The sequence below is a fragment of the Mangifera indica genome, chromosome 9 (genome assembly GCF_011075055.1).
Source record: "Mangifera indica cultivar Alphonso chromosome 9, CATAS_Mindica_2.1, whole genome shotgun sequence".
NCBI classification, from domain to species: Eukaryota; Viridiplantae; Streptophyta; class Magnoliopsida; order Sapindales; family Anacardiaceae; genus Mangifera; species Mangifera indica.
Window position 1 is genome coordinate 11,264,036 of NC_058145.1, and position 72,089 is coordinate 11,336,124.

At 32.7% G+C, this 72,089-nt stretch overlaps 5 protein-coding genes and 1 pseudogene across 5 annotated transcripts in view; 3 read left to right on the forward strand and 3 right to left on the reverse strand.

Moving 5' to 3' along the window:
- The first annotated feature begins 8,426 nt into the window (after nt 1-8,426).
- On the forward strand, nt 8,427-10,821 carry LOC123225263 (protein LATERAL ROOT PRIMORDIUM 1-like). The gene is made up of 2 exons (XM_044649185.1): nt 8,427-10,003; nt 10,136-10,821. Exons 1-2 carry the CDS (start codon nt 9,367-9,369, stop codon nt 10,495-10,497), a joined length of 999 nt encoding a protein of 332 aa, XP_044505120.1. The 5' UTR covers nt 8,427-9,366; the 3' UTR covers nt 10,498-10,821.
- An 8,963-nt stretch (nt 10,822-19,784) lies between these two features.
- Nucleotides 19,785-30,060, reverse strand: LOC123226249 (ankyrin repeat-containing protein P16F5.05c-like). The gene is made up of 7 exons (XM_044650779.1): nt 30,048-30,060; nt 29,353-29,522; nt 29,180-29,267; nt 21,884-21,945; nt 20,135-20,206; nt 20,007-20,056; nt 19,785-19,896 (listed from the first exon to the last, which is right to left on the reverse strand). Exons 1-7 carry the CDS (start codon nt 30,058-30,060, stop codon nt 19,785-19,787), a joined length of 567 nt encoding a protein of 188 aa, XP_044506714.1.
- A 4,526-nt stretch (nt 30,061-34,586) lies between these two features.
- Nucleotides 34,587-38,982, forward strand: LOC123225293 (annotated as a pseudogene).
- Nucleotides 38,983-42,589: 3,607 nt separating this feature from the next.
- LOC123226596 (AT-hook motif nuclear-localized protein 28-like) lies at nt 42,590-43,765 on the forward strand. The gene has a single exon (XM_044651146.1). It carries the CDS (start codon nt 42,629-42,631, stop codon nt 43,490-43,492), a length of 864 nt encoding a protein of 287 aa, XP_044507081.1. The 5' UTR covers nt 42,590-42,628; the 3' UTR covers nt 43,493-43,765.
- Nucleotides 43,766-53,473: 9,708 nt separating this feature from the next.
- On the reverse strand, nt 53,474-59,850 carry LOC123225556 (protein SMG7-like). Its single transcript, XM_044649587.1, has 8 exons — nt 59,664-59,850; nt 59,033-59,143; nt 58,210-58,815; nt 57,959-58,081; nt 56,944-57,164; nt 54,909-56,853; nt 54,638-54,781; nt 53,474-54,055 (listed from the first exon to the last, which is right to left on the reverse strand). Exons 2-6 carry the CDS (start codon nt 59,102-59,104, stop codon nt 54,930-54,932), a joined length of 2,946 nt encoding a protein of 981 aa, XP_044505522.1. The 5' UTR covers nt 59,105-59,143; nt 59,664-59,850; the 3' UTR covers nt 53,474-54,055; nt 54,638-54,781; nt 54,909-54,929.
- A 4,028-nt stretch (nt 59,851-63,878) lies between these two features.
- Nucleotides 63,879-72,089, reverse strand: part of LOC123225560 (rho GTPase-activating protein 7-like) — a 22,895-nt gene continuing 14,684 nt past the window's right edge. Inside the window, exons 14-23 of the mRNA XM_044649591.1 lie at nt 71,700-71,921; nt 69,680-70,027; nt 67,003-67,052; nt 66,142-66,202; nt 65,975-66,058; nt 65,739-65,852; nt 65,478-65,647; nt 65,251-65,320; nt 64,648-64,851; nt 63,879-64,483 (exon numbers count right to left, since the gene is read on the reverse strand). Coding sequence (XP_044505526.1) covers nt 64,298-64,483; nt 64,648-64,851; nt 65,251-65,320; nt 65,478-65,647; nt 65,739-65,852; nt 65,975-66,058; nt 66,142-66,202; nt 67,003-67,052; nt 69,680-70,027; nt 71,700-71,921 — 1,509 coding nt within the window. The 3' untranslated portion in view covers nt 63,879-64,297. The remainder of the gene's footprint in view (nt 64,484-64,647; nt 64,852-65,250; nt 65,321-65,477; nt 65,648-65,738; nt 65,853-65,974; nt 66,059-66,141; nt 66,203-67,002; nt 67,053-69,679; nt 70,028-71,699; nt 71,922-72,089) is intronic.

The window sequence follows — 72,089 nt, forward strand, 5'->3', positions numbered from 1 at the left end:
CAAAACAATTTCATTAAGAAAGTAATAAAATTCACTGTTTAATGGTCAACCATGAATAGAAAGAAAGCTTCACTTTCTGATGTGACTATGAGAGAGATCTGAGATGATTCCTTGAGAGTGAAAGAAGGCGAAGCTATTAGCTGGCTATTGCTAATATCTGTCTTTGTTTGGTCACTATCCTAACCTAAACCTAACCTCATTTCAGGTATTTTATTTTATTTTATTTTTTAAATACAATTGGAGTTAGGGAGATTTTTTTGGTTTGAACTAAATTTTAAATTTAATAATTATTAAATCAAATAAATAAAAAATTTGATATTAAAATATTTTAAATTTAAACTCTTTTTATACAATATAAATTTACACTTTCTTATATACTTAAACAGCAAATTCCCGATATTAGGATAAAAAAAAAATATCACTTAATTAAAAATATTTAAAAAACTTAAAATTTATCATATTTTTTCACTAGGGTTTAAAAATCTAAAAATTTTCCTCCACTAAAAGTTTGAAAAGTGACTACTTTTTATAAGATTTCTCCATATCTTTGACAATCATTGTTCTTGTTGTTAAAGATCGAAAGATGACGAAACGTCCTCCTAGGTGGGAAGATCGACCATTCCCTTTGGTTTTTATCAAAAGATGATGAAGCATCGTCTTCGTCCAGCCAAAGATTAGTATCAACCTTATTTAGAGACACTGATCTTTGGTCAAATGAACACAAATCATTTTTGTTAAACCGAAAAGAAGAACATGACGTTTTGTTGTCTTTTGACAAAAACCTAGGGCAACAATCAAATGATGGTCAATCTTTCCACCCAAGGGAACGCTTCATCATCTTCCGATTTTCGACACCAAGAACGACAGTCACCGAAAAAGAGAATAAACCCTAAGGGAAAATGATAATTTTTCAAATTTTAAAAAGAAAAAATTATTAGTTTTTAAACATTGAGAGGGGCGGGAGGATTGATAAATTTTAAGTTTTTTAAATATTTTTATCTTTAACAAAAACAATGAATTTAAATAGTAAGATAGGTATTTGAGTTCTTTAAACGCCAAATGACTATTTCCCACCCAAGGTTTGATGTTTTCTCAAGTTTCCACCCTTAAACTATGGAAACACCAAACACCCACCCATGGTCAGTTAAATTTAACGAAACCCTAACCCCTGAAAGTTTAATATCATTTTCCCCTACAAGTTTAAAAACTAACATTTTTTCCCTAAGCTAAGTTTGAAAAGATCGCATTTCCCCCTAAGGTTTATTTCCAAACCCTTTCACTTTCTCTGGTGCTATCGTCGGTCGTCTTCCCCTCCCGACGATTTCTCTTCCACCGACGGCCCCCCTCAACTCCACCCCAACCCATCCGGCACAGAGAGAAATCGTCTTCCTAGACGACGAAGATGAGATTTCACTTTCTCCGATGCCATCGTCGGTCATCTTCCCCTCCTGACGGTTTCTCTTCCACTGATGACCCCCCTCAACTCCACCCCAACCCATCTGGCACAGAGAGAAGTCGTATGGGAAGAGAAATTGTCTTCCCAGACGATGAAGACGAGATCGATCGATCTTCTCTTCTTCGTCTGGGAAGACGACTCATCTTCCCAGAAGATGACGAGTCGTCTCATCTTCGTCTGGGAAGACGATCATCATGACTTCTCCGACTATGATCGAGAGTCCAAATGGGAGGAAAAAGATCACCGGAATGAGATGATGCTTCGGGAGGGAGAGACCATCGGCAATGTCGTCGGAGATTTCAAAACGAAATCCTAAGGTGAAACTGTGATTTTTTAAAACTTAAGCTGAGGGAAAATTTTAGTTTTTAAAGTTTAGGGGGGCAAAATTAGATTCTATTTTAGTTTATTTTTAATATTATAGAGAAAATGACGATTTTACCCTTACCACCGTTAGGGTTTTGTTAAATTTAACCGGCCATGGATGGGTGTTTGGTATTTTCATAGTTAAAGGGTGAAAACTTGAGAAAACATCAAACCTTGGGTGGGAAATAGTCATTTGGCCTTCTTTAAAATTAGTAGGTATGGGTTGGCCCTTTCACCAGACTTTGGGTGGAAATTGGTCCTTTCGGAAAAAATAATAAGAATAGTCATAATGAAAGTTTATGAAGTGACGAGTTCAATATCTAAATCATTTTCTTCATTATCCTGCACGTGTTAAAGGAGTAAAATCATGTTTAAATCATTCTTAATTAACATAATTTATCCTGTTAATTACTGTCATCGAGCCCACCAAACAGTAAAAATTTACTTTTAAATATTTTCGTGAATTCAATAATTAAACAAATAAAACAACATCTCACTGATATCTTTTTTTAAACAAATGAACGAGGGAAAATAAATATTAGTTAATTATAAAACGTAACACCGATCTTATCATATAAAACAGGTTTTAATGACTCAAAGTATATTAAAAAAATGGTAAAATTGGGTTGAAATAATGGAATTGATTAATTAATTAAAAAAAAGGGTTAAGGAAGTTGAAGCTTCGAGGGTTTATAATGATGATTTAAAAGGCTAATCATAAAAGTAAACATCAATAATGGCTCATCTGATTCAATTCTTCTTCTTCTTCTTCTTCTTCTTCTTCTTCTTCCTAGATCAATAAAAGCTAACTGCTTGCCTAACTAGTGAAGGGTCAAGATTTACTCACTTAATTTCCTAACTAATTATTAATTAATATTAGCAAACATTAATCCTTTTCAGAAAGTCCTCAATTCATATCTAATCAGTTTTGAAATTACCGATTAAGCTAATTAAAGACTTAATAATTACATCAAACCCGCAAATTAATTACCATTTGAAACTACAAAAATAAGTCATTTATAAGTTTCACCTTATAAAATTGAAATTTTATGTTGATATATATTATTTTCGGCCAAAAGGATTATTCCCTCCTAAATCTATTAACTTGAAAAAATTTAAATACTCACATTTTGTTAAAATTTATTATTAAAATTAAATATAAAAATATTATTTAATTATAAATATTAAAAAAACTAAAAATTTATCACATTTTCTCTAAATTTAAAACTCTAACAATTTCCTCTATTCAAAGTTTAAATTTGTTCGTCACCACTTCCAATGCTCATCGCTATCTCTGGTCAGATTCTATTTTTCTCCTAGTCTCTCTCCATCTTGGCCTTGATTGTCTTCATTAGAAAGAAAGACGACGAATCGTGTTTGTGTTAGATGATTTTTTGTGATAGAAACTGTCTATTTTCATTGTTTTTGTCAAGTCGAAACTGTTTATCTAATAATATACATAAAACTCAAAAATTTGACAGGGAAGATGAATTGTTTGCCTCTTTCTTTGTTTAACAGCCTCACTGTTTCTGTTGGAAACATGCATTATTGATCAAGAACAATCTTATGAATTCTTTCTTCTTCCAACTCCTTATAAATTATCTACATTACTATACACAATATATATGGGTAGCAATACTTGAGATCTTTCGTAAGAACAATCAGCTGCCTTGCTCTCTCTTACAATTCAAAACCCTAATTTCCTTCACTGAGATAACATAAACCCTAAAATAATAAAGAGTAATGTTATTTATATGTTAAATTACATATCAGTACATCAATTGAATTAGTTTATATATTCGAAATAATTTTAGTGCTTTTCATACTTGTATTTTCACAGTAGCATTAAATTAAAAACAATTGTCAATCTCATGATGTCAATGTAAATTTGACATTAGCATCAGTAATTTTTTTTCTAAAATTTGTTTTTATAATTAACATGATTGATGATAAATATATTGAAAAAAAAAGTCTATCTTTATTTTTTAACAATGTTATGTGCACACAATGTTGAGTATTTAATTAAATATATAGATAATATGTCATTATATAATTAAGTAATACTTTATTTTTAATTCAAAATTACTTAATCAAAATGTCAGAGATTAACAAAACTATTGAAGTATTAGAATTTTCAGGGAGAAGGTATGAGTTTAAACCCTTGTTACGTTTGTAAAACCTTGGTTTAAATTACTTTTTAAAATAAAACCACTTAATCACATTATGATACATCATAAATATCTAATTAAATATTCAAAATTTGTGTTGCGTAACTTTTTTTTTTAATAATCATAATCGAAAAATTTCTTACAAGCCTGAATTTGAAATTGAAATCTATCCTACTCAAGACTAAAGGGGGAGGAAAAGGAAAGAGGTGGTTGTGCTTTGAATAAAGGAGACTTTTGCACACGTTTGCTACCTAATGAGCAAGTCGTCTTTACGGCATGAAGAATTCAATGAACCTTGGAGACAGGTGGGTAGCAAGTAGCAAGATTTTGAATAAGGGAGACTTTTGCACAAATTTTTTACTTTTTACTTTTTACTTTTTCTTCTGCTTTCACATGCCCTAACATTAATTCATATCTATAAATTTTGAAAAAAAAAAAACAAATAACATATTTTTTACATTTAACCTTAATGTTTTAAGCATGAGAATTTAGCAAACTTATAGGTTTGAAAACTTTCATTAAGTCCTTAAAACCCTAGCCATCACTTAATCGCACCATCACTATTGCCACTGATTGAGTCATGACATAGAGGTTGTTGAGAATGACAAGGTTGTGTAACCAATACTAGAGAGATATTGAGTCATATCATGGAGAGAGATCACATAATGGTGTTTTCAGTTTTTTTAGTATGAGTACTAAGAGACGTTTTCGATCCAAATGAGTTAAAAATAATAATATCATTGCAATAATGAGTTACAGATGGAGAGATCAACATCATAAATGGGTTTGAAAGTCGAATAAGTGTAGGAGATGAGTCATCGAAAGTGAGAATAATCACTAAGATTTGATTGGCCCCAAAGAGAAAAAGGGTGGAGGTGAAATAAAAATGAAGAAGAGGGTAGTAGTGTAAATTTAATATTCAAAGGTTTTTTTTTTAATTTTTGTTAATTTTGAAATTTTTTTGATAATTTCTAAATATAAAATAGTTATAGTTAAAATGATATTTTAACCTTCTGATATTGTTTCAAGATTCTTTTCAATTAATGGAGGTTGATTTTGGATATATAAATGTTATTTATGCCATAAGAGGTGAAAAGTATTTTATCCCAACCTTAGGTGGCAAAAGTGATTTACTTTTGTATTGTAAGTATTTTTTCTCTCTAGACTCCAATTATTTTCCATAGGGTAAAAAAATTAATTTATAAAACGATTTTACGTACTCTAAATAGATATATATATTTTTATTATTATATTTTTGTTTTAATGTTAATTTTCTAATTATTTTAGTAAGATTCAATTACCCTTTTACCCTTGATCATTTCTATTTATTCCATGTGCATTTAATACATAAACATCATAGAGTGAGTAAATAATAGGTTTTAGGGCGATGTTGCAGTGTGAAAATAAGATTTGAAGAAAAAAATTACATGTAAATTGTGGGATTCTTTGCTTACAAATCTAGACATATCTTTAACGTTTGAAAATTTTGACATAAATTATTAAATTCAATCAACCCACATGTTTTTGTTGTCAATCTTCACCCAATTTGTCTGCCAAAATCTAACCTACTGTCACAGTCAGACTCATATTTCTTTTTATTTTATTATCTTGGCCAAAACACTATTCCCACCCGAATGTTTGATGTATTTGCAAACTTTTATATGTCATCATTTAAAAACTCAAAATATTATACATAGATGGTTAAAGTTAATAAAATTTGTTAGTTTTAGAGCTAAAATCGTCATTTAACCAATAATTTTAAAAATTATATAAAAATTTATATAATTTTCTCCTCTAAATCCTAAATACTAACGATTTTTCTCATGGTTAAACTTAAAAAATTATGTTTTCTCTCTATGGTTTTAATTTTCTTACAAAACCTCCCCTCTCGAGCAACTAGCACCCTCTGACCCTCTCTCTCGCTTCTTCTAGATTGGTCTTCGTCGAAAAAAACAAGTCTTCATTTGAACGAAGAAGAATCGATAAAGACACTCGTCTTCGTCTATTCAACTAGATGAATCGTGTTGAGAAAAACAACTTTCAAATTGTTGAAGAGGGAGGGACATCATCATGAGAGATAAAGAGCCCCATAGAAGCTGATCATCGTACTAAAAGTGTTCTAAAAAATTGAAAACCTAAGGAAAAAAATACAACTTTTTAAAATTTAATTATAAACGAAATTTGTGAGTTTTTAGTGTTTAGAGGGGAGAAGGTGATATAAATTTTTATATTTTTTTAGAATTAATAATTAAATGATAATTTTACCTCTAAAACTAACCTAACCGTTTTTTTTAACTGTAATAGGATATAAGTTAGATTTTATATTTTTGAAAATTATCAGGTGAAAATTGGGACATTCATAAATCCTTGGGTGGGAATAAGACTTTTACCCTATTATCTACTATAATAAAATCTTTTTCAATTTTATTATTTAAAGTGCGTGTTCGAGGGATTTATCTGCGCCCTTCACTTTCTTCCTACGTTGAAATTTTTGCACAAAGTTTTTCGATTCATTTCAATAATTTTTATATTGATATTAAATATTAATTCAAAAATTCTGGATTTAATTTATAAGATTTTTTATTTTTCTGACACGGTGAGAATTGTCTGATAAAATATAATAATAAATTTTTAATAATATATTATTATATAATTAAATATTATTAAAATTATTTTATTATATAATAATATATTATTATTATTAATATACATAAATTTTTAAATATTATATATATATATTCATTTTCTAAGGACTAAAAATACAATGTAAAGGGAAGTTTAAATAAAAATTAAATTAAAAAAGAAAGGGCGAGTTTAAGCCACGCGTAGAAAAGGAGAGTAAGGGAATAAGAGGGGAAATAGGTAGGAAGGAGGAAGAAGATGAGTTGGGGTTGGGCAAAGTGAAGGAGAGGTGCCATGTGACTTTAGAGATCCACAAAATTACCAAAAAGGGATTTAACAATTTTCCCCCCAGTCTGAATTAAAAACATTTTTTTAATTCAAAATTAAACCCTATTAATACAAAGTGGACCTTGATTTAGGAATAGTGATTAAAATTACCATATTACTTCTATTTGTTAAACTTTTTAATTAATTTTTTTAAAATATAAAAATTTTATTAAAATAACTTTATTAATTTGTTATTTTATATTTCACCTCTTGAATCATTTGAGAATAAAAAAGGATGGAGTAGTTTGAAATAAAGAAGAAATTACAAATTCAGAAGTCAAGATTACTCATTGATTGGTGTGATTTTGATTGTTAATTAAGGATAAAGTTGTCATTGCCAAAAAAAGGGTCTTACAAATTTAGAAGTCAAGATTACTCCTTGATTGGTGTGATTTCGACTGTTAATTAAGGATAAACTTACCATGACGAAAGAAAGGGCCACAATTGCCAACGAGACGCCATGAGTCATTTTTTGGGACTTTGATAAGATTTCATTACTTTCATTCAATATTACAATTATTCTTCGTTTCTCTCAAGTTCTTCTCCCAACAAGGTGTAGATCTTCATCAAAACCCTAACCAACAATACCATCACTTTCAAGGTTGACAATTTCTATACAATACCAAGGCCAAGATTCAAGATGAAAAAAGGATTTCATCTTACCAATAATGTTCACTCTTCACCAAAAAACAACTTGAGGATGACCATACTTTGGCCAATTATAACATCTAAAAGGAGTCAACACTTCATCTTGTCCTCCATCTCTTGGAGGCATGTAGATTTTTATTAAGACTTTATCGGTAAAACTATTATTTTTCACGTTGAAGATTTTGAGACTATTGATAATGTTAAAGCCAAGATCCAAGACAAGGAGGAGATGTCACTTGACCAATAATGTTTAATCTTCGTTAAAAAATAACACCTTAGCTAATTACAACATTTATAAGAAGTTAATTCTTTATTTTATTATTTGTCTTAATGAAAACATATAAAATTTCGTGGTCATAAGTCGTTTTTTAAGTCTACATTCACTAATTATAGATTAAAAGTGTTTTTTTTACAATTGTCATGAGACTTTATGTCTTACATGATTGTCGTGTTGTCTTTTCCCATCTCACAAGTCAACTAAATCAAGCTAAAACTTGCTTGTATTAGCAAATTAATATGGGCAAGCAATGACATTTTTTCATCCTTAATGTGATGGCCAATGAGCAAGATAACAACAAAGTACCAAGATTGAAGGAGAAAAAGTAACTCGAAACGTTGTGGACAGTGGCAATAAAACAAGGCCAAAGAGTCCATTTTCAAAATAAACGGGATGGAGGTGTCTATACTTAGTTTTTGTTTTTTAAGTTAAATTTTGAGCTAAAAATTTATATTTTTAACATATTGTACCAGTGAAAAAGTTTTCTTTGACCAACCCTTGAATGGACAAACATTAATCACACAACTATAAAACTAAATATCCCCTATTCTGCCTCCTCTCTAGTCTCTACTATTATTACTGTTTTTAATTATATGAGAGAGACACACACAGTTGAACGTCGACTTGAACAAGAAGAAGAAGAAGAAGAAGAAGACGAAAACCAAATAATTCAAAACCACTTCAGTTTAATGCTTATTGCTTGCTTTGCATAGGGAAATTCAGACTCAGAAACAAGAGAAACAACCAAAAGAAATAAGAAGAGACGCGTTCAAGTTGTTGGTGTTCTTCTTCTTCTTCATCATCATCATTATCTTTGTGTTTTATATTATTATTATTACTGTAGAAAGATTGTATTTTGAAAATGTAAATATAGATGGAAGGAATATTACAAGTCGTTAGTGCACATTTTTCTCGCTTGCTTCCCCCACTTTTTCTTACTCTGCTTTCTTTCTTTTTTCGCTCTGCAAAAAAAAACTCAGTCCTCTCTCTCTCTCAACCTCGTCTTTCTTCTTCAGAAAAGCCTAGTGACAGAAGTAGATTTCTGCAGCGAAGACTGCAACACAGGAGTAATATTGACATCTCTCTCACAACAGATCCCCTTTTTCAGCTTTCTGTTTTTCTTTTGACCCCACCTTTCATATAAACCTACATACTCTCTGATACATCCTTAGATTTTGCTCATCATCATCATCATCATCTTGTTCTCAGTCTTTCCTTTCATAAAAAATTTATCCTTTTATGAATATATAAACCGTTAGGTGAGTCATCCTTCAAGATTACCAGTTGTGGCTACTACACGGAGACAATTGCCTTCAGATTCTGGCGCCTTTGCTGACTGGGCCTCTTCTTCCTCCTCCATAATACGTGCTGCTCCCGATGACCTTTCTCTCGGCTTCAATGCCGGTCCGACCGCCCCCCTTCCCGGTGCGGCTCCTGCTCACTCTACGCCCGGGTCTTGGCCATCCTCTTCTTCTCGACCCATCAACTGTGGCTTCCCTCACGATATGGGCATGGGCATGGTGGGTCTCCGTGACGTCTTTGTTGTGGCTCCAGCTTCGTCTTTCAATCAACATCACCACCACCATGACTCCCTCAATGTGGCATCCGATCCAATCAACGGAGCTAATGCCACCGCTCTCGGTGTAGGCGTTATCCCTTTGCTCACCACTGGGCCTTGTTTAGCTCCCCCTCAAAGTCTGGAAGATCAAGATTTGTTGAATAATGGTCGTAATAAAGTTAGCCAAATTCAGTTTTGGCAGAATCAGAACTCTCATCCATACCTCAAGAAAAGTTCAGAACCTACGTGTGATGGCGCTGGTTTGGCTTCGAGTTCAGGAACTACGTGTCAAGACTGTGGAAACCAAGCCAAGAAAGACTGTAGCCATAGAAGATGTAGGACGTGTTGCAAAAGTCGTGGTTTTGATTGCGCTACCCACGTGAAGAGCACATGGGTTCCGGCGGCACGGCGACGGGAGCGGCAACTCATGGTCACTGCTGGTGCCATGGGCGGCGCTGGCTCTTCTGGGTCGACGTCTGGTATCAAGAAGCCTAGGCTCATAAACTCTCAGACTACAACTTCTCATACCTCAACTTCTAATACAACTCCACCAAGAAGCTTTGATACTAGTTCTAGTCATCAAGGTTTGTTGTTTCAATCTCATTTTATTGAAAGATTTCATATTTACGTTCAGTTTTTATGTGGTGTTGGAATTTCAATGTTTAGGGTTTGTCGAGGGAGATAATTGAGTAGGGTTTGTTGAATTTTGCTTACAGATGCGAGTTTTAAAGAGACATTACCGGGGCAAGTACGAGCACCGGCAGTGTTCAAGTGTGTTAGAGTGACGGCGGTGGAGGATGGTGAAGATGAGTATGCATATCAGGCTGTGGTGAAGATTGGTGGGCATGTTTTCAAGGGGTTTCTGTATGATCAAGGAGCTGATAATACAAAAGAGGGCTTTCCCAACATTTCTGAATTGCATTTAGGAAGCGCTGGAAGTAGTGGTGGTGTTGGGGGAGGAGGTGGGGGAAGAAATGCGGGCTTTTCATCTCCTACAATTCTAGATCCATCCGAAGTTTATGCAGGCGGGGGCGGCGTCTCACTTGGTGGTTTGGGCTATGGCAATCCAATGAATTGAAGTTCTAAGAAGGTGGATGGATGAGATTTGAAAGGAAAACTTCATAGTTTTAATTCCTCTTCTCTGCCAACTAATTATTGATAGGGTTTAGGTAAGTTAATGTCCTTGTAGACCTCTATCTTATTAAGTCTGTCTTTAAATTATATTTTGGCTATTTGGTTATAATTTTCTTGTCCCTCATTTCTATTTGCCTATGGTGACATTGAATTCAGATGAGAGGGATCTGCATTTGTCAAAAAAAACTCCATTTTCCCACTGTTAGAAAATGTGTTTTTGTACCAAAATTACAAAATATAGAGAATAAAGGTGAAAAATTCTGTGCTAGTAGATGTACCGATCGGTTCTTGAAATTTTGTAATGATAAATTCTGTATGCTTTCTTCAAGTTGTTGCCTTTTTCTTTTATTCTAAGTCTTTTTCTTCATCAGAGTTTTGTTTGACAAAGGTGAAATCTACAGTGTAAAGTATATAAATTCATCATCAGTAGAGACAATGTGCTGGTATAGTTCTTTCCTTCGTATGTACGTATTCCAATATTGTCTTGTTTGCATTTACTGTTTCACTTGCTTATTTCTTCTAAACATTTCCCAATCCATAAAATTAATCATGTTTGAGCCCTAAAGGATTATTATTTCACCGGTTGTGTTTACTGTCCTTTTGGTTTAGTTTGGTTTGTTTGGTTCAACTTGAACTTGGAAGCAAATGTGGCTTTCATCATTATTGTGCTGCTTTAGACTTTAGCATCAGAAGTAGTTGTTGTGTCACTATCATTTATTGCCAAACAGGGAACTAGGATGTCTTTTTTAGACCCCTTTTTCATTTCTGAAATTTTTACAAGCTTGAAATCGCATGCATTCAGGAACACTTGATGTACTCTTGGCTTCTTCACTTATCCTAATTTGTAAATTGTTATTGCTCACTTCTAACATTGCTCTTTATCCACCCAGACCTCAATGTATCTATTTTACATTTCACTTCTGAACCCAATGTATATATTTTCTGATCAATGACATGCCGAAGCTTCCGTTCTTGCATAGCTGTTTTAGCAAACTGAATTTGCTTATATGACTCCTTCAGCATTCTAGATGGGATATAATTCAATGTTGATCAGGATAATTTGTTGTTATGAGTGTTAATTTAGCTTCTAATGATATACTTTACGTTCTGGAGTTGTATATGGGACTTTGTCCTTTTGGTAAAGATGTAGAGTACAAAGGTTGGGTGGCATGAATTACAAACATTGGTGTATTTGTAAATGCTTGCTTGGCCTTTTCCCTTTCGGCCCGCAGACATGCTGTCCCTCTTTAGATGTCTGTTTATATTTTATAAATGAACTGATTTTTTCCATGTGGATGGATTGCATTATCTGTCGCTCAAACTTGTTGATCATAACTTGCTTAGAATTGACATGTTGATACTCTTTTTTTAAATATATTTGTTGCATTTACATGCCTTAATTTTTTAATCAGGCACTTCATGTCGATCATTGCTGACATTGCTAGCATCCATACTTATCTTTTTCATTGCACATGTAGGTTAAAGCATTTGCCCCGTTTGGCAAGGTTTATAATTTATGTTTCTTAAATATTTTTTTGTCCACTTAAGACAGCTATTGCCTTTATTCATGTATTTAAAATTGAATTAGAAAAAAGAGGGGGAAAAAAAAACCATAGTTGCTCCTTGTTTATTCATCTCCATCTCCAATTTCAGATGCTTGAATAGGGATTTTGTCTGTCATTCTTTGTCATTAATAGCTGATGTTTTCAGAAGAGCACTAGAAATTTTAGGATCAGCTACACAAGTTAAATGGAGAAGCTCCTTTTTGCTCTTTCTCATCAATAGATAAATATTACTACTTGTTGCCAGTTTTGGGAATCTTAGAAGCTAGCAATGCATGTGTTACAAATTTCAGGCCTGTTTGCTTCATTGATAGACACACTTTTAATTTTCTCATCTCATGTTTCTTGATGGAGTTCTCTTCTTAATAATCTCTGCACTTGAGCATTTGTGTCGAATTTCTTCACATAAACCTGGAAATTCCAATGATACTACTACTATCATTCGATACTATTTCACGCATGGCTTCAGAAAAATTCTTCCATACATATTACAATATGACCTATCATCATATGGTTGCTTGCAAAGGCGATTTGTTATCAAAAAAAGCTTTCTAGTCTGGCAATGTTCAGCTTGATCTTTTGTGTCTAATTTGTAGTTTTCTTCAATCTGATTTATGTTGCTATGTTTCACAGGATTACTGGTTAATGTATTATGAAGTGCAGCTTTACTAACAGTTTTCTATCTTCATTTATGCATAAGAAAACTGGAAGAAATGTGTAATAAGGGTTTCAAATCAATCTCACTTTGGCAGTAATATCAATGAATTTTGTTTATCAGTTTACTGGTTGACAGTCTCTCTTTCATTCTCTTGGCATTACCATTAATTTGATCCTGCTGGCCATTGTTTGTTTTTCATTGTTATTGCAGGCTCTCTCTCATTCTTAAATCACTCTGAAACGTAACTCTTGAATTCCCAATGTGACAATTTCCATGCACATTTGGATTTTTATTTTTCTGTATTCCGCCTTGCAGATTCTTCTATTATTTGGGTTTTCATAATAATAATCTTTCAATTATAATAATTCACAGCAAACACAAGTCCACTCCTATGAGCGAATTGCAATTTCAGTTTACAGTTTAAACATTAATTGCGATTTTGTGAAGCCTAACTGTGGGTGAATTTCTGCATAGATGTCTCAACACAAGCAAATAAGCAAGTGCAAAGAAAGAAATATGGGTAATTAATTAAAATAGCCAACCAGAGTGGATGCAAGTGGATATAACAAGAGAATGAGATTGTTGTGAATATGGTAGTCAAATTGAGTATTGAAAATCTAGTTTTATATATTGTGCATCGAGTATTGTATGGTACGATATAGTTTTTTAAAAATAAAATAGCAAAATATTAAGAAAATAATAAAAAATGTAATAGACACGTTCTCATTTTGAAAAATACTATGAACACTTATAAAAATTTAAAATTTTTTATATACATTTTTACTATATTGTCATTTTCTTTAAAAAATGTATTGATCTGTATTAGTATTATGATTTTTATTGTATAATATATTTACTGTGTTTTATTAATTATAATATATTATAAATATGTATAATTTTTTATTTGTATAATATCATATTATAAGATATCGATCACTATAGTTGTGAATAAAGTTAAAATTTGTGTAAAATATGAACAAACTATGGGTAGAATTAATGCCTAATATTAAAATATGTTTTATGTTAATTCTACATCGTAATAAAGGATTGTTGTAAATTTGAGCTAAAGGTGTGATTTTTAAATTTGTTTTTACTTTAATTTTTATTTTATGAAATTAATGTTATGAAACTAAGTTAGAATTTGTCAGTCAATAAAAATATACGTATATATTTTAAATACAAAAATAAGTAAATACTTGATATATATTATAATGTGATTAAATGATTTTAAATTAAGAATAAAGTGATACCCAAACATATCATAACACATATAAATACATATTTATTTGTGTACAAAATACATACATATAATATTTCTCTTTATTAGTTGTCACGAACTCGTGAAGTAGATGTAATTGTGGTAAATAAAGTTAATTCTAATTTTTTATTCATATTTTCATATCAATACTACATTTTTAGTGAGGATTGTGGCGAATTTGAAATAGGAAAAAATTGTTTTATGTTAATTTTCAATTCTTTTAAGTTAAGGATTGATGTGAAATTGAATTGAAATTTCGATGGTTGTGAATGTCGTATATGTATATGTATGTATTTTATATACATCTAGTGAGCTTAAGTGTGATTTTTTCAACTTTTGAGCCTTATATGATATTTTTAAAGTAGATATTTATTTGATATTTTACAATGAAAGGATTATGTGATATTCAATGAAAAGAACTATATGAACATAAAAATTTCATATACTAATTTTACAAATATAATAACAAATTTTTTTTTTTCTTTAACACGATTGATAAAATATTTGAAGTGGCTTTTTTGGTTGCTTATGGTGAACAAATGGATTTCAATTGATAACAACACAATGACCTACATTGATGGGAAACAGAAATGCTAATTATTAAACAAGAAAGTTAACCCAAGGATTGGTGAAATCATAGAGCTTCTGCTTGAGAATAAACTTAGGGCAAAAATGTATCCACTTAACAGTAAAGGTTAAAAATTTCATCTTTGTATTCCCAAATAAGATTAAAGTAGTCATGATGTTCGACGTATTTTATGATTACTTAAAAATATGATAAAAGTGATACTTCTTTATGTGATAAATAGTTATAAGAAAAAATAAACAAAACTTTAAAAAGAGGTTTTGAAAAACAACACATTGTTAAACTTTTTATTGCATCGAAAGAGGATCAATTTTATTTGTCATTTCAAGTTAATGAATAGTTTCATAGTCGTATTGTAACCCATATTTTGGTCACTGACTTAGTTGATATGAAAGACAAGGGTGTAATTCAAACATTGGTATTGATTCAAAAGATCTTGAAGAAGTTTCGGTATAAAAAATCTAGAGTTTGGTAATACAATTTATGGTTAAACAAGTGCATATAAAGTCATTATGGAACCTAGCGGGGGAAACTATGTGTAGTAGAAGGTGTCAAAGTCCAATTTTTCACAATGTTACTCTGTTAATATGCATGTCACTATTCCCAAGTCAATGCATTGACTTTTCACCTTTTCTTAACTTTTCTATTGCAGGTATTGGTATCGGTTTTGCACAAGATAAAAGAGATTTTAAAGTTAATGATATATTTCATGATAAGGATGTGTTACAAAATGCATTTTGGTGGTATGTTTTTGAAAGAGGGTAAAATACAAAGTCATGAGGTCAATCTAGTTTTAATGAAAGATTAAATGTTTGCATGAACAATATTGATGAAGGGCACAAACATCAAGGATTAAGGGTTGTAACTATTTTTAACTATGTCGTTTAGATAATAATCAGCCTTATTTTTAGGATCAAATAATACTCTTTAATAGACAAACGAGTGTTTGTGTGCTAGGTTGAATTACGAAAAAAATAATGTTTATCATGGTTGATCATGTTTATAGATCGAAAGAATCATTGCTAATATGATAGACATATATAAGATTGATATATCATACATGCAAATAGAATGAGTTAAAAACTGAGTTTTAAATGAATTAAAGGGTTCGCCAAAGCAATGTAAGTCATTCATGGTCTCAAAATAACGACATGCGCGAAAGAGACATAGTTAAAAATTTAAATCCACATTATTCAACCATGAATGGAACAAGATCAATTTATATGATATATTATGCATTATAAATCTACAACAAAACATTCATAAAGTGTTTTGTATTCACTTACTCATGTTTAGGGACAAACATGAATTAAATCAAGTCTGAATACCGCTTATCTCAAGTTCGGCTAGAATATTTATAGGGTTTTTTCAAATCTGTTAGAAAATGTAGAGGTGTTTTTACATGTTTTAAAAGTTATAGAACATGCCCAAATTAGGCCTAAAATAGGTTGATCCTGAAAACTTTTAATGAATTAGACACAAAATATCTGAGACATTAATGGATCGACCCAAAGCTTAGGTCCAAATTTTTTTAGTTTGGGCTTGTACAAACCATACCTAATTCAATTGACCCAATTAATAGCCCTATGGATGACCCCATGTTATAGAGAGTTATCTAGTGATTGTATATCAATACCGAAATCCTATTAAAAATATTGAAGTTGTTAAGATCACAATGAACACATAAACATATATAAACGAAATTCTAAATTCATAGACATAATAACCATAAGGAAAATTTATTGTTTGTCTATTTGGAAAATCACTTATGGATGAGAGTTGTAACTTGAACTTTCAACTACACCTTGAAGTGTTGTGTTGGGGGTGGAATCTTTCAACCTTGGCTAACAGCTCACATCATAAGCAATTGACTTCCTCTTTTTATCTCTCAATGTTAATGTCTAAAAACAATTCAAAACTTTGGCTAATTCAAATATCAAAAACAAATAAAAGGGTAAGATTACTTATCTTAAAAAAAAAAAGAAAATTAACAACTTCATTAAAATTAAAAAAAACCATAAAATGTAAAATATTAATTTATCATTACCTCTTTGTGAAAACTATCACAAACCCCCACTAGGCATTGCACCTACCATTTTTCCCCCCACTAGGTGCAATGCCTACCAAAAATACCCATTCAATGAACAATGTGGATAGATGCGAGTTACCCAGTATGTGTGATCGTGTGTACTAGGTTTTTAATGCCCAATGATAGGAAAGTAACCATTTTCCAATCAAATTAATAGTTTTAAGCCAAAAATCATATGATAGACTATCCAAATATAATTTTTTAACAACTAACAACCAATTTTCAACATTCATATGCAAAATTTTAAAACTTAAACTGAAATACAAAATATAACGATAACTCAAAAAAAAAAACAACGATTAAAAAAGTTCATAGTAACCTTTAAACTCATTTTAAGCAAAATTTGGTGAAAATGTTGAATGATTTTTGGCTAAAAATCAACAAATATCATTAATAGACAAGTTTTTCTTTAGTGGGCGCAATTCGACTGTGGTCAAACCTCCTTAATATATTAGGGCAAATTTGATAAATTACATTTTCTTATCTATTTCCATATAATTCTTAGAGTATTGACTAAAACCATATAAACTCTCATAGTTTGATCAATCTAATTAATTACCTATAAAATATTTTGTGGGTATTCTCAAATTTGTATTGTGAAGAAAAAAAGTCAATTTATTTATTAAAAAGGTAGAATATGATGCTATGAAGTTACAAACTCTAAATGATTAAATTTCTTGAAGACTAGGAGTATTACCAACTCCAAATCTATAAAACTTTTTGTCTTGTCTATCATGCACAATTTTGTTCCCAAAATCAACCGAGGTAACAATAAATAATCCCCGTATCATTTAAAGTAGACACAAGGGTATTTTAGACTTTTGGTATTTATATTTTATTTTTCATTGGTAATCATATGTACAGAATGAATTATACAATCGGGCATCATATGAAAGTCGTTGAGGCTGGACTGGTCATGGTTTGAGTCCCCTCGTAGAGGGCACCTATATGAATACAGGCTTCTCTTTTGTCTCATGTGAAATGGTCCGCAGAAATCTCATAATAAAATATTTCACACCAGGACATACAATTAGTTAGTGGTGACCTCTGATTAGACAGTGCGGCTGTCTTCCCAAATTCATGCATCTCAAGTTCTTGGGATTTTTTTTTTTAAAGTTAAGGGTGTTATTCATATTGACTGAACAGGTAAATCTTAAATATAATAATTATATTTATAAATATTATATTAAATAAATCAAAATTTTATTAATATAAAAAAACTCAAGACCCAACATTTTATTTGAAACTTTTAATAGTTTTGCTAATTCCTAAAGTCAAGTTCATACCTTTTTGTGTTTCGATTCTACAGAATTCTAGTGATTCTCCTTGAAAGGCAACAAAGAATTGAGAATACTACTTTTATTCCTTGATTTCTAACAATGCTAGTATGATATCATTACACTTAAAATACGAATAAAATACATTTTTTATTAATTCAAATATTTATCACTTAAACCTTTATCTTTAATTGAAACAATAAAATATAATCCTAACTGCACCGATTATAGTTGAAATTATGATTAAAATTGCATCAAAAAGGCTAGGACTCAAATTATTGAGCTCAGTTTTATTGCATTGGATCCAAGAACTCCAAGTTACACGCTACCATTCCTGAATGAAGGAGCCTTCCTAATCTTGGTAGCCTGCAAAAATCCATATGCGATGTCTATAACCAATGGCTCTGAGCCCTTTAATCCGCCAAAGTAAATCCCAAAAGCCAAAAACCAAGAATACCATTTGGGACAGTCATTCCTGGGAATCCACCTACTGCGAGAAATTTAGTGATAAAAAAATCAGGAGTAACCTCTGCATCCTACAATGCCATTCTGACCGAATTGCACTGAGATGGTGCGATTTCAGACAAAATTACACCAAGATGAAAACACACCATCCCAATACAATTCTAACTCTTATAGATGACATTCATCAGCTGCATACAAAAGATGATCAATACAAAGATTTGACTAAAATACTGATATGGTATAACATTATTTTGAGCTATTACCTCAGTTTCAAAAAATTATCAGTATGAGAAATCAACAGAGATGTGTAAAACGTAGCAAACATGGACAGATGACAACTATTAGATGCAATTTAAATAATTGAATAACCTAAAACAACTTCTATTCAATATATTTCTTCATGTTTTTTGTTGCAGAGACAAAAAAAAAAGATATGGCACAAATGGGCAAAAAGCTTCCCCCGCAGTAGCTTCCCAATTGGTGTCTTTCACCATCATAACATGGCCTGGAGGTGTTACCTGATAGGGAAAATGTAATTGACTTAATTCTCGCTGTATGGGATACTTTGGACCTTTGTTTTTTCCTTTTCCCCTACCATTTTGAAGTATTATTTTGCCATAGAGCCATCAGCAATGACAATTAAAATCTCAATAAAAACCTCAATGGATTTGCATATGATGCTTTTTTAGAATAGATGCTTCTGATTGTAGAAAGCATGCAATCGTCAGCTATTTGTTTTGAAATTATTTTCATCTTTTACCTTCAAATATTCCATGAGAAAGTTATTCCAACTTTTGTACGGGCAGGTAAAAAACAAAAATCTGTTGCTCGATTGAGCTACAAAATGGAATTCCTAATACAAACTTTATGTGTGAAAGCTATTTATGAATGTGAAAGAGGCAGCTGCAATAGCAAGTAAAAAAATAATTATTCCAAGATAAGTTCCATTCCTCTTTTCAATCATTAAACAAAGCCATAACAAAGAAAAGAGAGACAATAATGAATCTGTAAAGGCGTGAGGATCTTTTTGCCTTTATTCCTCCATTAGTGTCACTTAGTTTTATGCCAAGAATAGTTTGAAATCTTTTGAGCGAAAGAGCAAACGAAATCTTAGAAATAATGAAAATATTAAAGCACTAAGAAGCAACCACTCAACTCACACTTTCTTGCTCCCAACCAGGCACTATCTTGGAGAATTTTGTATAAAAAAATGGATTTGTATTATTCCAAATCACCACAGGAACAAAGAAATATAAGGAGGAACCCACTAGAGCTTCACAAAATTGGGGCAAAATAAGAGGGTGGGGGGAAGAAAGAGTTCACCAAGTTGAAACAGTTAGGAAACTGGGACATTACCATGCTCAACTTGTGCTGCTGCTGCATTAATTGCGTCAATGACATCCATCTTTCCCCTACTCACAGCTTCATCCATTGGAGTCCGCTCGTGGCTGAACAACAATAGGTGGCTAAATTAATTATACACATATATTAAACATTGATGAGAATATTAGAGAAAAATGAGATACCAAACTCGGGGATTGGATTTTAGAAATAATACCTGTTTAACATGCTTACATTTGCTCCAGCCAGAATCAATAATTTAACCACCTGCCACACCAATCATCTATTAAAGAACTTTAAAAATGAATGGCAGAAAATTGTGTACATATGGATCATGGTGATTACCTCAATATGTCCATTGAGACAATCCCAATGAAGAGGTGTGTTCTTCTCCTCATTAGAAGCATTGACATCCCGCTAAAATAGAAGATACAAAAACTAAAAAAGCTTTCCCATACATATAATTTAGCAATTATAACTAAACATAATGACAATGATATTTGTAATAAGAGGTATACTTTTATGGTTTAATCCTTTGCAGACTTAAAGAGGTGGTGGTAAACAGAATCCAAGACAAAGAAGATACAAAAGTAAGGCTCTACAGAAGAGAACATGAAAGGCAAACAATCAGACAAGGGAATTTCATTGCCAAAATGCAACCATACCGGAAGTTGCAAACACTACTACTATCAAACATATGTCTACAATAATCTCATCAAGTGAGGCTTTCATTCCAAATAAGTGTCTTGCATGCAGGAGAAATTGATCAGTGAAACATCCTTAATTCAGTGGCCATTGCTAGTAATCATTGCTATCCAATCCTTTTTTTAGATCAGACTGGATTTTTGTGTGTTGGCTTAAAAAGAAGTCATAGGCAGCTCAGACATGGGAAAGATAGATGGCAGGTAGCACGGAAACGAAAACGTGAAAACGCGGAAACGGAAACGTGGAAACGTATTTTCTTAAAAAAGTAGGAAACGGAAACATGGAGAAACGTGTAAATATAAAAAATATAGGGTTTTTTTTATAAATACGAAATTTTTATAAAAAATACAATAACCTATATTTTAATTAAAAAAATACAACAATTGATTTTTTCTAACCAATTTAAAATAACATATAACAAAATAATTTTATACCAAAAATAAATTATAAATTCAAGTTCTTGAAACATGTATGTATAAATTAAATTAATATTTATATATTCATCTTTTAAAATGAAAAATAAACATATATATAAATCAATATATTTTATCAAAATATATTGAATGCTGTCCTATTTTAATAGAGAATGAATGTTTCCAGCGATAATCTCGAGGACAAACAAAAAGAAAATTCTGTTTCAAATATGTTTTTTTATATTCTTTCATTTTTACCAATTCCTATAACATTCATTCTCTTTGAAAAATATACATTGTTCCATAATTAGCTTTTTTATGCTTTCTTGGTGAGTTTCTCTGCTAATATCCAGTATTATATATGTTGCCAAAATTTACATTTTTTTTGCTGGAACAAATTAATTTATTGAGACACCCAGCAGAAGAAGAAGACGCCCAAGCAGCAAAGAAGAGAAGAAGACGCCCAACAGATTGACGACAAAGGAGATTGATAGCAAAGAAGAGAAGACGCCCAGAAAAATATTATGCACAGAAAACTATTTTTGTTATTTACTTTCAAAATCCTTTCAAGAATTCATTTATGATACACTTTCAGAATCCTGGTATGCATAGGAAACTCTTTCTGTTAAAGAAACGCGTTTCCCTTTTATCTAAAATTACCGAAACGGCCCCAAAACGTTTCGTACCAGTTTCGGGCCGTTTCAGATTCGTGGAAATGCACACTCCTGTGCGTTTCCGTGCTTCTTAGGATGGCACAGACCACCAGCAATTAAGCTTAGTTTAAACACAAAAAATAATTATTTGCTATTGGCTACAAATATATATATATATATAAACGTACTATTTGAGTGAACAGATTCATAATGCCAAAAAAAAAAAAATTAACCCCAAATTTACCAACAGATAATTGTCTACCGATTGAAGAGCTATCTCAAGCAATCATATGGAAATATTTTGAAGATTTCTTCCTCACCACTTCTCTGCTGACGAGATAATCCACAATGCCAAGATGTCCATTGGCTGCAGCCATGTGAAGGGCTGCACATGAACATTAGCAGGATTAATTAAACATATAATGAGCCTAGAGAAACATCAACAAAATATCAGTATCATTTTCTGAAAACATAAGGTTTAATAAATTTTTTTTCTTAATTTTTTCTAAAACAAAACAATTAGAGAATTTTCAGAATTTTGAATCTATGCTTAGATTGTTTAATCTAAATTTGGTCATATTAGATATGGAAAGAAGAAAACAGTTAAGCTTAGACACAAGCTTTTTGTTTGTTATCATCTTTTTATCTTTTATCCGGGGGGTGGGGGGGTGAATGAAGATAGAATTGTTGATAAGATCTACAGCAGTGGATGAATTAGACCTTAGTCAGCATTACAAAAAAGAAAAAAAATCTGAAAAGGCTAGATGATTCTTTATAACGCTGACTAAATATTATTATTGGGCTCTTATCTGAGTATTTGTGCTAAATTATTAGGTACCCGGAGCTTGTGCTATGGAATATCTTAGCATTCTGCGGCAGAACTACGCCAACAGTTACACTCTTCTCCCAACAGCAAATAACGCAACAGCCACAAGCAAGACAATAGTTTCTAGATTGTAAAATGATTCAATATGTAATGTGAATATTGTAATGAAACAGTGTTTGAACAATAGAAATTATATTGATTTTTGGAAATGCTTACAGATGAACAATACTACTCCTCGTTTTACATATCCAACCACAAGTCAACATAACCAAATACAAAAGCTTGAACTAATTCCAGCATTCTAGAGCTGGCCCTTCCCAGTTTTTACATGCAAAAACATAATGTCCTTTTTCCCTCACTCAAGCCCCCTTATATTTCATCTTTCCCCTCATTAATGCTTCTCCAATCTGGTATTGCCAAGTCAGCTTCTAGCAACTCCTAGCATGCAGATTGCCTCCTCTCACGGCTACCCCGTACAGTGCCTTCTCTGGAGGATGGATAGTTTGTTGTTTCACCTTTCCCTTGCTGTATTCCATTTGTTTCCTTCATCTTGCTGCCAGATGTCTTTCTTATAAAGCCCCTTATATTCTTTCTTCTCACATACACGTTGACTAACATAAATTATGTAGGTAAATCTTACAAATCATGCAATCCTGAAAGTCAGTTTTGCCTCTCTACTATAGTTTCTGAATAGTCCCAGCCAATTTCTAATCCAAACAGAATGGTTCAAGCTCACAGATCAACAATCAACAATCGCAAATGAAAAAGCTTAGAATTGAAAAGATTATTGACAGAAATACTGAAATGAATTACTACTTATATTGATTGAATGAAACAAATACAGTATCAGCTGTAAGGCAAACAACTTGATTGCCGAACAAAATTGAAGAGAACAAGACAAAAGTGGGAAAAAAAAAAAGCTAAGTTCCTAGCAAATTTTAGAGTGTCAGTTCTCTCCTACAACCCACAAGGAATATAAAAATTCTCTTCCCTTGCTAGCCTAGAGTTCCCTTTTAATTCCATTTCTCCTCTAACTGCCCAAGGTTGCATCTGCCACGTGTATTCCCTTTTCCAAGTGGTCCTTGCTTTTGTGTTGTGCCACCATTCTTTGATATACATATACAGTGGGCACGACTTAGTCCTAGCATTACCCCACCCAACGGGAGCCACCTTGTCCACAAAGTGAAGGTTGGAAAATTGTTCTTCGATGATTCAACACCCTTCCTCTTCCTTCGCTTTTGTCCCTTCTTGCTCTTACCAAGGTCAGTCATCACCACACCAAAATTTATATGCTTCGGTTCGCATCCTCCATATGCCATATCAACATTATCTTTTTTTAGCTTCTTTAAATTCACCTATAGAAGACAAACCTTCCATTAACAATGCATGCGTAACCACATTAGAGTATTTCCCCTTTTAAACCATGTCCTCAAACAAACCCTTGGCTTCCTCCGCATCATCCTTGCTACACAAAAAGGCAATAAGACTATAAGTCACAACACTTGGTTTAACTTTTCTTTCAAGCATTTCATCAAACACTTCGCTAGCTTCTTCCCAGTTGCCCTTCTGTAACCATCCTTTGAACATTATATAGAAAGAAATCGAATTTGGGTGAAGATCCATTTTATAAAAACTGCGAAACATGTCCCTAGCATCATGAAGCCTATCATTGTCATTAAGTACGGAAAATTATATTTAGACTACAATGTACGAACACAATCATAAGAAGTTATTTTGTGAAGAAATTCAATTGCCTCATCAACGAAGTGGGTCGTCCCAAAATGTTGAATCAAAGCAATGAAAAGGTCTAAAATCTCAATGGCCTTAAAATCATAAGCACACACTGGTTAGTAAATATGAGAAGCATATGAAGGGTAATCATGTTTAGAGCCCACGTTGTCATACTCATGGAAGAGGGAAAGACCCTCTCAAGATCGAGTGTCTATTTCGAATTGGTTATCAATGGTTTAGGTTTTGTGGCCTTGGGTTCGTTTTGTGAGGCTATTGAATTCTTTGTTTTGATTTCGGGTTTGTTGCAAACAAGGGTGTGGGTTTTTGAGAACATTGTTTTGATGACCCTAGCTAGTAGCAGAACTTGCCAAGAATAGATGATGTGCGATGGTCAAAATTTGTAAAAAAAACTTTTTTAGTTGAACTTTCATGAGTAACAATTCCCAAATCTCTCAACGAAATAACAAGTGTAAAGAGAGGTGTGTAGTCATTATCTCACTGTTATGATCTCAAGTACAATGTATAAGACTTGAATCTCACATCGGAAAGTATAAACTTTTAATGTGAGGTTTATATAATCTTAGACTTTCCAATCTCAATAGCTAGTTATTGAGGTATGGTTCTCATAAGGTTCAAATCATTTGATATTAGAGTCATTATTATATCTCTCAGTTACAATTGTGCAACACAGGTGGTGACACCAACATTTTGGTGTTCGTCTGGAGCTAACACATAGTCAACCCGCATGGGCAACGAGATTGCGGAGTGTGGTGGTATGTTAAAATCCTAAATGCAAGGTATGCGACTTAGATCTTACATTAGAAAGTTTGGACTTCCAATGTGGAGTTTAAATGACTTTAAACTCTCCAATCTCGATAGCTAACTTTTGAAGTATAGTTCTCCTAAAGTTCATATCATCTACATGTGTGGACTGCAATTCTCAAACATTCTAGACTCCCTATTGTCAAAGATGATATCAAACAGAACTTTTATATTAAAATCCAATCAAGCTCCAAAGACCATCAACTCAACTATGGTTGCTATATGGACTACAATAAGCAATTGATTAACCTTTTTTACATCACTTCCAACACCACAATTCCCTTAGATAATATAAAGCTTCTCAATTAACACTAAGAAAATTGATCATGTGCTCATAAGAGCTTCATTTGTGCCAGCAATCATTATTGAAAATTCTCACATAAATGCCCTCTTAACAACATCAGTTATAGGACCACCTACCAATTTCAAATTCTTGCCTTCAATTATTGGAATTTAAGTAAAGTATCGGGTGGAGTTGTTGTTATTAGGTCTTGAAAAGTGAGCCTAATTAAAATGAGGCTTATCCCTCATTTAAATCATTGGACTTAGTTAAACTATCGAACCAATTTGGAGATGCTTGCCCCTCAAACGTTCCAAGCCCATTACAATTACTTATGCCACCATAGTTAAATTGAGCCGAGCCTAGTCCAACGCTTCTTCCCTTGTTAAAGGCTCATGGGCTATCACTTCCAATTCCACTTTCAACAATAAAGAACCAAAATAGAAATAGTTCTCACAAGAACTCTTTAATTTCTCAATCTTTCAATTTCTATCGAATTCATTCAACTAGTAAAGCGTTTGTGTTGCTCATCACAAAGAGCTCGCGTGTAAAATTCCAAACCTAAAGAAGCCACACTCAACGTGTAGAAAACATAACTAGGAACTTCAATATCATTCATAACTTCAATTATAGATGTGCAAAACAAGTCAAAGACAAACTTGACAAGTCAACATGAGTCATCGGGGGTTGAATCAATGTGAACAAGCTTTGCAATGAATTCTATGGCATTTGGTGCTTGGCTTTCAATGAATGTATTGAAAAAGTTTATTCCAAAAGATGATTTTTGTAGGGAAGGATCAGTGTTAGAAAGGTGAAGGTAGGGCTGACTTTGGTGTCAATTGGTTGTTGCATGATAAGGACAATGGTGAGCTTGTGGGAGTTTGAGGATTATGGGTTGTTTCTCTTGCGTTTTGGAAGAGTTGAAGGAAATGAGTCAAGTCAAGGATGGATTGAATGAGTTTAATTGGAATAGGGTTAGGTTAATTTGATTTGGGGTGATTAATTGATACCTGGGTTGGATCAAATATGAGTGAGGTGGGTTTAGATTGTTAAGTGTTAGGATATACTAGTTTGGCTTTGGATCAGGTCTATTAGTTGGGCTTGGATTGCTCATAAGAGGGCTAGAGTGTTTACTCGTGGGTGTAATTGGGTTGGTGTGATAATGGGTTGTGTTGGGTGTATCTAGTTGGAGTGATTGAGGGTGTGATTAGGTTTGTGTTTGAAACTTGGGTATGTAATTAAGTTTGGCCTTAGGTTGTAATTAACTGGTACAAGGGTTGGGTTTTGAGTAGACATAGGACTATGTTGTTGGTTGAACAAATGAGATTTCAAACTGGTCGATTCTTTTTAATTTCTCATCCCTTTTAAAATTTTTTCTCTTTAATCACTTCCATTTTCTTCTCTATCAACCGAGAAGCAAGATAAATAGATAAAAAATCAAATTTCAATAATTGGATTTTATTGAATTTTGTCGATCAATTTATTGTTAGAATTCATTGTTGACTCAATTTCTTTCTTCTCTTGTCACTCGTACAAGATTAGGATGATGCTGTCATTTGATCTATCTTCATCCACCAAAAGGACAACCTGACTTATACTTATGTTACGAACCTGCGGTTGGACTCCAGAGCTCCCTAGTTCACCTGCGAATCTGCTGGTTAATGGAAGTTGGAACAAGACCTGGAAGGCTTAGAAACAACTACCGTTTATATTTGTTGTAAACTGAATGTAATATCAATGTAACAGTAATACTAATTGAATCAACGCCAATGTAATATTGAGTTGAATGTATTGCAGTATTTGCAAAATATAAGTTGCAAAGTTTGTTTACAATAGTTCCAACTCAAAAGGATAACACAAAACAAATGAAAATGAAGCACTACCCAAAAGGATAATACAGAAAATGGAAATGAACACCAAAAACACTTTCACTAGCTTTCGAGAGGCTGGGTCTCTCCTTTTCCTCTTTCTTCTATTTCCCTATCTGTTTCTCCATTCTTCCTTTCTCCCTTTTGTGCATCTCCTCATTGTCCTTTTCTTTCTCTATAGCTGCCAACTCAGCATATAGGACTTCAGTGGTCCAGGTTTCTGATGGCTTGAACTTTGACTCTTCCAGGTTGTCTGCTGCTTGTCCCCTTAACAGCTTTTTGCTCTTAGTCAACTCTTCTGCTTGGCTATTTTCTTCACCCGACAGCTTAGCTTTCTTTCCTTTCTTTCTCACATAGACTCTTTCCCTAACAACTTATAGTCATGATTTGGTTCCTCTTTGCTTTCACAATGAAAACAGATTTCATTTTCCCCTATTGCTCATGGTTCCAATTCTGTCAATCGTCAGATCATCCTTCATCTTCCACTCTCATCTTGGATGATATCAATCCTTCTTGTCCTTAGAATTGCAAGGCTCTAAAACCAATCTAATAAAATAATAAAACAATGTTTTCAAAGCTGAACCAGACGTCGACTCAATGAAGGGGCAGCTCATTTCAAGTGGAGGTCAAACCAGTTGACCAATGATCAAATTGGTGAATTGTTTTAATAAATAAAAAGAACCATATGCAAATTAATTTTAACAGATAAATAAACTTGACATAATGATACAAACACACTATATTAATAGATGGAGTGTTGGATTTAAACCCCATCAATTACAATTTTTAAAAATTTTTCTTATACAATACAAAAAATAGGTTAAACCAAAAATAAAAAAACCAATAAACCAAACTTCCATGTAGCCTATTGGTTCTTCCCACCTTATGTAAAGGTTGAGACTCAAGTTCGAGAAATTGTTCGATTTATTGAATTATTCTTTATGAGAAAGTATATAAATTGTCATATTGTCCAAAACAAATTATTAAGAGTGATGTCATAGAAATAAGTAACATTCTAATTCGAATTTGTTCAGAAGTTAAGGTGTTACAAAATTTATAAATGAAGCAAGGGGAAGAGTTAAAATGCACCTCATAATAATGGGAAGGAGTTAGATTCTCAAGAGTGATTAAAGACTTAAACAAGAGCAAAGGTTTGAAATATAATTTATTTCAAAATAGCTGCAAAGTGCTAAGATTTATGGAGGTCAGCTACAAAAATTTTGATTACAGAAAACTAAAATGATGGATAAATTGAAAGAACTAGCAGTGCATTGACTAAAGACTGAGGTTAAAATAAGTAAATAGAAAAGAAACACACATTCCTCAATAGATCAAAATATTCAGGGTTTTGTTAATGAATTGAATCTGCTAACTCAGCCACTTATAATGTTAGTTGTTGTATGACCTTAGACCTCACGCATCCTACCCCTCTAGGTGAAGGAAAATTATTAGTTGAATGCACATAAACCTAGAATTAGGGGATCTTCTCATCCACCAGATATTAAATATAAATGTCAACTTTTGCTACAATTTTGGGGCTCAAACCATCATTGATCAGTTCTTTGAAGTTGAAATCAAGATCAAACAAAACTTCACACATTGTTGATAAGAGCAAAATGTACATGGTTATGGTTCAACACAACACAAAATAACTATCATAGAATTTAATGTGCAATTGTCCAAAATTTAGACAGAAACATGAGCTTCCTCATTTATCAACGTAAGGAAGAATACCAAAATTCAACCAAACCAAAACCTCCTATGTGTTTCAGAATCAATCTTTTTTTTCGTTTTTTGTTTTTTGCATACCCTCTTAGACAATAGATCAAATTAAAAGCTTTTATCTCTTAACTAACATAATATATTAAATCATATGCACACATAGAAAACTAGTCTAAAAAAGGTCAGGCAACAACGGATATACTGATTTCAAAATTTCGCATTAAAACACCGAAGTTGTAATAAATTATGACATATACATGTTACAAGTGCAACACAAAGTTTTAGTTCAAATTCGACCAAAATAAGGAATAAAGTAGTAGGATTTTGAAATTTCCAAGGGTTAAGCTGAATATTTAGTATTAAAAGTCACCTGTTCGTCCCTGTGAATCCTTGGAATAAAGAGAAACACCAGCAGATTCCAAGCTTATGATATCATCAATGTCATCATATCTAGCAGCCTACGAAACACAAAACAATTGAAAGCAATGATCAAACAACAACCAATCTAAAGATAGAGACAGAAAATTAGTCAAAATTATCAACTTGGAGGAGCGCTTCAGTGTTCTCAATAGTCGGCCTTGTCGACTTGGGTATGCTCTGTAGCTGAGTTTGCCTCTTCGCCCATTTGCTCTCTTGAGCTTCGTAGTGTTTTTTTTTTTTTTTTGGGGGGGGGTGTGGTGTGGGTGTGGAAAATGGCTGATGAAATTGCTCTCCTTTTCAGACAACTTCCTATGAAAAAATGATGATGCAGGGGCTTAATAAAGGGTTACCTAGATTCTTGAAGGGTTTTTGACTTTATAGTTTATCACAAATGGACGTGGCAGTAGCGAGATCTCTTCATATGAAAACCTCGGGCCAGGTTTGTCCCATGGCCCTAGAGAAAAGCATGAGCTTTGTTATCCTCAAGCCAGGTCGGGCCTGCGCGGGGCGAAAAGACCAGATAAAAAGCCCATAAAAAAACTAACCCAGTCAGCTTGGGCCTACAGGGGTTCAGAATTAGTAATTGCAGGTAATTTTTCCTGCGCTCATACAATAAGCCAGACAAATTAGGCACAATAAAATTATATACATAAATAATAATCACAAATTTATATATAAATAATAATATATTATTATATAATTAAATAATTTTAAATTAAAAATAAAATAACATCTAATCACATAGTGATATATTATCATTTGTATATAAATTTGTGTCTATTATTTGTATACATAGTGCTACTCAATTAGTTACCAACTCCCTGGAGCCATTTTTACCACACAATCTCTAAGCTAGTTATGGGAATTTCTATTTATGTTACACATTAAAACTACTCCTTGTCAAATTCATAAGAATTGACACTCAACAAATAACTATCGAGTGACAAGTTACAAGAATAATGACCAAACATATTAGTTATCCATAGATTAGGCTATAATACATATAAAAAGTTTCATCACTTAGAGACAACAATAAGAATTCTACTTTATAGTTGAAATTTTTAACACTTATGAGATTCCCTTCATGTTTCATTTTGTGCCACAAGAGAAAACTATCATCTCTTATCAAATCGAGATTATATAATTAATGTAATTATCTTTTTATCTTATACAATTAAAATTTAAATAAATTTCTAGAATCATATTTGAATGAGGAATGTTTAGATACAATTTTTATATGTAACTCCACATTTTTGTTTTATAAATTTAAAAAAACTATGCAAAGATAGAGACATAAAAAAGAGACTCTAAAAATTTACCAGAGATCCTATATATATAATATTTTCTTTTAATTATTTTACAAACTTAATGGAAACATCTTTTCTAGAGATAAATACATAACTGAGAATGTAGGCTCTCAAATTATGGGCAAAAAAAACCACCTTAAAATCTCTCGTTTTTATTATTCGTTTACTTTCTTAATGATCAAATAATTATATAATGAATAACAAAATTATCCCATAATTCATATCATCATTGTCATAGTTTGTTTTGCCCAAGGCTCGATATTGTGTACTTTCATTGATAATGAAAAATCATATCAACAATTTGACATTAAAATAAGGTATATTCCATTGCAAATATTTGATCATTGTCAATCTCTAGTATACCATCATTCTAATGGCTTATAAAAGATGAAACATATAAGTCTTATATGAGCAAATCTCTTAAGAATCTAACTATAATTGTAACATTACTCCCCCAATACCATCTAGTTCTACCATTAAAAAATAGCTAGCTTGATGGTTGAGACGTAGTAACCAACATCTAATATGGTTCAGCAACCATATATAACAACTAGTGACTCCATCGATGTCACCAAACAAATATACCTTGTTGCCCTAGTAACACCTTCATCATCATCAGGACCCTCAAACCCCTTAAAAGGATCAATTGCAACAAGAACAACTTTCCACACAATGATCACATGGTCTCATCAATGGTGCCAATAGCAAGGTGCCCATTTATGGGATCTTGAATCTTCTCCAGTGCGTATCACAACCTAAACCTACTAGCTCTTACCAAGGGTTTTCCCAATTGAGACAGTAACAAGATGTGTTTTAGTATAAGACCTAGAATTTATCCAGTGAATGACACACCCTAGACTTGTAAGTGTTCCTTACTCGGTTGCTAAATTGCTCAATTTTGTATAATTAGTGACATGTAGTAGAATGATGGTGTTTCTTCCTAGAACGACCTTTGGTCTTCAAGAACGAGTGTTCCATATTACCTTCATGACTTATTTTCATCCTAAACTTGTTAGAATCATGAACGAACTTAGAGACAAGGTTGTTCCATGTGTAACGACTTGTTTAGAGAGTGGAATTAACATTCCTTATTTGATGAATGAGCGTTTCATCCTCATTATTCAACTGTGTCTAAATTTTGGTAGAACAAACAATAATCAATGAAACTAGATTGTTCCTAGTTGAACAAGCACTCAGGGAAATAGGATATGTGTTCCTATTACTTGGAATGGGAGTTCCAAACATTTTTTTTCCACATTTTCACCTTTTGGTCATGACGCATGTCATGTCTCAAAATTTTGATAATTCATTTAACTCATTTTACTTGTTTTGATACATCACAACACATAATAGTCCAACACATTATATAGTTGATAACAAAATCATTCTACAATTCGTATCACCATTATTATAACCTCTCTTTTAAAGCACTTTATATTGTATACTTTAAGTTGGTGACAAAAAATTGTATCTTCTCTTCAAGTTTTCCATAAACTTTTAATCCCCTAAATATAGCAATTTCACTTCTAATTTAAATATAAAAATGTTTTCTAATGGTTTTTTTCTCTCAAAAAAACTTGAAATAATAATTTATCTCTTATTACCCTAATTTCTTTATGGTTTCTCAGGCTAAGAGTAAAATATTCATAATATTACTAACAACCAAATGACTTCCAAAATTAGGATAAAAGTGTTATGTTTGGGAAATGTTGTTTTTAAATTACTTGAATAAAATCTAAGGATAGAAATGTTAATACTCTTAGCTTAATGTCCTAGAATACTATGAAAAGCTCCGTGAGACATCCTTGTTGGTATTAGATGTCATAAGCAACAGTATGAATGGTGTAAGTGGAGTGTTTAAAGAAGAAAGTATAAATTTAAAATCTATTAATAATATATCAAGATCAAAATTTTAATTTATTTAGTATAGTAATTATTAAACTAATAATTGGATTTAAGATTTTCTCTGTTTGATATAATTTATTAATCTCGTAAAAACAATTTGTCTTACATAAGGATTCTTGTTTAAAAAAAAAATTGATACATATCACCCCATGTCAACTAATTATCAGAAGTCCCATCCAATTGGAACTTCAAAGACAAATCACTTTTAAATTAGAGTAATTAATTTTAGATGATTTTATCTAATATTTGATTTCCTGAATTAAAAATATATAAGTTAGGGTTAAGAGTGTGCATAATTTGATTCAAACTGTAAAAGCAAATCAAATTATTTAAAAATTATAATTTGATTTGATTTAGTTTGTAAAACGGTTTGGTTTAGGATGAAAATTTTTCATATTATTTTTTGCAATTTGGGTTATAGTTTGAGTGATTTTCAAACCAAACCAAACTATAAACCATGCCGTTTTTTTAAATATTATATATATATATATATATATATATATATATTATACTTATTTTATATGTTTATATTATTTTGTAGAAAACTGTAATTCAATTAATTTTATTAAATTATATATATAAATAAATGATTTTAAATAATTCAAATCATGGTAGTCAAATTATATATTGTATCGTGTATCAAAACCTAATTTTTCATACATGTATTGTGTATTGTATTGTATGATATATATTTTAAAAAATGAAATAATAAAATATTAATAAAATAATAGAAAATTTAATCGACGTTATTATTTTGAAAAATATCACAAATATTTTTAACATTTGAAAATTTTTTATAAACACTCATACTGTACCATCATTTTCTTTAAAAAATTGTATCGATCCGTATTGATAATTGTATCGTATCATAAGATACGTTTATTATATCATACTAATTCGATACATCTTATGATATGTATAGTTTTTCACTTATATCATATTATATCATAAGATATTTATTGTGTATTATAAGATATTGATAAATATGATTCAAATTATAATTAAATCGAATCAAACTGTATTTTTTTCAGTTTGTTTTGGTTTAAAATTTAAAATAGTTTGATTTGATTTAAAATTTTTTTTAACTATTTTCCTAATTTGGTTTAAAAAAGTTTTCTGATTGTGTCAAATTGAAACAGGTACACCTGTAATTGGGGCAGATAAGATAAGAGTTTTAGAACCCATTTAATTCGTCGGATGAATTTTAAAAGATAGCGTTGTAATTTGTTATACCATTAATTCATCCCTATGATTTTAAAACATTTCAAGTGACACGTATAACTATTCAAAAGACTATTTTGTAAGGTGGCTATTCAAAATTCAACCCAAACAAAACTACAAGTTGATAAGATAATACATAATAATAAGGTTGGATTTAAAGTAAGTTTATTTGGGTTTGAAATGAGTTTTACTCGAATGAGTCCAAACCGAGCTTTTCTTAAACGGACCCAAATACGAGTGTGAGTCTGAATTTTAAGCGAAAAACAAATATGAGTTTGAACCCAAACATGGGTTGAGTGAGCTGGGCTTGACTCGTAAGCCGCTCACTCAAATGAAAAAAATTTTAATTTGGAATAAACAATACCGTTTATTCCCTAAAATATGAGTCTAAAGCCAAGCTTTCGAGCTTGAAATACGAGCTCGAGTTAGAACACACGAGCCCAAACACTAAAATTATAAAACGAATTAAACACGAATATGTGTTTAACAAGCTCAACGAGCCCAAACCTAAGCTCAAGTTTGGGCTCATAAAAAATGAGCTGAAAAGGAATCAGGCCCTGTTTGGGCTTGGTTCGATTCATATCTAGCCCTACATAATAACTACTACATTTTATCGTAACATATGTTTAAGTTTCTAAAATTTAAGCTCAGTTTTGCTAGTCTAATCTAGTCTGAGGTAGAATCATTTTACTCAAAGGCTCTTAGGCTTTGATATGATCAAAACCGAATCTAAACACCTTTTGTTTAGAATTTATATAAAGGTGGTTTGAATTCGATTCCATTTTTAAGTTTGAAATTTGAAATTCAACTAAAATTTATAACTCAAATTTGTAACTCAAGTTCACAGCTTGTAAACCAATTGATGTGGTTTTATCTAATAAGTTTGGATTCTTTTATATTAATGGGTTAATTTTGGGTGAGAAAACTTGATTTATACCGTCAAGAGGTAAAAAGGTATTTTGGCAAACCTTGGTGGTAAACTGAATAACTCGGAAAATAACAAGAGCTGCAGTTTTTTGGTCCGCCGCAATCTTTACCCCAATGTTTAGGCGAGCCGATCCCAAAACTGTCTCTTCAGAATCAGAATAATTCTTCAAGCATCTATCTTTTTCTTTTTTGTATTTTTGAACTATTTAATATATATTTATTTTAGATTTAGATTAGCTAGTAGAGCAAATACCAGATCTCTTACATTTCGTTTTTTACTTAATCATCGTCATTATGACTTCTTCAGTCATCAAGATCGACGGTGAAGAGCTGGTCAACCCTCTTGTAAACCTCTCCATCTCAGATCAGGTACTTCATCTTCTCTCACCTCTATTATTGCCGGCGGATCTTTGTTCGTTTCTTTCTCGTTGTTTAGTTTGTCTGCATTGGTTTGTGGGAAACATTAGCTTTGTAAAACTTTTGATTATGATTTTGTTAAGTATTCAACTGATTTGAAAGAGTTTTTGGGTAATCTCTTAAAGTTGGAAAAGAGTTACTGAGATATTTCGTTGTCAAGCAATGGAGAAGTTCAGAATTGGATTTATTTATTTTTTTTGTCTTTTATAAGCGTTTGATTTGTGAAAAACAATAGCGTTGATAAAAAAATGTGCCTATTCAGCCGATTTGATAAATGTTTTTTTTTTTTTGTCTATGTCTTATACTTTCGAAAGGGTGAGAGATTTCGATATCAAGCAACGAAGAAGTTCAAAATTAGAAGTCTCGGTTTGCTTCAATGATTTTCAGCGAAATGAAAAGTTCTTTCCCTTTAATGGAATGAAGGGTCTGGACTCTACGATTGTTCTGATTTTAAAGGGACAAACCATTTATGGACAATTTAAGGGTGAAGGTGGAGAGTTGCAACTCACAAAATCCCAAATTAAACCCCTTTTCCAAGTTTATACACAGAAACCCATCCAGGATATACATGAAATTCATCAATACTTAAATCACCAAATTCACTTGATTAAAGATTGAATGAGAAAAGTCAAACAAAAATTGTCTCTGTCATCGTTGAAAGTTCGGTGTCTTCAAAAGGTAAAAGTGAAAGTTTGACCACTTTAATTAGTTCCTTCAATAGAGGAAAAAAACAAAGTTTCGTTGAAAACCTTGTTTTGCATTCTTTGGGTTGGTGAGATTTTTTGGTTTCAAGCAATGAAGAAGTTCAGGATTGAATTTTTCATTTTTTTAATGTTTTTCCTCGGCTTTTTCAGCCGCCAGACAAATCATTGGTACATACTGTTGTTTCCTTTTGTGAGATTTTGATTCTGGTAAAAATTAATTATTTTTTTCTTAATCTTATTTTTCAGAAGGAAATGCAAAGTAAAGCTGAGAACGATGAGATGGGATATGGGAACCATAGTGGCGTTTGTGCAATTTGCTTGAATAAGATTGTGCTTCGGGGAACTGCCCTTGTAAAAGGTTGCGAGCATGCTTACTGGTTTGTCTGATCAAAATCTCTAAATCATTTCGCTGTTATGTTGCAAATCTTAAAAGTTTTATTGTTGCTTATGATTTTGGCTTTCTCTCTGTGTGAGACTGTTCAATTTGATTCCTTACTTGTACCTTTCAAAGAACAAGGTGCTCATGAAAACGTTAGAAGGGAAATCCCAAGAATCTGTCCTATTGGTATGTATAGAGTTAAGCTTTTGGTACAAGTGTAGATTTAAGCTTGGTTAGTAAAAATACGAATTATTTTAATTGTAAACATGCTGTTCTGAATTTTTAAGTCCAAAACATATAAAACGCGTATTTTATTCATCCTTGCATTTTTAATTAATTATTATAATGTCATAATTATATAAAGCAAAAAACTCAATTTTTTGTTATCCAAATCTCTAACCTCTCTTATTAATTTTTAGTGATGAGTGAATCTTGATTATATATTATGTCATATTAGATTTAATAGTCAATTAGATATTTTATATTTGAATTGTTAACTAAAAAATCTATAAAAAGTGTTAAAATTATGACGGATATTGTCATATTTTTAGAAATATATTATTGATGATGTGTCATATTAAACCCATATATACACATTCCGTATTTTTTTGGGTATCTGAATTTTATGACTTTTTCTTACAAATTTATTTTTTACTATTTTTCTTATTATATCCGTATAATTCTCATACTGTTTTTTTCTTTTCCGTTCTTATATTTACTAACTAGGGATTTAAGAGTCTTCTTATAAGTGTTCTGATGTGTTGGTTTTTTTCTCAAATTCCTTTCTTCTGTTCCATATATGGTTATATAGCACTTTGGTGTAGTCTACCTAGGTGCCCTTGGACTGTCCCTTTAACAAATACTTCCTTCTGTTGAACACTGTTATTTTCTGCATGGCTATATATAAAGAATGAAGTGAATCTAAATGGAATATGAGTTGAGATTTTACTATTGGTTTTGTGGGAGAAGAGGTTTAGGCCTAAAATGTAAGGTACTGTCTTAAAGAAATGGATATGCATCTAAAAGAATAAAAGTAGAACTATGAATATGAGCAGAGGGCTGGATTCATTTCGAGCTCAAGGAGATCATTAGCGGGCAAGTAAAATAAAAAGAATTGTAAAATTATTCTTTTGGGTTTAGGATCATTTCTTTGAGCCTAAAATTCTACTTCTATATTTCTCTTTTTCGTTTCTCTTCTCTTTGTTTCTGCTGCCTTTTTATTAACTCATGCACATTTCATATTATTAACAACATATATTGCTATGAATAAGATAAAGTTTGTGTAAATATAGGAGAGTGAAATTCACCTAAGAGAAAAAGAAAGTAAGAAGATATTGTAAACTAAGAGCCAAACTAGTCACTCAAAACTCGGGTATTTACAATTAATTATATCACTTGCTTTCTTCCTTAATTTCTCTTACTCTCAAATATTTTTTATTCACTATATATTTTCTTTTTACAACTTTAGTGAATAAAATACAATGGTATAAGTGTTAAAGTGAACCAAGACAGACTTGAGGTAGCGTATTAATTTGGTGGTCAAAGTAAAATTTCAAGCTCACACTTGTGTTTATGTTTACTATACCTCTTTATATAGGTATTGCATAACCAGTTTCATCATTTGTATTACTTAAACCTTGCAACCACAAAAATCATCTATTTTTCTTTTGTTTTCCTTTGTTTTGTTGGGTGGAAATATTCATTTTAACCTATTCAGCTCCATATGAATAGTGGAAAGTTTAACCCATGTTTTTCTACTCAGTTATGCAATTACTTGCAATTGTAGCATTGATGGATGTTCATCCGTTACTTTGGCTGTGCAGTGTAACTTGTATCCTACAATGGGCTTCATACAATAACACACCTACCTGTCCTCAATGTAAAAATCCATTTGAGTTCCTTGATGTGCATCGTTCCCTGGACGGCAGGTAATATCACTAATCCCTTTCTCTAGTTGTCTTTTCAAGAGTCAGGTGGAGCTCCTTTTATTTAAGAGGCTGGGGATGTGGTCATGTGATAAATTGAATTGATTTGATGACATTATTGGCACTGAAAGTTTGAGCAGCAATGATTGGTTGGTTAATTAGACTGAGGACAGATTCAGGAGCAGGCTGGTATATACTATATGGTACAGAAAGGAAGTCTGGTATTTTTTTTACGAATCTAAAGATATTACAAATTAGAATTTTACCTTAAACCTATTCCAAGTGTGTGATCATTGATAATTATATACCATGTGTGTATTTGGGGATGATTTGCTAGATTTCGCCACATTTGGAGTGACTTCACAATGCTTTCTTGCATAATTGTTCATTAATTTTGTTTTGTTATGTGCAGCATTCAAGATTATATGATCGAGGAGAGTGTGTGCTTACTTCTTAAGGCCACATGGTTTAAACCTTTGGTTGTGGAGGAACATGAAGTGGTCTATGATGATCTGGAAGATTATTACCCATATGAGGATGAACAGGATGATCTGGATGAAGTTTACTTCAGTATTTCATCAAGTCTGCGTATTGGCAATAGAAGGTGGGGTGATAATGGATACGTTAGGGCTGGGCGGCAAGAAGCGAGGCCAGTATACCGCCCAAATCTGCAGCACTCAGGTGCCAGTTCCTCACGTGAGTATAAACAGAAAGAGATTGCAAAAAACACCCCAGCAACGGGGCGACGAGCAAGGAGGGCTCTTAAGCGCAAAGCTGCAGATAGGGCGGCTGCAGCAAAACATCAGATCATCTAGTGAGGTTGGGATGGAGCCTTGGCCCCTCGTGTTCTCAATAAAAAGCCATAAAACCTAGTGCATGATCGCCCTGTTGTACAGTATTTCCATGCTTCTAAGTATGTGAAATAATGACATTTATTTGGTTGGTTATGCAGTGAGATCTTATGAGTAGTTGAATCAATGTGCAATATCTTTTGAAAATTCAGCTTCAACTAGTCAACTGCTTGACTATGCAATTTCGTAATATTTTTTTTTTTATTATCATGTGAGTATATGCTATTTTATTTTGAATTTAAAATCACTAATTACTTAATGACACACACACATATATATCTATATAAAAACTCTTTGAGATGATATAACTAAATAATATTTTTTGACCTTAAAATTTTATTAATGTGTTTGTATCTCTAAAATATATTAATTTCAATTTAAAAATAATAAAAAAAATAAATTTATAATTAATTTTAGTTTGTAACATTTATCATTAGTGACATCAAGAATCGCCATTTTGATAAGAATTCTTAAAAAATGAGAATTCTTCATTTTATTACACCTTAGGTGGAAAATACTCATTTGACCTTGAATATATTCATAATCATCAATTGCCATTTTGATGAAATTTCCATACATATAAACTCAATTTTCTCTCATTTTCTATCTTTTTAAAAAATCAAACTCCACTCATAATTTTGTCCAAAATTCGATCATTCATGGTTTTTAACTTTTGATAGCGAAGATGTTTTGTAGAGGTTTTTATGTAAATAACTAAACTTTTAATTCTTATGCCCATATAATTGATAGTTGTCATTTTGACAAAAATACTTGAACATATAAACTCAAATTTTCTTAATTTTCCACCCTTTTAAAAAATCAAACTCCACTCATGATTTTGTCCAAAATCCGTTTGTTTGTAATTTTTAACTTTTGATGTTGAAGATTAAGTGTATATTTTGAAGGTCTTTGTTTTTTTTTAACAAAAAGGGTGATGGCATAAATAAATCTAACTTGAATGTTTTTCATTGTTTAAGTGTTTCATCGGTTGATTTTTCTATAATCTCATTGTATTTTTTAGAGTTTTGGTGATTGAAGTTTTAAATATTGTGGGTTTGTAGAGAATAAAAGTGTTTTTAGTTGTGTATCTTGCAAATATTGGTTTATTATTCTATTTTGTTTGATATTAGTGTTTTAGTATGAAGTATTTAAAAATAGATAGGATTACTTAGTAGTTTGTGTCATCGAATCGTATTCGTATCGTATTAGTTTAGATTTTGTGTAAACTAAATTTAAACTAACTTAACCCTTAAATATTTGAGTTGACCCAATTTGACTAAATTAATCTGAAATTATCTATTATTTTCATTTTTAAAAGTGTTTTTATCGTTTTAATTTTTTTACCAAATTATCTCAACTTACTATTAATGAAACACACAATATAAAATTTTGTCTTATTTATATGGTCTAAAAATTACATACTACAACTTTTAAAACACATCAATAATTTGACTAATTAAATTATATTCTAACTAAATAAAAAAAAAAAATATATATATATATATAAGTAATTCTAATTATATAAAGATATAATTATATATAATCTGTAAAGATTTCGATGATGATTAATATTGTCTTTCAATATTTATATAATTTGTCCTAACAAATTCTATTAAAGTAATATTTCTTTAAAACATTCAAATCGATTTGAGTCAAAACAAGTTACTAACAAATTCTATTAAAGTAATATTTTAATACTACTTGATTTAATTTTAAATTAAATTAGATTGATCTGAAATAAATTTTGTGTCAAAAAATTTAACCTTAATCTAAATTTTTTCGTATTATATTAGATTAATGAATTGTATTAAAAATCGTCAGTTTTATTAAGATAAGTGGATACCAAGAATGGTAAATTATTGATTATTTACTGAAAAAAAAAATCTTACCATCATTGTGGATAAAGCATAGCCATAAATATCATTTTTAAAAACATAAAATAGCATATATTTAATATTTTTTTATATAATTAAATATAATTTTATTTATATCTTAAAATTATTTAATAAATTAAAATAGACCTATAGTTTCACCTTTCTCACAGAAGAAGAGTATATAATTAAATAAAAGTATATAAAATTAGTCAAACAATCTAAAGTAGGGTTGGATTTGAATTAAGATGAGCTTGAGTTTGATTCGATTTATATATAACTGAGCTCGAACTTGGTTCAAATTTAATTTGGCTCGTTTTTTATTATTAAAATTATGTTATTTTGTATCAAAATTTTTAATTAAAAAATTTGACGAATAACTTAAGCTTGATTGAGTTCGTATAAGGCTGAGTCGTTTCAGATTTATTCAAATTGAACTCAAACTTGAGCTTAAATAAGCTCAATTCGAATCTAACTTTGGTCTGAAGCATAAACAAAATTACTTTTGTTATGAAGACCTAATAAGTTAAGCAAGTTCCTTTTTTTTTTTTTAAAGGTGGATTGGTGACTCACTTGTTTAATGCATTTATTTATGTATTTAAAATTGGCCAAACGACTATTTCCCACCCAAGGTTTAGTGTTTTCTCAAAAGTCCCCCCTTTAACTATGGAAACACCAAACACCCACCCATGGCCGGTTAGATTTAACCAAACCCTAACGGCTGAAAATTTTATCTCCTTTTGCCCCCCTAAACTTTAAAAACTGAAATTTTCCCCCGCCTAAGTTTTAAAAAATGACAGTTTCACCCTAGGGTTTGGTTTTGAAATCTCCGGCGACCTCTCCGGCTCCGTTGCCGACGGCCGCTCCCTCCGGAAGCAACCTCTCCTTCCGGCGATCTCTTTCCTCCCATTTGGAGGTCCGATCGGCGCCCGGAGACGTCGTGGGAGACGAAGACTTCGTCGGGAAGACGAAGTTCTTCGTCTTCCCAGACGAAGCCGATGTCGTCGTCCTCGTCTGGGAAGACGGTCGTCTTCCCGACGAAGTCTTCGTCTCCTACGGCGTCTCCGGGCGTCGATCGGACCTCCAAATGGGAGGAAAGAGATCGTCGGAAGGAGAGGTTGCTTCCGGAGGGAGCGGCCGTCGGCAACGAAGCCGGAGAGGTCGTCGGAGATTTCAAAACCAAACCCTAGGGTGAAACTGCCATTTTTTAAAACTTAGGCGGGGGGAAAATTTCAGTTTTTAAAGTTTAGGGGGGCAAAATAGATTCTATTTTAGTTTATTTTTAATATTATAGCTAAAATGACGATTTTACCCCTACCACCGTTAGGGTTTGGTTAAATCTAACTGACCATGGGTGGGTGTTTGGTGTTTCCATAGTTAAAGGGGGGACTTTTGAGAAAACGCTAAACCTTGGGTGGGAAATAGTCGTTTGGCCTTTAAAATTAATATATTTGGATAGCCCTATCATTCTCAATTTCATGTTAACTCTTGGAAGTATAGGCTTTATCAGTTTGTTGTTTTATGCCATCCTTCCAGTGACTAAGTCGAATTTAAATTATTTCTCGTATACTCTTTTGTTTGTCTGGTTGCCTTTTTTTTTGGTTAATATATACATTTATTTACAATAAAAAAATAAATATAATTTGACTGTACTGGATAATTATCAAATGTCCTAATACATTTGTCAAATTTTGGATGCTCATGTGGAAACGGGGACCCCACAAAAAGCAAATGAGTGGGCGTGTCGTCTGAACTTTTAGGGTTCAGAGGTGTTTTGAAGCAATAGTATTATAGCATATGTCAATCATTATCTGCAGACCCCATTACCCAACTCTTCAGTTCAGATTCTCGACCCTTCTCCCTCCTCTCTCTTTCAAACTTTCCGCTCTCCCATGGCTGACTACTCCCGAGCAGCTATCTCTCTCTCCCAACCCCACTCCTCCTCCGATGACTCCTCCGACCACACCTCCCCTCATCCCCCAACCTCCGATTCTTCCTCCAAAACCAAAACCATTCACAACACCACCGCCGCCACCAAGATGACTCATATTGACCACCACCAGCAGATTATTCAAACCCCTTCCGATAACACCCCAAGAAGACCTCGAGGAAGACCTCCCGGCTCCAAGAACAAGCCCAAACCCCCCATTGTCATCACCAAAGATACTGACTCATCCGTGAAACCAGTCATCCTCGAGATATCCGCTGGGGCGGATGTTATTGATCATATCATCAACTTCGCCAGAAGAAACCTCGCTGGTATTTCGATAATGAGCGCTTCGGGTTCTGTCTCTAATGTCACTCTCTGTCAACCCATTTCGCATGCTCCTTCACTCTCTTTACATGGACCCTTTAATCTTCTTTCACTCTCGGGCTCTTATTTAACGCCTTCTCTGAGTACTGGTGGTGCTGCTTCTTCTTCGCCTTCTTGTTGTTTCGGTGTAACTCTTGCAGGGGCGCGAGGGCAGGTGTTCGGAGGGTTAGTGGCGGGGAAAGTGACGGCGGCAAGTCAAGTGGTGGTGGTTGCAGCCACGTTCTCCAATCCTTCTTTTCATAGTTTGCCTGCTTCTGATGAAACTGAACAAAACTATCACCATCAACAACACCATCAGGAGATTAAACCGAACGAGCCTTCTTCGAGCGCGGGGAAGTCTATGCCGGTGTACGGTGTGGCTGTCACTAGCCCTACACCACTCAATTGTCAGATGTCTCCCAATGTCATGCATTGGGGTCCGCCTTCTCGTTCTCCTTACTAAAAAACATGTCCTTTTTGGTTAATGTTGAGTTTTTTAGCTGCTGTTGTTGTAGTTTGGTTTTGTTTTATGTGACTTTTTCTTTATTCTCTGTGGTTTACTTTATTTTGTCTTCCAGTTTCACAAAAGATTGCATGCCGGCCTCTGTGAACTGTGATGGCCTGAAGGGTGTGTAGTGCTTGGTCTTCTCCTCTCTTCTGATCTCTCGATGTTACTGTTACTTGTTTTTTGATAAGCCCGAGTGACCTGAAATTAGCCTGATGTAATGTCAGTTTCTGAAGGTTAAAATATAACAGGCCCGAAACCTCGGGAATGTCCCATTAACATTTCCAGATAACAAGTTTCAATATATGAACTGAACTGAAACAGTCTACATCTCCAGAACTGCAGCCATTCATAGATTTGCAAAGACTACTCTTCATGCTTCCTACGAAGTTTGAGTGACAAAACTGGGGTCTCTAAGGATGAGAACATAAGTTTGAAGCCCACGTATACAGATCAACGTCATGACTTATTTGTAAAAAGTGGTTGTGGAACTAACAATTGAATTCTAAGATTTACTTGTTTGATATGATTGAACTTAAAGAGATATTCTAGCTCACATAAATATTCTTCTTTATCAAAAAAAAAAAAAAACCTACATCATCCATAAGTCCATGTATCTTCTTTATCCCGTCTAAGGACACAAGATTAATTAACTAACAAGTTACAACTTGAATGGTTAAATATTCCTTTAATTATAAAGAAGTTATATTATAATGTTTTTGAGGTGGTTTATTTGGTATTGCCCATACATTATATATGTCCATATACATATAAATACGTATATTAGAAAACGGATCAAGTGAAAAGGAATTGAAAATCCAAATCAATCATATATAATGTAAAAGGATTTATGAGATTTGACTAATAATAACCTTTGATTGTGGGGCTACATCTTACAATAACTCCCGACCAACCTTATAAAGATATCTTTTAGGCATAATCAGACTTTATATTTTGTATCTTTTCTAGTTAGTGTGGTGCGTTTACATAACTAACCATGGAGGCCAACTAAGGTAATGTATAATTACAGCTTATTGGTGATAGCAATCTTGGTCAACATGGTTGCCAGGTTCTTTGATCTAGAAATCTTATTCAATAACAATATTATGTTATTTACCAATTTGCAAATATAATGATATTTTAACTGAGAATGCTTTGATTTTATATGAAACACTGGATTCTTAGCAAGATGAATGATGATTTGACTATGACTAAAAAATGCATTATTATCCTATCTTTTGCCCTTACCCTATGAGGAAAATTCTCCACTCTCTCTCTCTTCATCTTCGCTAGAAAAATAATAAAGTATTAAGGGCAACTAGGTGTCAATAATTCAAAATTTTTAAGAGTAATTTAATATCTAAGGGTTTAGAAAATATTAAGGAGAAGAGACGAGTCAAGAATATATTTATTCTCGTTCTCAATTACGAGGATTTTAGTTATCTTCATCTCGATCCCCATTCTTATATTTATTAAGGAATCTTTTTATCGTTCAAGGTGGGGGGGGGGGGGGGGGGGCGCGAGGGGAAGACCTAATTGTGGGAAATTTGTAGCTTTTGGACAACAGAATAACGATTAAAAATTTTAATTAACAGTCAATCATATTGCAAAAACCCCTTGTAGAGTGCTTTCATAGGACAATTAATTCATAAACATGCAAATAACACGCATAAGGTGTTTTACCCTTATACCTATATAGGCAACTCCTTTGTCTTTCGTTGATAACCAGAGGTTACTAAGTCGCTCTTAGAACTAAGTGTAACTCTGCTCCTTAGTATCCATTCAGAGTACGAATGGGAGTGGAGATCACAATTGTGCTCAAAGTTTGCTAGAACTTGAGCACAATTGTGGTATTTTAATTGAGAGAAACTAAGGACTTTCTCTCTTTTGCTTTTGACGACTAGGGCAACCCAAAATAAAAGATGAATGTGCATGTCAATTCTTCATGTAGGAAAGTTTGCGTACACACACACACACACACATTTATAAAGTCCACCCATGGTTTCATGTGAAAAATCATGAGTGTGATTTTCAACTTTTGTTCATGGACCTCTCTATCCTTACAATGAGACTGGGCAGTCTTGGCCATTATCCTACCTAGGTATTGCACTTTGCTTGGGTAATCCTTGCCTTATACATGTTTGGGCTTTGCACAAGTCTAGGGTAGGCTTTGCATTGTGTCACCCATACATTTTACAATGTATAGACGATCCCTTTAATTTCTTATTTTGTGATTTTGGCAATTACCAATTTTGTAGGCTTGGATAAGGATCAACCAAATTCGTATCCAACTACACAATCAATGCATGGAATCAATTGGGTTGGGCTTAGATTTATCCAATTGGATAAATCCAACCCTATACTTTCTCACAAACAACCTTAACCTTTAAGATTATTTTACTTTAATATTTAAGTACCATAAAATATACTCTCGGGTTTAAAGACTTTTTCGAAACTCGAAACCTTTTATTTGAAATCTAGACCAAATTCAACTCATATTTGACTTGGAAAAGCCTACACTTTTAGAGTTTCTTTTATATGTGACCTATGGACTCTTTATTAAGTTGATAGTGATTAGATTCGTATAAGACTTTCGACTCGACATCCTTTTAAACACTTATCAAAATTGACCTTTAACAAGACATTATGACCACTTGATTAGTAAAAGGTCAACATATGATTTCATAACCTGTCAATGATATAGTTACTCATATAATTTAATTTTTTCGTCTTATGATATCTTTTCATAGTCGAGGTATAGATAAAGTGTCTCTCTAAGGGATCCTCAATTTTATAGTTTAAGTTCTATCAATAGACAGAAAAATATCGAATCGAGTATTAACTCAATCCTACTGTGACCATAAGTTTAATTGATTGTTGCCATTTATCAGGAGCCCTAATCGAGATATCAACTTTTATACTCAAGAGTGACAAATCTTCTATTAATTTACCATAGCCTTCATACAGATCACCACATGGCCAAACACCACCTTTTTGGTAATCTTTTGATCGGACTACCTTGAGCTGATGTTAACCTATACCGATCTTTAGACAAGATAATCCAGTGATCTTAACTCTAAGGATCTCATGTACTTCTGTTTACTAAGATGACATATTTCATAGATGTTGGATCAACCATTCATATAGAATCCTCTTGGCAGATTAGTCTGGTGAACATATCTACAATGTTCACTCATGTGTTGCACCAAATTGTTAATAAATAATTTTGACATATGAGAACTATCATCATCTTTCGATGATATTATTCAATACTATAATAACTTTATCACTATTATGTGCCTTTGGTTGTGATAATATTTAAGGTACAAATATTTTAAGAATAACCATCTATTGTACACATAGAATTTTCATAATCAAGTGTCATGGATTGATTCCCTCGTCACGGTTAAACCATTATAAGGACATTTGTTTTAACATAAGCATATGTTTTCATGACAAAAAATGTCACAAGAAATTATGAATATGACTTATTAATGATCTTGTATTACCCTGGGGATTGACTCTAGAACACCAAACCCAACACCGATTTTGCAAGTTGAAGTCATCTCTAAAGATCATGTCCCTAGGCTTGCTTATAGATGCTTATATATTAGATTTATTGGAGTAAATTAATTTCTTCACAAAGATACATGATTTATTTCAGCGATCAAACACCTGTGTGAAATTGATAAGTGTCAAAAGTTTATTAAGCATTTTATGAGATTATAAGATAATCCTTTCTGATTATCGAATTCTCTATAAAATTGAATAAAATTATGTGTATTTTATCTATACAAATTAAAGTAATAATATATGATTGAATGATATTATTATTTACTATTTATCTTGTTTCAAAATCACTAAATTAGATACAATTATATCAAGTTGTACAAAATTATAGAGGCCAAATGACTATTTCCCACCCAAGGTATGCTGTAATGACAAGTTTCCACCCTTTAACTATGGAAACACCAAATACCCACCCATGACCAGTTAAAAATAATGGTGGTAAGGGTAAAATTGTCATTTTATGTATAATATTAAAAAGGCCAAATGAGTATTTCCCACCTAAGGTTTGATGTTTTCTTAAGTTTCCACCATTTAACTATAGAAACACTAAACACCCACCCATGGCCGGTAAAATTTAACAAAACCCTAACGGTGGCAAGGGTAAAATAATCATTTTCTTTATAATATTAAAAATAAACTTAAATAGAATCTATTTTGCCCCCCTAAACTTTAAAAACTAAAATTTTCCCCCAGCCTAAGTTTTAAAAAATCGCAGTTTCACCCTAGAGTTTCTTTTTGAAATCTTCGGTGATATCTCCAGCTCCATTGCTAATGGTCTCTCCCTCCCGAAGCATCCTCTCCTTCCGGCGATCTCTTTCCTCCCATTTGGACCCCCCATCGGAGTCGGAGAAGCCGTGGAAGACGAAGAACTTCGTCTTCCCAGTCGTCATCGTCTTCATCTTCCAACTGCGATCAGGCTTAATCTTCGTCTTCGTCTTCCAACTACGATGAAGAAAACTGCGATCGTCGTCGTCAGATAAGTCGTCTGGGAAGACGATCGTCTTCCCAGACGACTTATCTCTGCGTCGGATGAGTAGTACAAGAGTTTAGGGCGGCCGTCGGTAGAAGAGAAACCGTTGGGAGGGGAAGATGACCGGTGATGGCGTCGGAGAGATAAACCCTAGGGGGGAAATGCAATATTTTCAAACCCTAGGGGGGGAAATGCGATATTTTCAAACTTAGCTTAGGGAAAAATGTTAGTTTTTAAACTTTTAGGGGGGGGGAAATGAGATTAAATTTACCACCGTTAGAGTTTTGTTAAATCTAACCGGCCATGGGTGGGTGTTTGGTGTTTCCATAGTTAAAGGGTGAAAACTTGAGAAATCATCAAACCTTTGGTGGGAAATAGTCATTTGGCCTATTAAAAAATAAACTAAAATATAATCCATTTTTACCCCCCTAAACTTTGAAAACTAAAATTTTCCCCCAGCCTAAGTTTTAAAAAATGGCAATTTCACCCTAGGGTTTGGTTTTGAAATCTCCGGTGACCTCTCTGGCGCCATTGCCGACGGTTTCTCCCTCCCGAGAAATCCTCTCCTTCTGGCGATCTCTTTCCTCCCATTTGGAGGGCAGATCGGCGTCGGAGATGCCTTGGGAGACGAAGTTCTTCGTCTTCCCAGACGAAGACGAAGTCATCGTCTTCGTATGGGAAGACGGTCGTCTTCCCAGGCCTTCATCTTCGTCTGGGAAGACAAAGAACTTCGTCTTCCCCGACGAAGTTCTTCGTCTCCCAAGGCGTCTCTGACGTTGATCGACCCTCCAAATGGGAGGAAAGAGATTACCAGAAGAAGAGGATGTCTCGGGAGGGAGAGGCCATTGGCAATGGAGCCGGAGAGGTCGCCGGAGATTTCAAAACCAACCCTAGGGTGAAACTGCCATTTTTTTAAATTTAGGTTGAGGGAAAATTTTAGTTTTTAAAGTTTAGGGGGGCAAAAAGAGATAAAATTTTCAAGCGTTAGGGTTCTGTTAAATTTAACCAGCCATGGGTGGGTATTTGATGTTTCCATAGTTAAAAGGTGGAAACTTGTCATTACATCATACCTTGGGTGAGAAATAGTCATTTGGCCAATTATAGAAAACAAAACTTCTATATATAAGAGGTATTTTTAGGGTGGTGTTTGATGATATCACAGGGTAGAATTTTCGACAATCCTTGAAGAGATCTATCGTTATCAATGTCTTAGATGCAATAAATTAACTCCAAATTTATGATGGGAGAAAAGAAGTGCAGATCTGCACTATAAAATAATGCTGTATAGAAAAAAAATTCTCTCCTAGATATATTGAGTCCAGTTTGTCACTAACAATCACAATTAATATTGAGTCCATGTTTTTTTTGGTTGCTGTGCCATGCCCATTATTTTGACCCCACCATCAAAAGAAAACACAGAGCTTCCCTGTGTGGAAGAATCGAAGATCCATTTATCAGGCCATGGATTGTTAAAGTCGACACAGTAGCCCAAAATTTAGTCAAAAGGAAGCTTTGGGACGTGACGATCTTAGCAGAAGCTTCAACTCTCTTTCACTGCTGTGGCCTGCTCTTCTTTTTAAGACCTTTACGTCCTCTTTTAACACAGCTAGAGAGAGAATAACATTTTTCCTTCACCAAGAAAGAAAATTCACATTGGCATTCGCTGTGATTAAATCAAAATCAAAGCCCAGCTTTGGTAATTATTTTTTAAAAAAAATTTAAATGAGAAACCCCCCTCAACTAGACCATCTCATTGAATTAAAATTAATTATACTGAATAGGATAAATTTTGAATCCAATAACCAACCATACAATCACTTAATCAGGTAAATTAAGAGTTATGTAGTCAAAGGAAACTTAAACTTATGTTCTTTTATATATAAAATATCCTCTTTTGTCATTCAAATTAATATTTTTAAAATTAGTCTGGTGATTGAACCGATCAATTCATTGGTTTACGGTTCAACTGGTTTAATAGGACAACCAACTAGTTTAATAATTTATTGTCAAATTATTATGTATTTTTTAAATAATATTAAATATGTATCACATTTTTTAAGTATAAAAGATGTGACACATATAAAATATAGTTTCAATATGTTAATTAAACATTTGACATTCTATCACATAGATAATGAAAAATTCATTTACAAATTATTGGTTTTAAATAGTTTTTTTGTTCAAAGGTTATACCGAATTTGATTAAATTTCAAATAAATTAATATTTATATATAAATCGAATCTGATTATAAAATCAGACCGAATTATAATTTAATTCATAGTTTAATTAATCAATTCGATCTAGTTTTAAAAATACTTACTCAAGCTACCTTTCAAGAGTCGGCTTTGGCAACGTTGTGGGCATCACTGCGCTGCTGCCGCTATGAATCAGAAGGGTTAGTCCAAGTGGGTGCACGCGAGGTCAGATTATATTCAGTCTTCCATTGCTATAAATTTTCCATGTGGCTGCCTCTTGTTGAGTGTTTCTTTTTTCACGAGCTAGTAAATTTCGACAAAAGCTGCTTTGACGACCTTTTTTTTTTACCTTCTTTGTTTTGCCTTGTATATATATACCTGTCGGTCAAATTTCCAAGACATTCTTTACTTGGATAACAGTTCAGGGTTTAACCTGATGCTAAAAAGGGTAGTTTCGGTTACCATAATTTGCCATAATGGTATTGGTGATATAATTGTGGTCACATGTTTTCTCGCAGGTGCACTACCGTTGCTATTGTCATCACCTGAAGGCCAACCTACAAGTCAAATACAAAACAACAAAGGTACTAGTTGACTTATACTGGAAAGTGACTAAAGCCTATAGAATGTCTGATTTTGAAATTCAATGAGGTAGAGGTGTCCATGGGTCGGCTCTTAGACCTGTATAATGATGGGCTTTTAAGTCCGGTTGAGCAATAAAATTTTTAAGGCTCAAAGTTTGACTTTATACATATAGGGTTGACTTGATTTATTTAAATAAATTTTAAAAAATAATTAAAATTTTAAATGTAAATTATTTTTTAATTATTAAAATCAAAGACAGTACTCTGAATATTTTATTTATAATATTTCATTTGTGATGCAGAATATTTTATTCTAATTATTTTGTAATAAAAACGAAATTATAAATATAGAAAATTATTGTTTGTGAATTTAGATAGTTTTTGAAAAAGAGTTGATGAGAGAAAATATAATTAAAAATATAATTAAAGAATTGAGATATAAAGATTTGTAAATAAAATTAGAAAATAGAGAAAATTTGAACATAAAAGAATATTTGGGTTGTTTGTATATGAGGAAAAATAAATAAATAAAAAAACGGCTTCTGCCTGTGTGATAGAAGCCGTTCTGACTTCTGTAGCAGACAAAATTGCAGAAGGCAATTGGCTTTTGTTTGCTGCATAAGTCAATTGCTATTTAATTTTTTTTTATTTTTTTAATATTTAAATAATAATAGGGTTGGATCGGGCTGGTCTATGGGTTTAACAGCTAGACTTATAGTTTGGCTCAAAAGATTCATAGACTAAATCCGACACATTAAAGTATTGGGCATGTTTTATTTTTAGGCTTAAAGTCTAACTTTTATTTGACTCGATCTAATTTAATTGACGTGTTTAATAAAAAGTAATTTATGATGTGAATCTTGAACTATATACTGGCTTCAAGTGACAGGTAAGGGCACATTTATGACGTGAATCATGACAAATACTGAATCATTCAATACACCAGTTATGAATGTTTAAGGGTTATCAATAATTGTGTTTGTTGAATTAATAAGAGATGGTTTTACGAGAGACAAAATCACATAACAATGCATGTAAGCAATATAACATAATCTCATTTTCTATGGCTTAATTTTCAGTTATTTATAACAACTTCCAATTATAGTGATTTAATTGTCAATCCAATACGTAACTGTTTATGCAAAAATCAACTTACCCCTTCAGACAAAAGATAATCATCGGTCACGTGCCAAAATTTGTAAACATGTGTAATACTCTCAAGCAAGTTTTAGAGTCATTCTTCTTTCCCAAATTTTAATTTAGAGCCGAGTTAGATTCAAATCAAATTTTGGCCAAAATAAAACATGGAATTCCGATTGAACTAAAAACAAGCGTGAGACATTGTTTTGGGCCTAATCATCGGCCCATGGATGCAAAGCCCAATTGGTGGATTATTATTTATTTAATTTTACTGAAGACTCCATGATGAGTCTTAGTTTCGTTAAAAATGGTCTGCCTATATGAGAAGCCTCCCACCAAAATTGAAGGGACTTTCGCCACTTTGATTAGTGAGGAGAGAGAGAGTTGTGGAAGAAGAAATAGTCGGTGAAGAAGGACTGGACTTCTGGCAGTCTTGAGAAGAATTTTGGCAGCCAAGAACCTTGAAGACGAGGAAGAAACCAGCTGCCAAAACTCCCTGCACTCATCTGGTTGCTGGACTCCGAAAAGAAAATAAGAAAGGGAGATAAAAGCAACCAATGGCAGCCAAGAAAAGGGCCACCGCGGCAGCACGAGAAGAAGAAAAAGAAGCAGCTTAAGGCTGCCCGAGTCCTGTCGGAAAAAGCAGGTAAGTAGGATGGTTATCCCCCTTGGCTGTTGGATGATTTTTCTGAAATTTTGTTAGGCTGTGAATGTTAATTGAATTCATGACTTTGTTGAAATTCCTGTGTCGAATTATTGCTCGCTGCATCCACTGGAGTCGGTCTGGTGCTTGGAATAAATTCATGACTTGGTTGAATTATTATTTCAACCCACCTTCATTTGTTCTCAACATTCGTGATGCGCATACTAGTTTGCGAATAACGCATACTGGAAAAAACAAAGAAGATGAACGATTTTTTTGCTCAATTACATTGTCTTTAATCATAATACCAATCCTACAACTTAACAACAAACCATGCAACTTAATCTAAATCTCAAATAAACCCTAAAATCGAAGACCTTTAAATCCATATTCATGACACCTCCATTAATCTCTACAATGTAAACAATAAAAAGGAGAAATCAACAATGCAACAACCTTTTCCTTGTTTTGCACATAAAAATTCACACTATTAAAAAAAAAAAAAAAAAGGTAATAATGAGCTTAAAAATTCGATACAAATCAATTAAAACGATATTGTTTTGACTAATATACATTAAAACAATATTATTTTAGTATTAAACCGAAAGCTCAAACTCAAATTGAACTTAAACTCAACTTCTTTCAAACAAATCTAGCTCAAACATTTTTGAAACAAGTTCTAGCTCAAACTCCAACTTGACTCCATTGAAGCGAGTTTGAGTTTGAGTTTGGAGTTTGACTTAAATCCAATCCTAAATACAATCATACAAGATTCAGTGGCAAATGATAAGCGCACTAATATAAATCATCAAACAATAACAGTAATGAAAAAGATATAAATGAAAACTCTAGACATCAGCATAGTTTCACCATTAACACAGCTAGTGTCAATTCACATGCTTATTTAAGCTAAAGAAGGTGATAGCGGCTACTCAGCCTTCTGCCTCAATTACAATACGCAAGCAAGATGATAGCATAAAAATGTAACATAACATTTGTTATCAACATATTAAATATGATATATGTTCTGCTCTTCTTCAATCACAAACCCCACCGAACCATCCAAGTTCAGATACCCAACCAAACATACCTGTGAGCCAAGCCTTCCTAATAAGTACATGACCCCTGATGCTATAGTCTTTCATATAACTGGTCAAATGCATTGCATTATTATATAATTGGTTGCTGGTAGTCGCAACTCCAACATGGTGACCATTACAAAAGTTAAGAAGCATAGTGAATAGACCCATCTTATTTTTAACCACTCCTTGAGACAAGCTTCAAAACCAATAATGATCATATTGACACATTCTATTCTCCACCCTCGTAACCCCCTAAGGCCTTCATTACTTCTTACAAACTTCTCACCAGAAGATGTTTCAATATTTCTCTTCCCCAGCCAAAAGAGCTCAGTGAAACTGTATCAAAAGACATCAAGCAAAACATATGTGATTATGAAACTAGATACAGAATGTGAATATAAGGGTCACTAAACAAAGAAAAAAGCCTAACATATCTGACATGCTGATTGGTTATAAGCAAATGGAAAGAAAAGAAAGAAAAATAATTACTGTTTTCAATGCATTAAAATTTGAAAGATTGTTTTGTAGCTCTAACTTCTATCTTTAGGTACAAAATTAAGACAACATTTTGTGTGTGGATTTTTTATCAAGAGAAAATGTAAAAGGTGAGTAGTTAGTCCTCTTTAGATATCATACCTACAATACGAAGATCTAAAGCACAAAAAGAATTCACCCAGTCTTGAGCCTAGGCCAAAAGCCCCCCAGTGAAGACAGAAAATGACAAGAGAAATCATATTACTTCTACATCTTCCATATTTTCCAATGGAAAAAAACTCTGATAAATGTAAAGGCTCTTGATTTACATAAATTCACGAGTCATAACTGGAACAAAGGTATGCAATTACGTTTAAAGCATATGCATGAACTCATGCACACTGATGAACACATTTATTCATTAACGAAGTACTAAATACTCACTTCTGTAGTAGCAAGTGCCCGCAAAAAGGCAAGGCCACCAATGCTCCAACAAAATAAAATTCAACACTGAGAAGACCTCAAAGTTGGAGTTTGAACATGGTAGCAAAAGAATGCAGCTACTTCAACCAGAATCATTCTCAATAACTTCAAGAACAACAAAATATATAAATTAGAATAGAGAAACTTATAAAAGTTAAAAGTTGTATTTTTTAATTATATTAAAAAGAAAATAAGTAATTCAAAGCCAGATCAGTATTAGCTGACATCTTACCAGCTATGATTTCAACTGATATCACACAAAATAACGACTGGCCCAGATAGACTGTCCATGATATTGCTCAGGCAGAGCAAACCGCTGGTTTCCATTAACGAGTTGTTGCTGCTGTTGCTGCAGCTGCTGATCATTCTGTAATTTTAGATGCTCAAGAGTCTGGAAATCCTGCCAACCCTTCTGCTTTTCAACCTGGAACTGCATTGCTGGAGATTGTTTTCCAGGAAAAGGAAAGCTGACTGTCCCAGTCATACCATTACTGTTACCAATATACTGAGGGTTTGCATGCAATGGATAATTGATGGAACTAAGGCCTCCTGTTGAAGATGGCAACTGATATCCATCCAACCAGCTGTAATCATCCATTAGAGGATTCTCACTGGTCAAGTCTGAACCTAGAGTTGGTAGAGTCACTTGTTTGGTTGGAACAGGACTGAAGCCAGGTGGAGGTCCAAGATACCGAACTGGGCGGCTAACTGGATTTTTCCTCTGGCCTGCTGGCAAAGCTGATGAAGCTTTTACAGCCAAACTGTCAAAAGCCACTCCAGAAGATGCAACTGCATCAATCTTGGGTGGAATCATAGCTTCTGGCCCTTTCAAATGACTGTAGAACAAACTACTAGAACTAGCATTAACAGATTGTTGAATTGGAACCAGCCCTACCGCTGGAAGCGAAACACCCATATTTTCCTGCAAATCATGTTTCAAGACATGCCCATTTTCTGTGACCCTCAAACCTTTAAAGCTATTATCAAGAGAAGCCTCTTCTTCCATTAAACGGTTTGAAGTATGCAATTGAAATGGCTGGCACTGCTGAGGTAGGATACTAGCAACAGATACAGGATCTTGTGAACTATTATCAAGAGTAATAGCTGGCTGACAAAGGTTAGCTATAGGAGCCGAAACAGGACCACTGTACAATTGCAGGTCACCAGCGGATGCACTATGACCAGGCTTCAAGCCATCAAAGGTCATCTGGTTTGAGCCAATCACATCAGCTCTCTTCTCTGTCACTACTGGCTTAAAAACAATCACTTCATCCTCCTCCCCATCCACGTAAAGCTGTGGGTTCACATGCACAACACCCAAATTCATCTTTTTCTCAGTTTGATTTTCTCCTATTATATCATTTGATTTGGACATGTTTGTGTAGGAGCTGAACGTTACATCATCCAAAGGCTCAACACCAATAACAAATTTCTTCGCCCTTGAATCAAAAAATACTGTCTTTTGGTCAATGGTAACTACGGTTGCCAAAGCCTTCCCAGCAGCTAGAATCCTTTTCATACGAGCTTTCCTTTCCTTATTGCCATCACCTCCAAAGGAGCGTTTCCGTGAAAAATCCAAGATAGTCTGTGCAGGAAGAAGAGGTAAGAATCCTCTCAACTCAAAGTCCTCCCACAATGCCAGTCGGTTTTCAGTTTCCCCTTCATCATACCTGCTCATGTTGAAAAAACAAGTCATGTCTTCATCATCATCCATGGACATTGGCCCAAGTGACAGCATCTTATTCAGGAAGGATATGCACTGATTCCAAAAATGTGTTCGGACAGTTGCCTGCTTCTCATCATCATCACTGCCTAAAGCAATCTCTGGACAGCAAGCCAACCACTCAACAAAGACCAGAACACCAGGTAACAGAATACTTGAAGATGGATCCCTCAGCTGAGTACATCTCTTCATTACATGCCCCATTAACTCATACACTGCAGTGAAAGCATTCTGAAGAAGTGCGGCACGCTGTACGATTTCTGCATAAGTCTGATTTTCACTTTCCTTCTTCAAATTATGAACTGTGAATACAAGGATGGAGATAAGCCTAACAAAAAAAAGAGCATTCTCAGCTGCATCTGATCCAAAGCTCAGCTCCTCCTCTGGTCCAGATGAAAGAAGATCACATAATCCACTACTAACAAAAGCAAGAACATCTGCAAATGTCTCAAGACTGAGCAGAAAAAGTTCAAGTAAGGACAATATCAAAAATCAGGGAATACTGTATAATATAAACAAATCTAGATTTCCAAAGTCTAAATACCTTGTACGAGTGAAAAGAATGCCATTTACACGCACAAAGCGGGTGCAAAATGATTTAAGCTTCTCCTGTATGCTAGGCACACTTTCCTTCACAGAAATGGGCTCCACATCAGTATCTTTAGATGCAAGTTTTGCTTCACTTTTTCCTCTTCCTTTGCGTCGATGTTCCTTGGCAGTAGACAACTTAACGTCCCTGAACATCTGAGAGTAAATCTGACGGTTCTGCCACAAAAATAAGGTACCAAATAAATAATAATACCATGTAGAATAATAAAATGAAGAACAAAATATGTATATATAGAATAAAACTCAAAACATTTGCACAAAACAACTAGACTAACCATACCCATGAAGTTTCATAGTACTCAATGCACTCAAATACTCAAGCCATTTAAATTCAAACAATGAAATATATACGTAGCCAACTGCATATTGATCATTATTCTGTTCATTTATTCAATGCAAGGACAAATGTATCGGATACTACAGCATTAATCTATAATGTAAGAATACCATCTCAGATATTGTTAATGCTCCAAACTTTCTTGCTTGTCCAAAAAGTATTGATATCATGAACTCAAAAAGAGGATTGATGTTTGTTAAACATTTTGCAAGTCAGCAAATGCACTATTATATAAAATCTTGCAAAGAGTTATCGGAGCATTGTTACAAAAGAGATACTGAGCAATCAACCTTACTTAACCCTAAGATATTAAGTCAAGATACACCAACAGTCATGATGAGAGATATGACAGATGACATAAATGATAAAACAGTAATAATCTACACCACTTTCAAAACTCCAAATACAATCAAGATACAGGGACAATGACACATCTAGAAGAATACACAGAAAATTATGTAAATATTCCATTACGCTTCCTCCAGAAAAGCCACATCAAGAAAACAATATCATATACATATCTTTACCCACCTATGCAAACAGAATAAGTGAAAAAGAAAACACATTGACTTCACACCATTTAACTTTATTATCTGGTTAATGAAGAAAATACCTTCTCAAATAATACAATCAAGTTATCCCTTGCAGTTGTACAGGGTGTATCAACAGCCAAACTCCGAAAATAACGATAGACAACAGTCAATTCATCACCTGAATAAGAGGCCAATATAGCAAGCTGGAGTATACCACCAAAAAAAAAATAAAATCAGCACAGATAAATATGACAAATCTAGATCATACAAGAAAAACATATGACAATAGAACTTAAATTTCAAAAAATCATATTGAAAAAGAAAGCCAAACCTGATGATGGGGGTTCCCACTTGAGGGTACCAGAGATGCAGATTGCAAATAGTAACTCAAAGCTGCTGCATATTCGCGAGATTTGGAATCACCCTCCCCATATAATCCTTTGTACCTTGCAAGGTCACCCAAGTATATCAGACAGCGATGACAAGATACCAAACCTTTCTTCAACTCAGCATGTTTCTTCCCATCTTTGTCCATGGTAATTCGATTCTCAGAATCCTCGGAAAAATACCCCAAAGGAAGCCCATACTTTGCTCTTATCTTCAATATAAGTTCATGATAAAAACCAGTTGCCTCCGCAAGAAAGGTTTTGAACTGCAGTCTAATCTTTGGAACTCGATCAGGTCGTGCAGGTACTTTCACACCCAGAGATGTGTTTGAGCTAGTGGCAGATATAGCAGCACTATAATGTGCTCTCAGTTCCTCAATCCGTTTGTAATGTAACTGCCATAATGCAAATTCGATATTGTGCTGCTCAGAAAAAGCATAGTCCTCAAGAATTATTGTTTCATAATTCTCACGCATCTGTTGCCAGGCATTGGGATCTGAAGGAACACGTGCCTGGGCTGACTTTCGCCGCTTATTTTCCAACTCAATGTTCTGTATACAAACAAAAAAAAATCAAATGTTGCACACCATGCATTCATAGAAAAATGTTCTGCAGATACAAATATGAGAGAGGGAGGACTGGATATAGAGGTCCATCCAAAGCATAATTTTAACAAAATCTAATGACATACTACTAATGTCATTATTATTAAGATGTAATAAGTCATAGTTGAATTGAAGAGGAATGTGAGAATAAAACAAATGATACCTTTTCATAAAGACGCTGCACAAGCTCCCTTGACGAAGGAGCAGACATTTTATCCATCTGCACTATCATCATCCATCAAATATATTCGGCCAACTTCAAATTACATTAAATCTGCACAACATCAACATCAGAAAGACTCCTAAACAACTTTTAGTTTCCAGGATCGAAAGCAAGAAAACCTAAGAAATTAAATAACGTACACAAACGAAAAAAAATCAAACAATACAAAATTATCTTCCACCAATCACCATTAAAGACATAATTAGACCCACATATAAGGTCCATTAAATTTTCCAGTTCATAAAATCAAAATCAATCCATCATAATTTCAAGACAAACATAAATAAAAATAACCGATAATCCTCGGTTATTTCGATTACCGCCTTACGTCAATCTCCATACCCCCAAAAAACACCTAGAGTTTCTACGAAACCGAGCAAACAAAATTTAAAAAAATAAAAAATAAAAATCAAAGGAAAAAGTCAACAGCAAAACAAAATCCGATCCACTAAAGCAACGTAAACGAAAACGCACAAAAAAATAAAATAAAATCAATTAAATTACAGAAATCGAGAAAAAATACAATAAATAAATAACGCTGAAAATAGAAGTTGAGGTAAGAGGAACAGACCGAGGGAATCAGATCTAGGGAGATTTGGAATCAGATCATCGTCGGTAGGTGAATCGGAGAAAAGGCAGGGAGATTGTTAGGGTTTGTCTGGAGAGAGAGAAGGGAGGGGTGGTGTGGCTTTGGGATTTGGTAAAAGTGGGTCTGGCCAATCGGGGATGAGGAGTGGGATGTCAATGTGTTTTCCTCTCATTTTCTTTGGCTCACTTTCAGGCGGCGATTTATCGAAACGGCAACGTTCTGTCTTTTCTTTTTCCCTCTTTTTATTTTTATTGTTTAAAATAAAAGTCAAATAAAATTAAAAAAAAAAAACTTATTATAAACAGTATTGTGAATAATACCCCCATGAACAGTATTATAAATAGTCCTACGAACCGTTCTAGATGAAGTCTAACAAATATCAATTCGCCCCCTAAGCGTCTAACCAACCACCCAATTTACCCATAGAATAGTGCTAGGTACAGGATAGGCACACGCCCCGCCCATTGGGATTTTAACACATGCGAGGTGAAAATTGTTGCATTTGTGATTTAACAACCAATTTAAACTAAAAAAATAATCAATTTACTAATTAAAATTCAAAATTTAAACCCTTTTTACAAAAAATCTATATTTTCTGACAATAGTAACAGTTTCAATGTTTGTATATAAGGGCAATTTTGATATGAGAGGTAGCAAAGTTGGTAGGAAGAATGAACAGGTGAAACGAAAAAAAAAAAAAAAGTGAAATAACATTTGTATATAAGGGTAATTTTGATAAATTTTTTTTCACTTCAATTGTAATGTATAAAATGTGAGGTAAAATTGTTTATGGTGATTAAAAAAAGGTTAAATTAATTAATTTTTATTATTAATACCGTGATTGTGGGTTTGAATCATTCATATAAATAAACATATATTTGTATCAAAAAATAAGGACTAGATCCTAGTTTCTTTTTTTTTTTTAATTTGATAAATGAATTTATTTTATGTTAAAATTTATGTGGTAAAATTTTCCATTTTATGCAATTTTGTTGCTAATAAAAAAAAATTTGTTGAATTGGAATATACAAATTTCTATCTTTTATTTTTTTTTTTTCCAAATTAACCATTAATAATGTAATATAAGCTCCCATATAATTTTGTTTTTTGAAACAAGCATGTATTTAAAATTATATTTATATATTAGAGTAACGTTATGTGTATCTGATTTTAAATACATAATTAGATATTAAATGATATGTTATCATACGATTAAGTATTATTTAATTCGTAATTTAAAATTACACAATTATACGATGATATATCATTGAGTATCCAATTGAAAATACACTTAGTTTATGGGTTACATATCAATTTGACAATTAAGTAAAATAAAAATAATTAATTTTTGTAATCAAATTCTAATTGAAATAGACTAACATTATTTTATAAATGAAGAGTGTCATCAATTATACTGTACTGTACACTCAACTTCTTAAGTCGACGCTCCACTGAAGAAGTCATCGAAGGACCATGGCCAATCAAAAATTTGGATTACTTGACAAAAACGGTTAATTTGATATGCATATTTAATTACTAAAAATCTATCAGGAATAGAGATGATGATTTTGATTCAAATTTAGAATTTTCGACTCTCTCCGACTATAATAAGGAGGAGATTTTCTGATAAAAAGGAAAAGAGAGAAAAAATATCCTCACATATTAAGGTGGTTAATATATATGATAATTGAAATAATGGGTTGGTTTTAATTTTAGTTAATTTTATTATTTAATATATTTATGTTGTGTTTAAAGGGTATAAGAAAAAAAAAATTTCATGAGGATGGAAATGGGGAGAAGTTTTTTTTTATGGAAAAAAGAAGAAAAATATTTGTCATCCTCATAACAGGGACGAGTCAGGAGCAGAGATTGATATCTTTTGCAAGTATAGAGGCAGAGATTGAGATCCCTCTCTCCCCTTTTCCATTTTGCCATCTCTAATTAGAAATAACTCTATATTGTCTAATAACCTAAGTAGTACGAAAACTTACAATAAGATGCGTTTTCACATTTCGAAAACGTTTCCGTTTCTAAAACTCTCCAAAACTTGTAGAAAACTTTTTGGGTCATAAACACGTTTATTTTAGAAGAAAAATCGTAAAATCGATTAAACACATATCTTTTATATTTTTAAACCGAAAATGTCTTTAAATCCCATATTGAATTCATCTCTTCTCTACTTTTTGATGTGTTACTCATCTCTTTCCCGACATATTATATAGATTGGTGTATATTGTTGTTTTTTTCTTAAATATCTACATACGTTTGCTTAAGAACAATTTACAATAGATTCTATAATTTTATTTTATAGTATTCTTTCTCTTCATTCTTTTTTAATTAATTATTTTTATATTATACAAGTTTATGTATTTTTATTATAAAAAATTTAGTATTTATAAAAAAACTCTTATATTTTTTATATTTATAAGTTTTCCCACGTTTCCGTTTCCTATATTTTTTTAAAAAATGTGTTTCTACGTTTCCGTTTCTGCGTTTCCACGTTTCTCTGTTTCCGTTTCCGTGCTACACAGCTAATAACAATTTGGTTTCACAACACTCTCGGTCTCGTAAATCTCCGTTAAATTTCTGAACATTGAAGTAGGTTAAGAGATAATGCAAGGAGAAGTTTCAATTATTTCTGATTCTCTAATGTCTATGGCGTGAAAGATAATTTTGAAACTAGAGGAGGTTAGGGAGATCTAAAGAGTTGGCATCTCATCTGCTCCAAAGCCTGAAATGTAAACACCGATTAGCATTTCACCACGTGTCTTCTCCATGGCATTTGCATGAATGCTGGACCACCCAATACTAACAAATCAAATTTCATCATCAGCAAAGGCAAGATGTCACCATTGGACAGAGTTTAGCCACCTTATGATCGCTCCTTTAGTGAATCAACCAATGATATAACTCAAAGATACATCAACAAGTGTAATATTATAAATATTTATTTTGAATATCTAAATATATATATATATATATATATATCTATACGTATTATTATATAATTGAGTGTTATTATATTTTTGATTTAAAATTAATTAATTATATAATAACATATATCAGTATATATTTATTTATATATTTAAAATAGTACGCATAATTTTATTTAAAGAACATAAGATTTCATCGCTCAAATCAAATGGAAAAACCTGAATTACATTTATATGAAATTAAAATTACTTTAACACTAATAATATAAAGAAACCATAACTTCATATTAATATTGTAATGTTGCCAAGATTAGTAATGTCATTAAGATCAATGTTTTTAAAATCATCTCAGTGATCAAACTAGTCATTTCATTGATTTACAGTTTGATTAGTTTAATTTACTATCAAATTATTATGTATTTTTTTAATATCAAATAGTTACCTAATTTTTTAAATATAAATCATATAAAATGTATAAAACATAATTTTAAATATGTTAATTAAATAATTGATATTTTATTACATAGATAAAAAAAACTAATTACAAATATTATTATTAATTCAATTAAAATCTTACAAATTATACCTCTTTTAAGTTTTAATAAAATTATGAAAATCCAATTTGTTAGTTTTAAATAATTTTTTCAGTTTAATGAATTTACCAAGTTGGACTGAATTTCAAAAAGATTAATATTTATATATAAATCAAATCAGATTATAAAGCTAAACCGGATTATATACTAATTTATGGCTTAATCACTCAAACCGGACGGTATGATTTGATTTTAAAAACACTTAACGAGGATATAATTTCTTTGCGTTACGTTTAAACTATAACACTCCAACTGCTGATACCAAGTTTTCTCAAGCAAGGCTTAGATTTCCCCCTTTATTTTATCATATTTTCCAACAAAAAAGGTAATTTTAAATTTAATCATGAAATTCAACGCGATCATGAAAAACAATGAAGACAAATTTTGCACACATAAGAAATCCATACGAGAGCTTATATTTAATGATACATGTCTTGAATGTCAGCCATTATAAGTTCAAATTCTTCCGTTACATATCACATTTCACTTACCAGTAAAATAAAATAAACTATGGCCCCAGAGGGTAGCCTAAACGGTAAAGGATAAAGCTCATTTGTAAATATTCAAGATCCGTAGTTACAAGTCTAGGTGACTGCAGAATCCTAGAGTTTACTGCAAAGGTTTCCCGTATTAACAAAATAGGCTATAATCAAAAGACATGAGACTTCAAATGTCAGAAATCAACTTTGAAAGTGTCCGTTTCATTGGAGACGACATCAAATCAATGAAACTACCTTCAAACACACACTTTGAATCCTGTAGATCTACATAAAACAAATTATTGTGGCGAGACTAAAAAATGTTACATCTTTGGGTCGCTGATTCCCCCAGTCTACTATTAACAAAATACACAACATGACATTTTGCTTTGTTTACAATGACCCAAGAAATTACATACCAAAAAGGAGCTAAAAAAACAGGTCAATAATGTTAGTAACCAAACCTCATTTTCGCTACCTAATAATAAACTTTAAATGAAAACCAACAATAATTGGAGTATGCAGATCTACATAGAGAAACAACTATACGTAATATGGAAGGATTTACAACAAAGCGATTGACATTCTTCTTCTTGAGTCATCACCTTTGGCTAATTCCATGGTGGAGAAGATGGTCGATAAATGAAATCTTGAGAAGATGTAGTGCCATAATTTAGATCAAGGTTGTGGAGTTGTTCCATTAGTTGAGATCGTCTTTCCTTGAAAAAATCGAGACGAGTGGTTAATTCTACCAAAGTAGAAGATGCCGTTGATGGATGCCTTGCATAATCAATTGTCTGGTAAAAACAATGGATCAATGGGAACTAATTTAGAACAAAGACACAAAGTTCACTAATCTCCAATTTTACACATGAAAATCAAGTTTCAAATCAATCAATTTAACCACATTTCAGAATTCGGCAAACAATGGGGCAGCAACTGCAAGTTAATTAAAGCTCACCTCTACTGCTCTTGAAGTGGAAGGAACGAATGCAGAATCAACAACAAGATCATCTAGTGACACAGCAGTGGATGCCTCGGTACTTCTAGATTCACTCAAGCTGGTTGACTCCATGAATTGCTTCCGTGAAGGCAATTTGCTACCACTCCCGGTTGTTGATGCTTGTCCTTTAACATTTTTCCAATCTGACCCCAACAAATTCTCCTACGGTACAATAACAAAAATATTATATTAAGATTGGTTAAAGGCAAAGAAAGTGATTTGAAGGGCAAAAAAAAAAAAAAAAAGGCACAGGGAAAGGACACATTTAGATGTTACTACATCGATATAGAATACAGTTGGTGCCTGCAAAGTCTGCAAGGTTTCAATCAAAATACATTACACGGGAATGAACTCATATGGAGAACCCAACCATGTATTTGAAAATATGCTATTTAATTTGTTATGTTAATATTAATTAACATCATCATCATTCATGCATGACAATGCATTAGTGTGGACAAGGCAAAGAAAATCCAACAAATCCTAGGCCATTTCAATAGGCAACATTCATCTTTGTTATAACCATGACCAATTGATGGCTGAACAATTTTGAAGACAAACCTCTGTTTTTTGTTTCCGTTCATGATTAACAAAAGCAAGGGTAGTATCAAAATCTTGTGGAAGAAACCTCCTGTAGATAACAGGTATTAGAAGAAACACTAAAAAAACAAAGGTAGATCAGAGTTAAAAAAGAGTTATCTCGATAAGGGAATGCTGCAGGCAACTACTATAACTTTCGACACCACACGCTGGGAAATCAAAATATTAGCATGGTTACGCAAACTCACCGCTGAGAATTATGGCTTTGGACATTTTGGTAACGGTCACATGCATCAGAGAGTGATCCATAATGATGTTGCCTTTGCTGATTAAGTTGACGATGGAGTTCTGCAACTTTCTGCTTCAACCTAGCCACATCTGCCTCAGCAAGAGCAATTTCCTCTAGCTCAGCCCTTGTCTTCACATCAATTTAAGTTAAAAGAATCACTACTGAAAATTTTTAAAATAAAAAATAAAGGAAATACATGTCTTCTGAGATCGATACAAACTTTAGAATCCATGCTGTGTGAGCTCGAGAACTGTCCAGCAGACATGCTCAAACCAACTTCTAATGCAGCTCTAAGATCTCTTTCAGCTTGTAGCTGCTCTTGCAATCTTGACACCTGTACAATTCCTTACATGTCATGACTTCAAAAGCCAATAAAAAAGTTCCTTAAAATATACAAGTGGATATGAATAGAACATATGAAAGAAAGGCAGTATATAATGAGTAAGATGGAAATACATCTTGCTCAAGAGCCAAGCGTCGCTCATGCAAAGCCTGCTTCCTTCTCTCCAGGCTAGCTTGTAAAATAGCATTTCCTCTGGCCTGTAACAAATTATGACCAATTATCCCAGAAATAACCCCTATTCTATGAGCAAATACACATAATTCAGCAAACATGATGATACCTCCTTTGCAATCCGATGTCGCAAGTCATTCTTTGTGATCTCCAGCCTCTGAATGGCAAACCTATTAACAAGTCAACATATTTACTTTTGTTAAAATAATTAGACCAATCTGAAGTAAATCAAATCAAACTGGGAGCTGATTGGAGACAGTTCTCAACACCTCAGAAGGTCTACAAAGTTCATGCTAGAAACTTTCTAGGGATGTAATTTTTTAATTGAATCTTTAGCTAAGTTCAATCATATCAGAGAATTTTGGTATCTATATCAGAGTAAGAAAGTAAGAATAATGAATCTTCATACTGATAATATCAACAACTAAAAGGTATGTATCATCAAAAAGATAATACAGACAACTATGTATTATATTTGGGATTAGTTTTTCAGAAAAAATATAGAAGCAGATCAGCTTTCTCTGACCAGTGATTTTCCTGGCACCGATAGCAATTCAACTTGCTTTAAATTCCTTTGACGCTTAAAACTCATTATGTGCATATAGAGGGATAACAAAGACAACCTGAGGACATTCATCATAAATAAAAACATAACTGCTTGCTCATCTAAAACTAGTTAGGCATGGAAACTGCCAGACTATTTAAGTCAACTTTTATCAACTGATAAGCTACCGTCTCATCACTCCCATAATATCTGATGTCATTCAATATGATGGCAGAAAAGAATGCGACAGCTTTCAGGAGTTAATTTATTCTTAAAACACGTATAATAAGACCTCCATTAGTTTGACATTGTTTAAAAGTTCATTGCAAGACTAATTTTATAAAAAATAACCAGTGTACTCATACATCAATGCTATTAGAGAATGAATATTGTAATGAAAAGAATGAATGCATGTTTGTATCTTACTCTTCTTCTCCAGAAGAATAAACAGATTCCATTGAAGGCGTCTTTCTGGCCTGTAAAAAGATAATAAAGAGCATAATATACAAAAAATTGAATCAGAAGTCAAAAGAGTAAATTATCCTATTTTTTACTTCTCTGCCATGAAAAGAAAAGCACACAAATATTCAACACCAACGTTCTTTTTTCTTGTGATAGGAAAGAAAGGGTGGACAAGTAATGAGAAACATATAACACTAACTAAAGATATGAACTTACAATAATGACAAACAAGTGGTCCACCAATAACAACCAGTCAACCACAGCTCTAAATTTCAAGCAAAAGAACATTAAAAACAGAAGCTTAAACCAATATAGTCCCCCAATTTGTGAAGCAATAAAGAAGTATTCTGATATGTTATGGACCCAAACCAAAACAATTTTTCTAAAACACTAATACTTTTCCTTCAGATAATTTGAAATTTACAATAGCAAATCAATGGAAGAGCATAATAATGGTAGATTTCCATCAAGCTATAGAAACTCTCCAGAATAATATAAATTAAAATTGAATAACTAATAATATTAAGAAGCAAAATGAGGCATTTAGGCCATAAAAAAAAAGGAAAAATTAACAATATTCTTAAAGACAAGTTGAATAAGAAAAGTTAAAGCTCAAATGGGACAGATGAATTCCAAGAACATGCATGCATCAGAATACAGCCTCAAAACAAACAGTAAATCAGGAGAAATATAAGCAAAACTCATGAATCCCAAGTTCACTAAAGTTATTGAGCTGCTGCTGTATCCTATCTTTAGAAATCCCAAGTCTTCATTGGTTTGTCCTTGTTTTATTGGATTATTGGCACATCACTTTTTATATTGATTTTAGTATTACCAAAATGTGTGTTTCATCAAAAGCAGGTGATATAAGCAAAATAAACTAAGAACAAAGCAAATTAAAGATGAAATAACAAACCTTAAGAAAAATCAATTGTCAAGTAAAAGTTCACACTTCATTTTCTATAATTCTACACATCATATTGATAGGGACCCAACACACATATTATTAATATTAAAAGAAAACTATGTTAACAACAAAAAGTCTTAGTTCTTTCCAAGGTCGTAGCCTCAAAGGCTGCCCAAAATACCCAACTAACACTATTTCCCCCTCTCTTCTCTTTTTATTCTACTAATATCCTAATTTTAAAATTCAAATATTATCCAAATCAAATATTTTATCTGAATCTCCCTCTTATCTATTTATTCTACCAATATTCTAGCTTTAAAATTTAAATATTATCCAAATCCAATATTTTATTCGATTCTCTCTCATCTTTATTTATTTTACCAATATCCTAATTTTAGAATTCAAATATTATACAAATCAAATATTTTATCTGAATCTCAAATATATAATCCCAATATAAAATATATTATACAAATAAAATATCTTCTTAATTAATTTATTTATTGTTATAATTACTGTAATAATTTTTTTATTATTGAATCCTAACATTACCCATCCTTAAAGTGGGAAAATTGAAGTCTTTTTTTTTTTTAACCCACCCATTTTGATGTTTTTTTTAACATTTCGCAATTTGAAAAATCTCACCCATTTTGTCATTAGTCTAATTGCCCCCAATGGTTAGAAATGTCAACACATGTTGTTCGCCATCACTAGAAACACTGATCTAGACTCGTTTGTTCTAAGCCCCATTGTGTGTGCCTCAAATCCCAACCTTGCGACCCTTTTCTCTCCAAATTCAACATCCTCCATTGAGAATGCACCAAGAACTCCAAATGCAACCTTGATTTTGTTGTCTTCCTCCTCAATCACTTCTCCTTTTACAGCTTCCTCCTCAAACAACAGCGATGGTGGCTGAGCCTTAATCTCTTTGTCTGCTTCCTTAATTACCTCCTTTTTCATGACTTCCTCCTTAAACAACGTTGGAAATGACAAACACAACTCTTTCAATGCCTTCAAACACTTTTTCATTGCCTTAAATCCATTGGCCAGATTATCTAATCCAAATTCCACGCCTTCTAACTTCTCTTTCACTGCCTCGAAAATCTTTTCAAAATCAACTCTATTCTCCATCCTTTCCATCCTTTTCCAAACCTTGTACGATCCATATCTCACTACTTTGATACCAATTTGATAGGACACAACATAAATATTATTAATATTAAAAAAAAATTATATTGGCAACAAGAGATGTCGACTCCTTCCAAGGTTGTAGTCTCCGAGTAAGTCAAAGGTTGTTTGAAATACTTAAATAACAATATTTTTCCCTCTCTCCTTAATCCAATTACCTTTATTGATTCTACCAATATCCTAAATTTAAAATTCAAAAATTATCCAAAAATCAAATATTTAATCCTAATCTCAAATAATTTATCATAATCTCAAAGATCTTATCCTAATATCAAATATTTTATTCAAATAAAATATTTTCTTAATTGATTAATTTATTGTTATAATAATAATAATTACTATAATAATAATAATTATTATTATTGAATCCCAACACATATATTGTTAAGAAAAATTGTCTTCAATAAAATAAAATTAAATACAGAATTACCAAAAGAAAAAAGAAAGACATAAGTAACTCACTGACTGCATTTCTCATCTTGATGTAACTTATTATTGATTCATGTAATTTTCTGTGAAAATGAGAAAACAAGTATAAAAACTCACATTGCTTCTCCCCCAAAATGCAGACCGCTTTGTACCGAGATTGGAGCTTGTAACTTTACTAACTGGCTTCTCACAAGATGAGTCAATTCCTGATGCAGAAAGTGGGTGCCCAGGATCCATTGAAGAGAGAATCTCATCCATTGAACGGTAAGATTCAACTGCAGGTAAGACATCTGAAGCCTCAATCTCTGTTATTGAATTTTCAGTCCCTTTCTTTGGTGTACCTTGATCAATCATCTGAAAAGTAGGATCCCTGATCTGTGGAGAATCAACTGGCAGATTAGGGTTATCAGCTAGAGCAGTATTGTATCTTGGGGATGCTACATCAGACCCATCACCACCAAATGCCTGAATGTATGCAAAAAGAACTAATATCAATAAAAATTTGATCTTAGTTAATTTCCATGAGGACTTTAATGAACACAAACACCATAACTAAGCATAAAAGAAAATCAACATAAAATCAAATAAGTTAAGTATTCCCATCTCTTTAAACCTGCTTTTGAAAAATAAAACTGAAACTTTTTCCTCTACAGCAGACACCAAGTATATTGAAATAAGAAAACTATGTGCGCTAACAATAGGACTAATATGTGTATTAATAATGACATGTCATTATATAATTGTGAAATTTTGAATTAGAGATAAAGTAACATACAATTATATAGTGACATGTCATCATGAGTACACAAATTAGCATTCATTGTTAGTGCACTTATTTTTACTCATATTGAAAAGATGAAAAGTTTACAATGGTCACCAGCTGTCCACTGCAAGAGTGCTAGATCTTTACATAAAAATCTCAAAAACGTTGTGTGATGAACACTCAAAAGAGAGAGTCTACCACAGCCCATAAAGCCACATAAAGTTAGAACATAGATATCAATTGAAAAACCCCTAGTCACTTATGATAAATGAAGAAAAAATTACGTAATTTTTCAAATCTTTCATAATTTACTCCCAATGAGCAACAAAAATTCCAGTTTCTCCCGCAAAACACTAGCATCTTCTCCATTACTCTCTTCAAAGATTCAACTATTCCTTTCACATCAAATTACCCACAAATGAGCTAAAAGTGCACATATCCGGTCTTGGCATTATTTACTATGCCATAAGTTGCAACATTCTCCCTAAGTAAAGAAGAGTATTTTCTTTGAGTAACCCACAGAATTTTCATTTCAATGCAAATAAAAATGAAACAATTCGCAATGTCACAATGTTGGTTATCAGAATGCCAGTGACGCAAGAGAAAGGATTCACAAAGCTGACAAGGCATGCAATTCTAATTTCTAGTTATATGTTGACTCTGCCATCAATATCTTGTGACACCTACAACAAGAAACACAATAACACCATTTCGTAAAAACATTAGCAGAAACTTTAGTCTGTTCTCAACATGTCTAGGACTTTCTTCTCAAAACAGATCTATATTGTAAAACAGGACAATAGTCAGAAGTCTACGTGAAAAAACCCATGAAATCAACATTTTGATCACTTTCTTTTCATTTTATTAGAAAACATAAACTTAGTATTACAATAAAAAGAGATGAAGAAGTATAATTGTGGACCATGTATGCAAAGAATCAAAATCAAGAAATGCAATTTTATACTGACTACAATGAGCTGGCCCTACCTGAATGAAAAACTGCAAACCTATATGAAGTAAACCCAAAACAGCTTCACAACAGAGATGAATAGAGAAAAAAGATATCTAGAAACTTATTAACGGCTAAAGCCCAAAGGAAAGCTAAAAGTCAATTCTTATCCCACAACTCATAACTACTCCCTTTTCACCAAAAAACTGATTACTCTTTCTAGCCAAACCACCTAAAAGTTACTTGAAACAGCAAATCTCCAACACATTTTGGCAACATTTTTTATCTCTTAGAGATCACTATCATTACGTTGCACTCCTTCAAAAGTTATTGATATTTATTAGAAGAATCATGCTTTAAATCATAGATTTACCATGTTGGAAAAATAACTGTTCAAAATTGTATGTATGGGAGGATTCAAGGACCTTGTAGTCATACAGATCGCTGCCAGCATAGCCACTACTTTCACTTAATTTTCCACTAAGTGCATGTTCACGATCATCATCAGTTTCTGGATCAACTTCATTTTCTGCATCATGGTAGCCATTATCTTTTATAGCAACATTTTCTTCATCACTTGAATCTTCACTACCACTGTTGTCATTCCGAGAATCAGCTGAGATAGAGTATCTGTGTAAACTTTCATCCTGAAACACAAAGCAGCATATGTAAGCACCAATATAGAACTATAATAACAAAACACACCTGACATACTCCAATTTGCAAAATTGTAAAACACAAGAAAACAGGTGGTCTGTAGTCATAAGCAGCATTAAACTAACAATGTCATCAGACCAAAAGTTGTATAACAATCA

What these genes read in the sequence shown, in the direction of transcription:
- LOC123225263 (XM_044649185.1), top strand. Translation starts at nt 9,367, where the DNA reads ATGGGCATGGGCATGGTGGGTCTCCGTGACGTCTTTGTTGTGGCTCCA. An exon ending in TACTAGTTCTAGTCATCAAG is followed by an intron (nt 10,004 to 10,135) that starts GTTTGTTGTTTC and finishes TTTTGCTTACAG; the next exon opens with ATGCGAGTTTTAAAGAGACA.
- LOC123226249 (XM_044650779.1), bottom strand. An exon ending in ACACTGAAGCGCTCCTCCAA is followed by an intron (nt 29,268 to 29,352) that starts GTTGATAATTTT and finishes TGTGTTTCGTAG; the next exon opens with GCTGCTAGATATGATGACAT. An exon ending in GTCTCAATGGACATATTGAG is followed by an intron (nt 20,057 to 20,134) that starts GTAATCACCATG and finishes TTGGTGTGGCAG; the next exon opens with GTGGTTAAATTATTGATTCT.
- LOC123226596 (XM_044651146.1), top strand. Translation starts at nt 42,629, where the DNA reads ATGGCTGACTACTCCCGAGCAGCTATCTCTCTCTCCCAACCCCACTCC.
- LOC123225556 (XM_044649587.1), bottom strand. Translation starts at nt 59,104, where the DNA reads ATGATGATAGTGCAGATGGATAAAATGTCTGCTCCTTCGTCAAGGGAG. An exon ending in TGCAGCGTCTTTATGAAAAG is followed by an intron (nt 58,816 to 59,032) that starts GTATCATTTGTT and finishes GTTTGTATACAG; the next exon opens with AACATTGAGTTGGAAAATAA. An exon ending in ATTCTTTTCACTCGTACAAG is followed by an intron (nt 56,854 to 56,943) that starts GTATTTAGACTT and finishes TTTTCTGCTCAG; the next exon opens with TCTTGAGACATTTGCAGATG.